Genomic DNA, 72089 nt, shown 5'->3' with positions numbered 1-72089 from the left:
TCAAAACTAAATATAAAAATATCGCCACCTTTTGCTTTGATTACTGCTTGGCACACTCAGACCAAAAGCTCCCAGGAGACATGTCCGATGAAAACGGTCTGACATGTCTCCTCGTGTGTACGGGGCCTCAGATTGAGAAGGTGTGTCCAAACTTTTGGTCTGTACTGTATATATATATATATATATATATATATATATATATATATATATATATATATATTCTCTTTTTATATAATTTTTTTTTGATATATATATATATATATATATATATATATATATATATATATATATATATATATATATATATGTGTGTAAGAAAAAAATGTATACAAAAAAGAAAAAATATATAAAAATGTATAAAAAAAACAATTATAAAACAAGAAAAATATATAAAAATATATATAAAAAAGAAAAACAATTATAAAACAAGAAAAAATATATATATATGAAAATAAATGTATAAGAAAGAAAAAATTTATATAAAAAAGAAAAAATGTATACAAAAAAGAAAAAAAAATATATATATATAAAAAAAACAACTGAAAAAAATGTGTTCATTTCACATCCATGACAGTGATTGTTCTTCTTTGTTCCCCACAACTCACTACAAGTCGTAGTCTGAAGGAAGACAATGTACTCTGTGAGTCTTGTCCTGTAACTGACTTTATCTCTGAGGCCTTGTACACACCAGCAGACATGTCCGATGAAAACGGTCCGCGGACCGTTTTCATTGGACATGTCTGCTGGGAGCTTTTGGTCTGATGTGTGTACACACCATCAGACCAAAATCCCCGCGGACAGAGAACGCGGTGACGTAGAAGACACCGACATTCTCTAACACGCGAGTTCAATGCTTCCACGCATGCGTCAAATCAATTCGACGCATGCACGGTATTTCGGGCCGTTGGTTATACGTCATAACCAGCGGACATGTCCGATGAGTCATACTAACCATCGGACATGTCCGACGGACATGGTTCCAGCGGACAAGTTTCTTAGCATGCTAAGAAACTTTTGTCCGCTGGAAACCTGTCCGCTAGGCCCTACACACGGTCGGACATGTCCGCGGAAACTGGTCCGCGGACCAGTTTCAGCGGACATGTTCAGTCTTGTGTACAAGGCCTTACAGTCTTTCAGCAAGTTCCCGGGTCTGTACACCCCGTGTGTCCCATTATGAGGGGTTCCCACCATCCCTGTGCTGAGTTCTAATGTTTGCTAATCTCACCCACATTAGATGTATTTGTATTTTATAGTTTGTATAATATAACAGGAGGAATGGGACCACACTATGGGGGGGGGGGCAGGAAGAAAGTGACCAATAAGCCACAAGTCTCCATAAAATGATATTACAAAAATTAAGGTCCCGGTCATTTCATACATCTAACCAATCCACTTCTAACTTCAGATTCTTCATGTAAGCTTTAACCACTTAAGCCCCGGACCATATTGCTGCCTAAAGACCCAAGGGGTTTTTACAGTTCGGGACTGCGTCGCTTTAACAGACAATTGCGCGGTCGTGCGACGTGGCTCTCAAACAAAATTGGCGTCCTTTTTTCCCCACAAATAGAGCTTCCTTTTGGTGGTATTTGATCACCTCTGCGGTTTTTATTTTTTGCGCTATAAACAAAAATAGAGCGACAATTTTGAAAAAAATGCAATATTTTTTACTTTTTGCTATAATAAATATCCCCCAAAAACATATATACATTTTTTTTTCCTCAGTTTAGGCCGATACGTATTCTTCTACCTATTTTTGGTAAAAAAAATCGCAATAATTGTTTATCGGTTGGTTTGCGCAAAATTTATAGCGTTTACAAAATAGGGGATAGTTTTTTTGCATTTTTTTTTTTTTTTTTTTTACTACTATTGGCGGCGATCAGCGATTTTTTTTGTGACTGCGACATTATGGCGGACACTTCGGACAATTTTGACACATTTTTGGGACCATTGTCATTTTCACAGCAAAAAATGCATTTAAATTGCATTCTTTATTGTGAAAATGACAGTTGCAGTTTGGGAGTTAAACACAGGGGGTGCTGTAACATTTAGTGTTCACTTTGTGTGTGTTTACTAGTGTAAGGGGGTGTGGCTGTAGGAATGACATCATCGATCGGGTCTTCCCTATAAAGGGAATCACCCGATCGATGCGCCGCCATAGTGAAGCACGGGGAAGCTGTGTTTACACACGGCTCTCCCCGTTCTTCAGCTCCGGGGAGCGATCGCGACGGAGCGGCTAAAAACAAATAGCCGTGCCGTCGTCCTGGATCGCTCCCCGAGGGAACCCGACTGCCGCATGTACCGGGGGGGTCCCGATCGGACCCCCCACCCACGTCTAGCAGAGGACGTACAGGTACGTACATGTGCCTGTCCGTGCCATTCTGCTGATGTACATGAGGAGGTCGGGAAGTGGTTAATTAACAAAAACCTGGAAGCTGATTGGTTCCCCTGAAGAGCTCCACCAGATTTACACTCTCCAACATTACCAAATCATTCCAACTGTTTATAAACATTGATCAGACAGGAGATAGAGAGATACAAAGTAACATTGTTTATAAACATTGATCAGACAGAAGATAGAGAGATACAAAGTAACATTGTTTATAAACATTGATCAGACAGGAGATAGAGAGATACAAAGTAACATTGTTTATAAACATTGATCAGACAGGAGATAGAGAGATACAAAGTAACATTGTTTATAAACATTGATCAGACGGGAGATTGAGAGATACAAAGTGACTGTGGGGGAGGGGACATTAGAGTGTAAGCTCCTCTGTATAGAAACTGATGTGACTGTGGGGGGGGGGGGGGGACATTAGAGTGTAAGCTCCTCTGTACAGAGACTGATGGGACTGGCTGTGTTCTGAGGTCAGAGCTAAGTGAAAATAATGTAAGAATAATAAGAAATACCCGCCAGTGATGTTTAGTCGGAGAAGGTTTGGCGTCTCTTCTGATTCCAGGTGGTATGAAGAGGTCAGAGACGTGGAGTGATAATTGGTATGAAGAGGTCAGAGACGTGGAGTGATATCGATATGAAGAGGTCAGAGAGGTGGAGTGATAATTGGTATGAAGAGGTCAGAGACGTGGAGTGATATCGATATGAAGAGGTCAGAGAGGTGGAGTGATAATTGGTATGAAGAGGTCAGAGACGTGGAGTGATATCGATATGAAGAGGTCAGAGACGTGGAGTGATATCGATATGAAGAGGTCAGAGACGTGGAGTGATATCGATATGAAGAGGTCAGAGACGTGGAGTGATATCGATATGAAGAGGTCAGAGACGTGGAGTGATATCGATATGAAGAGGTCAGAGACGTGGAGTGATAATTGGAATGTGTGGAGGACGGATCTCTGATATTTATACTTGTAATAGTGATGAGTCTGATGACGGATCTTCTCTTGGAGGCGGCTTGTCTCTCCTGAGATTTGGTCATTATCTGACCCCAAGTCCCTCCGGCAGATTTTGTTTTGCAGGTGAACACAGACATGAACGGGTGAAGAAATAATTGGCTCAGCACAGCAGAAATCTACATGAATGTAAAATAAGTTGGAATGGGATGGGGGGGGGGGGTGTAAGAAAATTGGGGGTAATTAAAAAAATTATAATTTGGACACTAATAAATAATATCAATATTATTTATTATTCAACTCCCACTTCTCAATGTTCGATAGTGTCTTCTCAAAGTGTCCCCAAGGTGTCTGTTCCTGTCAGGTCTCCCCCAAAGTGACTGACCTTCTAATATGTCCCAGGTGTCTGTTCCTGTCAAGTGCCCCCAATGTGTCTCACCTTCTAGTATCTTCTAGAGTGCCTGATGTTCTAGTATCCCCCAGGTGTCTGTTCCTGTCAAGACTCCCCCAAAGTGACTGACCTCCAAGTGTCCCCAAAGTGTCTGTTCCTGTCAGGTCTCCCCCAAAGTTCCTGACCTCAAAGTGTCCCCAAGGTGCCTGTTCCTGTCAAGACTCCCCCAAAGTGTCTGACCTTCTAGTATGTCCCAGGTGTCTGTTCTAGTCAAGTGTCCCCCAATGTATCTGACCTTCTAGTATCTCCTAGAGTGCCTGACGTTCTAGTATCCCCCAGGTGTCTGTTCCTGTCAGGTCTCCCCCAAAGTGCCTGACCTCAAAGTGTCCCCAAGGTGTCTGTTCATGTCAAGACTCCCCCTAAGTGCCTGACCTCAAAGTCTCCCCCAGGTGTTTGTTCCTGTCAGGTCTCCCCCAAAGTGCCTGACCTCAAAGTGTCCCCAAGGTGTCTGTTCCTGTCAAGACTCCCCCAAAGTGCCTGACCTCAAAGTGTCCTCAAGGTGTCTGTTCCTGTCAAGACTCCCCAAAGTGCCTGACCTCAAAGTGTCCCCAAGGTGTCTGTTTCTGTCAGGTCTCCCCCAAAGTGCCTGACCTCAAAGTGTCCCCAGGTGTCTGTTCCTTTCAGGTCTCCCCCAAAGTGCCTGACCTCAAAGTGTCCCCAAGGTGTCTGTTCCTGTCAGGTCTCCCCCAAAGTGCCTGACCTCAAAGTGTCCCCAAGGTTTCTGTTTCTGTCAGGTCTCCCCAAAAGTGCCTGACCTCAAAGTGTCCCCAAGGTGTCTGTTCCTGTCAAGACTCCCCCAAAGTGCCTGACCTCAAAGTGTCCCCAAGGTGTCTGTTCCTGTCAAGACTCCCCCAAAGTGCCTGACCTCAAAGTGTCTGTTCCTGTTAGGTCTCCCCCAAAGTGCCTGACCTCAAAGTGTCCCCAAGGTGTCTGTTCCTGTCAAGACTCCCCCAAAGTGCCTGACCTCAAAGTGTGCCACAGGTGTCTGTTACTGGTAGGTCTCTCTCAATGTGTCTGACCGTCTAGTATCTCCCAGGTGTCTGTTCTAGTCAAGTGTCCCCCAATGTGTCTGACCTTCAAGTATATCCCAGAGTGGCTTAAGTTCTAGTATCCCCCAGGTGTCTGTCCCTGTCAGGTCTCCTTAGAGTGCCCCACTTTCTAGTAAGCCCCAGGTGTCGGTTCCTGTAAGGTCTCCCCCAAGAGTATCTTAACTTCAAGTATCCCCCTCAGGTGTTTGTTCCTGTAAAGTCTCCCTCTGTGTGCCCATCCCTAGGTGTCTGCCCCTGTCAGCAATCTCCTAGTATGCCTGACCTTTAAGTGTCCCCCAATTGTATGTTGCTGTCAGGTCTTCCCCAGTGTGCCTGGCTTTTAAGTGCCCCCCCTCAGGTGTCTGTTCTTGCCAGATCTCCCCCAATGTGCTTTACCTTCACATGTTCCTCAGATGTCTGATCCTGTCAAGAACCCCCTATTTGTTTCTTCCTGTCAGGTCTCCCCAAGTGTGCCTGACCCTCAAGTGTTCCCCAAGTGTCACACTGTCAGGTCTCCCCTAGTGTGTCTGACCTCTAAGTCTCCCCCAGGTGCCTGTTCCTATCAGGTCTATCCTAGTGTACCCGACCTTCAAGTGTCAGTTACTATCAGGTCTCCCCCAGTGTTCCTTACCTTCCACATTCCCCCAGGTATTTGTTCCTGTCACGTCTTCCCCAGTGTATTTGATCTTAAAGTGTCCCTCAGGTGTCAGTTCCTGTCAGGACTCCCCCAAAGTGCCTGACCTCCAAGTGTCCACAAGGTGTCTGTTCCTGTCAGGACTCCCCCAATGTGCCTGACCTTCTAGTATCTTCCAGGTGTCTGTTCTAGTCAAGTGCCCCCCAATGTGCCTGACCTTCTACTATCTCCCAGGTGTCTATTCCTGTCAAGACTCCCCCAAAGTGCCTGACCTCAAAGTGTCCCACATATGTCTGTTCCTGTCAGGACTCCCTCAACGTGCCTGACCTCAAAATGTCCCCAAGGTTTCTGTTCCTGTCTGGTCTCCCCCAATGTGCCTCACCTTCTAGTATGTCCCTGGTGTCTGTTCTAGTCAAGGGCCCCCCAATGTTTCTAACCTTTAAGTGTTCCCAAGGTGTCTGTTCCTGTCAGGTCTCCACCGAAATGCTAGACCTTCTAGTATGTATCAGGTGTCTGTTCTAGTCAACTGCCCCCCAATGTTCCTGACCTTCAAGTGTCCCACATGTGTTTGTTCCTGTCAGGTCTCTCCCAAAGTGCCTGACCTTCTAGTATCTCCCAGGTGTCTGTTCTAGTCAAGTGCTCCCCAAAGTGCCCGACCTCAAAGTGTCCCCAAGGTTTCTGTTCCTGTCATGACTCCCCCAAAGTGCCTGCCCTCAAAGTGTTCCCCAGGTGTCTGTTCCTGTCAGGACTCCCCCAAAGTGCCCGACCTCAAAGTGTCCCCAAGGTTTCTGTTCCTGTCAGGAATCCCCCAAAGTGCCTGCCCTCAAAATGTCCCCCAGGTGTCTGTTCCTGTCAAGACTCCCCCAAAGTGCCTGACCTTCCAATATGTCCCATTTTAAGTAATCCAAGACATATCTTCTCAGTCACCCTGTGCCCAAAAGAGACTCCCGTTACACGGCCCCCCCCCAAAAAACTAGCCACTGAGTCATAGTCATTAACATCCTGACCTCGATGCATGTGATATGTGAAATTGGAGGCCTCAAGCCCTAATGTACTGTCAGCACCCAATCGGCTTTACCAGATCACATCTCAGACCTCTATGTACAGTTCCTAGCTTTACAAGGCCCCTACAGTAAATATATCATTTATATAACAAGGCTATGGGGGGAATAGTAAAAAACAAAGTGGATTTCTATCATCCTTATACTCTTGCACCTTGCTCTATCTCCTCACCACAGTGTCAAGCTTACCCCTAATGCAGGTGGCCAGACACCATAGCTGGTTTCAGTGTTCCTCACCTATAGTAGCCCCCTTTCCCACAAGGCAAGCAGGCCTATCGGTATTTGGTTGCACCCAGGACTTTTTACACAAATGCTATAGTGTCTGGCCACCACGCCGGGGCAGGCGCAAACTGGGAAAAGCAAACAAATACTTACAGTTGGCAGACAGACAGAGTGGTTCAATGACATTTTAAATACAAGGCAGGCAAGGTTCAAAACAGTCATGATCAAATCTATAGTCAAAAGGCAAGAAGAGTTCAGAGAGTAGTCGATATCCGATCTGAGGTCGTCAACGGAGGGGAATCCAATCTAGCAGAGCAGGGCAGACACACAGGGAGCTTGGAACACATGTAACAAATGCAATATTACAAGTATGAGACAACAGACATGGCTGGCTTAAATCAGGTTTGGTCTCCACCCAGAGACTGGCCACATCAATCACCTTGCAGGTGGACAGACAGACAAGGAGAAAGCCACAGCCAAAACAAGGATGCTGGAATGAGGAGCAGGAGCATCACACGCTCCTGACACATAGTCTGTGAATATGTAATAGCCCCGTCACTGTGTAGATATTATTATATATAGGTGACCACAGTGACCATTGGTGATTGCCTAACCATAGGTGAGGATCTTATTACTTGGATATGGCAGGCCTAGCCCACCGTTGGCACCTGCACTTCGACTTTAGTATAACGCAGTTTATATTTATAGTTGCTTTGATCACTACTACGCATGTGATGAGGGAATTGGAGGCCTTAATACAGTGATGCCCAGCATGTGGGCCGCTTTGGGTCTCCACCTTCATTGGGCAAAGGAGACCTTTAGCGTGCTGCAGGGAATGTGACCAGCAACTAAATACAGTGGAACCTTACGAGCATAATCCGTTCCAGGAGAATGCTTGTAATCCAAAGCACTCGTATATCAAAGCGAGTTTCCCCATAAAAGTCAATGGAAACGAAAATTATTTGTTCCGCATTGACTTCAATAGCATGCAATACTGTATACGGACAGAGGGGGGAGGGTGATGGGGAGCCTTGGAACTGATAGGGGACAGCTCGGATGACCTCGGCTGACCCCATTAGCTTGAATCATGCTCGTTTTGCGAGACAAAACACTTGCAAACCGAGTCAGAATTAAAAAAAAAGCTGTCGTCTTTCAAACGTTAACCGCCTTACTCGTAAACCGAGGTCCCACTGTACAGATAGATGTTGGTGGTGGGGTGAAGCGTTCCCCAGGAAGTGATTTAATGGAGATGGGTGGGAAGGAGCCTCACCTTTGTCATGTGTTAGAAAGGTAACAATCGTCTAATTGCATAAACTGTGAAGGTCAGGTGGTTAGATGGGCAGGAAGCATTGCAGAGGCGGGCACACCAAGGGAACTGGTACTGTAGAAGGTGCAGCTGAGGAGTGAATTTGAATAAATGTCTTATTTTTAAAAGGAAATACAGTGGAACCTCAGGTTGTGAGTAACGAGCGTTTTCGCAATACGACCACTGTATTTTAAAATATCCAAACTCGGTTTGCGTGTGTTGTCTCGCAAAACTAGCAGGATTCAGGCCAAAGCCATGTGCAGTACCACGTTTGACCTGAGGTGGGGGGGGGCGGAGCCCAATTTATTGGGACTAGTTTACTTCTTTCTAATCTTCATACTCACATAAAGTTTAAAGAAATAATTTCGGAATCGGGGGGGCGTGGCCGAACGTGCATGGAGGAAGAAGTGTTTTGGAGGAGCTCCGCCAGGCCTGACAGCATCCACCGCCATCCCGCATTGGCTATTGCCTGCTGACCCTCTAGACCACCTTACCTCGACTCCTGGGGTCTTCCTGAGTGGATCCCTGCTCGAGTTTCGATCCTGGGCCGCGGGATCGCTTCGCTGGACGGGATTCGGCCGGCTCTATCCATCGCAGGCCCTCCGCCATCTTGAGGCCTGTGGAGCCTGGGGACTTTCCTGGACAGGCGCTGGGATCGCGGTCGCGAGTGGAGCGGGATCGCCTCCGGACCTACCTGCAGCGGTGCCGCTAGTGGAGGAACGCCACCAGTCACTCACCCGACGTGGCGACCGTAGATCCTCCAGCCACCTGCTACTCCAGACCGCGGCTTGGGCCTACACGCCGCGGCCATCTTGGTTCTCCTGATTCACCAGGTCAGTGGGTGAACTCTGCTCCAGCCCTCATCCCCAGCCCCCTGGCCGGACACCCCTCCTCAATTTATTCGGGGATACCCACTGTACCCCCCGGAGCCCGCAACAACTTTATATTACCCCTTTGAAGCCATCTGCAGGCTCTGGCAAACTCCGGTGGCCATCTTGGTACACCCCTGAGGCCTTTCTCCGTTTCTGCATGGCATACTCCTCCTTGCCTCCTCGAGAACGCCCTGGACTGTTGATTTAATACCCCTGACGGGGGCAAGGACCGGAATGGTCGCATAAAAATGCAGCTCCGGTGAAACGGGGATACAGCACCAAAACGCAATCTGATCAGCGGTGATCACCTCCTAACGTACCGGCGCTCTCATCCTGCTGCCCATCCGTGGGATGACAAACAAACGCAAGGGCCCCCAGCGGCCTCAGAAGCTAACCGAATACTTTGCCTGGGAGCAAAGACAAGATGGCGCCGAATCTCCCAGACCATCTGCCAGCACTCCACAGACGACTCAATCCAAAAGCAAGACAGCGAAACGAACTTCCCCGACGGCTGGAAAACAATCTCCTGTCCCTTCCTCCGCCTCCGGGAGCCCAGAAAAGACAAGGCCTAAGCTGGATGACAAAGGTCACACTCCTGAGGTTAGTGCGAGCCTGGACTCTGGGGATAATACCAGGGAACTCCCTGACTCCATCGACCGCTTCCCTACCAATAACCAACCTGTGCTAGATACTACGCTTAAGGACATGTTGGTGTCCCTTAGAACCTCGCTGCACGGCGATATGATGTCCTGTATGCGCAAGTTTGGCAGGGAACTGCACGATGTATCTGCCAGGGTGGACCATGTGGAAACTAAAATGGGGGAGTACGCCGACACCATCAATAGCTTGGTGGATGCCCACGACGCCAGAGATGAGGAGATGGAAACGGTAAGGGCCAAAATTGCAGACATTGAGGACCGAGCTCGGAGGAACAACCTTAAAATACGGGGGGTCCCTGAAACGGTTCAACAATCGGACTTGCTAGACCATGTCACTGACATAATAACCTCAATTCTGCCCGGCGTGACAGCGCTAGATGTCACCATGGATAGGATCCACAGGCTGCCTAAACCTCCGCATCTACCTGACAACGTGCCCCGTGATGTTATTTTACGCCTCCACTTCTATCATATTAAGGAACGCTTAATGAGAGCAGTCCGCAACAAGGATCTTGTCCCTGAACAACATAGAGATCTACAGTTTTTTGCGGACCTGTCGCAGTACACATTGCAGAAGAGGCGCAACTTGAATACCATCTCAAAGGCACTACGTAACCACAACATTGCCTACAAGTGGGGATTCCCTACTAAACTAATCATTACTAACAAAGGAAAGGACTTCATTGTTGACTCCCTCTCCAAAGGATTGGATCTACTCAAAACCTGGCTCATCATCCCCGAGGAGGACCCAAGAGGCCCTTCCAAGGGAGACCCGTCACGGGTCGATAAAGACTGGTAACTCGTTAACCCGAAAAACGCCCGATCTCACCGCCACAATGCCCGCTGAACTGTGATACCAAACTATCTAACTCTTAGCTGTACCCCTGTTTAGGAGCAAGTTACCGTGCTAGACTTTTTCCCCTACTCTGAGTTAGCGTTTGTACACGCTACACCCGGGTCGTCATGACCTACCTCATCCCCATGTTGTTTTTTTTGTTCGTTTTACTTCAACCCTTTTTTCTCCTTTCTTTTCTTGCCTGGAGCCGCCTTTTTGCAGCTGGAGTTACCACAAACCTTCCGGCAGTCGGAGCCCCATCACTCCTGTCGAGAACCCGCCACTTGATAAAAGACCTCCATCACCACGTACGGACACCAAAAACGGTAAGTGATGTACCTATTTCTTACTCTACACTGCTCTTTGTCTACGGATTTCCATGCCTGTCACATTCTTGACAATTAATACTAAGGGATTAAATCACCCAGTAAAGAGAAAATCCATGTGGAATGAGGCTATTCATCACCGGGGCGATGTACTTTGTGCACAAGAGACCCACTTTCACAAGCAGAAAATGCCCTCATGCACCCATCCTAAGTTCCCACATGTTTTTACAGCAAGTTCCTCGGCTAAAAAGGGAGGTGTGCAATCAGAGACACAGTGGCGTTTACTAAACATGATGAATTGGCCGACCCCTTGGGCCGATACCATATTTTAGTGTGCGATATTGCCTCCACTACGTATACTATCGTAAATGTATACGCGCCCAATGCCCACCAGATTCGATTTCTCCATCAAGTCCTCAGAAAGGCTAAAATAATTTCGGAATCTCGGGTGTATCGCTGTCTATAATTGGCTTATAAGACATATACAACTGAAATGACTATCTACACAGCTTTTTCCTACTCTCTTCTGCCGTAATTGCTGGACGATTTACCCATAATCTTCCGATTGTGGGGGGGGGGGGGCAGAGCTGAACAGCGCCGCTCGCAGCCAATTGGCGCTGTTCAGAAATGCACGGAAAGGCCTTGACCTTGGCAAACCTCAGAAAGGCCCAGGAACTGAGTCTTTTTGAGGTTTGCCGAGGTCAGCCGAACTGTCCTCGGGCCTTTCCGGCCGTTTCCGAGGCTCTCCGGTGCCCCCCCTCCGCCTCTGTGGTATTGCATGCTATTGAAGTCAATGTGAGTGAGTGAGTGAAAAACTTGTAAAGCGCAAACACATGCGAACTGAATCGCCTTTGGGCGCTGTGGAGCAAATTATTTTCGTTTCCATTGACTTCAATGGGGAAACTCATTTTGATATGCCAGTACTTTGGATTACGAGTGTTCTCCTGGAACGGATTATTTTCATAATCCGAGGTTCCATTGTATATCATTTGTTGGGTGAACTGGGAACCAGCAGGACAAGCATACAACATCTTTACAGATTCAGTCACTTCAGTGAGGGTTTTTATATGTAGACAAAGCTTTCCAGACTTGCTCCCGGATCAGTTTGGTCTTCACTCCATAAATAATCGGATTTAGCATGGGTGGGACTAGAAGGTACGTATCGGCTAGAATTATGTGAACATAAGGTGGAATCCTTTTACCTCCATACCGGTGGGACAGGAAAGTGAAGAGGGCCAGACCATGAAAGCTTAGAAAGACGCACATATGAGGTATGCAGGTGTTAAAGGTCTTCAGCCGGGCGGCTTTGGATGGAAGGCTGAAGACAGCGTGGAAGATGGCGCAGTAGGATACCAGGATGAACAGCAGGTCTACACCCAAGATGGTGAATGCCACGGCCAACCCCAGGGCGCTGTTTATTCTGATGTCGGCAGCAGCAAGTTTCACGATCGCCATGTGCTCACAGTATGAATGCGGCACAACGTTGGTTTTGAAAGCTGGAAATCTCTTGACTAAAACCACGCAGGGGCCAACCAAAGCAACCGCTCTGAGCAGTAAGACGATGACCAGTCTGACGATGATGGAGTTGGTCATTATGGACCCATACCGGAGCGGTTGGCAGACTGCGATATAACGGTCAAAGGACATACCAAGCAAAAGTCCTGACTCCAGGCTGGTGAAGGAATGGAGGAAGAACATCTGGAGGAGACACGACTCAAAACTAATGTGTCTCTTCTGGAACCAAAAGACGGACAGCATTTGTGGGGAAATGCTTGTGGATAGAAGGGCGTCATTGGAGGCCAACATAGAAAGGAAAATGAACATAGGCTTGTGGAGGCCAGAAGAGGCTGAGATGACGGTCAGGAGCATGGTGTTTCCAAGCAATGCCAGGACATAACATAGGCAAACACCAGCGCCTAACCAGTTATAAACCCCTTCTAGTCCGGGAATCCCAACCAGGATGAAGGCGGTGGGATAGAATGTGCCATTGGCTTTGATGTCCGGCATTCCTCTGCTGATCCTCTTCTACACCGAAGTCCACAGATCTCTATGGAGGATGAATCTACTGGAAGGGACTTGTCACCTGATGGGACTGAAGCCTTCGAATTACTCAATGGGCATCTTGGTCGTCCCTTCTCTGAGCTCTTCTGCTGCAGGAACCACAAAAAGTATGAAGAACGTCAACATATGACGGGAAACCCGTGACCTTCCCTTGTCCGTCACAACAAATCTCCCGAAATTCTGGAAGGACAAAAAAGGGACACGATTCAGTTCAATTCAACGGACACACCCCCTGCCACGCCCACAGTTACAGGCTTTGTGGTTGTTTAATATGCAAATTATTATTGGTTACGCCCACATGTGCTTTCGCAACCACTACCAGTAATAATCGGGGGTGGATGGAAGATTTAGGAAAGTTAAATGCTGCGTACACACGGTGAGAATTTCTGACAAGAAAAGTTTGATGTGAGCTTTTGGTCGGAAATTCTGACTGTGCTTAGGCCCCAATCTTAAAATTTGAGAGCTGGTTCTCAAACTTCCCGACCAAAAAAATGCCGGTCGTCCGTAGCAATTCCAATGTGCAAAATTCCGACGCATGCTCGGAAACAATTCGATGCATGCTCGGGAGCATTGAACTTCATTTTCCCGGCTCGTCGTAGTGTTGTGCGTCACCGTGGGTTCTTGACGGTTCAGAGAACTTTTGTGTGACCGCGTGTATGCAAGCCAAGCTTGAGCGGAATTCCGTTGGAAAAACCTTGGATGGTTTTTCTGACGGAGTTCCAATCAAGCTTGGCTTCTGATCGTGTGTGTGTATGCAGCATAGCAATTTTGAAATAGTAGAAAGAGGGACAGTTTGATCCACCTGATAATTGAGTTAAAGTCCTCTGGCAGCCAGGCCGGGGACTAATTAGAAAGAAAAACGGGGACATAATAAACATGGACACATTCGTAGACACCTTTTATCTTGGGAGGGGCTCCAAAAATCAGGCACTATCCTCAGAAATCAAGGGCCTTTAATACAGTGCAGTGCAATGGTGGAGGGATAATGGTGGAGGGATAATAGTAGAGGGATAATAGTGAAGGGATAATGGTGGAGGGATAATTGTGGAGTGGTAATGGTGGAGAGACAATGGTGGAGGGATAACAGTGGAGTGATAACAGTGGAGTGATAAAGGTGGAGGACAATGGTGGAGGGACAATGGTGGAGGGGTGACGGTGGAAGGATAATGGTAGAGGGATGGTGGTGGAGGGATGACGGTGGAGGGATAACGGTGGAGGGACAATGGTGGAGGGACAATGGTAGAGGGATAATGGTGGAGGGACAATGGTGGAGGGACAATGGTAGAGGGATAATGGTTGAGGGACAATGGTGGAGGGACAATGGTGGAGGGACAATGGTGGAGGGAAGATGATGGAGGGATAATTGGGGAATGATAAAGGTGGAGGACAATGGTGGAGGGATAACGGTGGAGGGATGACGGTGGAAGGATAACGGTAGAGGGATGATGGTAGAGGGATAATGGTGGAGGGACAATGGTGGAGGGAAGATGGTGGAGGGATGACGGTGGAGGGATGACAGTGGAAGGATGACGGTGGAAGGATAACGATAGAGGGATGATGGTGGAGGGATGACAGTAGAGGGATGACGGTGGAGGGATGACGGTGGAAGGATAACGGTAGCGGGATGATGGTAGAGGGATAATGGTGGAGGGACAATGGTGGAGGGAAGATGGTGGAGGGATGACGGTGGAGGGACAATGGTGGAGGGAAGATGGTGGAGGGATGACGGTGGAGGGATGACAGTGGAGGGATGATGGTAGAGGGATGACGGTAGAGGGATGACGGTAGAGGGATGACGGTGGTTTACATTTGTAATATTTAAATAAATAAATAAAATGAATGAACACAACGGAGGTTCTAACCACTTTATCATGGAATACAATCTAGATATAAATCACACACATTGCTGGGAATATCGAAGGACAATTTGTAGAGATGAATACAGAAATGAGATGAAAGGGACGATGGAGGACAACAGAAAATAAATTATAAAAAAAAGAGAAACAAACTACCGATATGAATATCTCCAATCTTTATAAAGCCCCTCCCCCAGCTACAATTAAGTGAAGATAGATTTTCAGGAGGAGTTCTCGGAGTTTGGAAATATTAATGATTTTGGTTCTCCTCGGACCGATGAGGAGGTATGTGTAGAAATGATGGTGTGAAGGAAGTTTAGGGGTCGGATCTTCTGGCCTCCATCTCTCAGCATTAGATGACATCACACGGCCAAGTCATTTGATTTTACCCCCCCCCCCCAACAGATCTCTTTCCCCTCCTGGTGAGAGGCTCTATAAATGATAATGATCTTCTCACAGGTGAGGATCTCATGTCTGTGGTCACTTCCTCCAATCAGAGCATTCATATCAAGTCTTTTCTTATCGTATTACCGGATTTTATATCCCGAGGTCCTTCACTATGTACAATGAAGACACCTCATGGAATTCTTTCTTTTATCCTTCCAATATAACGAACGATCGAATCTCATCTCACCCATCCGGCGTTCTCTCTTCATGCAGAGCTGCAGTTGTCTTCTATTTATACCGACTGAGAATTATCACCGGTCTTGTGTCCCGAGGATGGCCGGCATCTACAAGACCCAACAGACCGTCTTCGTCTACAAGACCCAACAGACCGTCTTCATCTACAAGACCCAACAGACCGTCTTCATCTACAAGACCCAACAGACCGTCTTTGTCTACAAGACCCAACAGACCGCCTTCATCTACAAGACCCAACAGACCGTCTTCGTCTACAAGACCCAACAGACCATCTTCATCTACAAGACCCAACAGACCGTCTTCATCTACAAGACCCAACAGACCGTCTTCATCTACAGGACCCAACAGACCGTCCTCTTCTACAAGACCCAACAGACCGTCTTCATCTACAAGACCCAACAGACCGTCTTCATCTACAAGACCCAACAGACCGTCTTCGTCTACAAGACCCAATAGACCGTCTTCGTCTACAAGACCCAACAGACCGTCTTCGTCTACAGGACCCAACAGACCGCCACACCTCCCCTGACATCATTATAATTGGATCGTCTGAGATTTGTGTGTTGGAAATAAAACATCAGATATAAAAATACCAACAAAGCAGAAATAATTAAAAAAAAATGATATTCACATAATTTTCATCAAAAAACCATGGCCGTTATTATGGAGGTCCCTTCCTCCCTCTTCCATGGCCTTAATTATGGAGGTCATTCCCTCTTCCATGGCCATTATTATGTAGGTCCCTCCCTCTTTCAAGGCCATTATTATGGAGGTCACTCCCTCTTCCATGGCCTTAATTATGGAGGTCATTCCCTCTTCCATGGCCATTATTATGGAGGTCCCTCCCTCTTCCATGGCTATTATTATGGAGGTCCCTCCACCTCCCTTCCATGGCCATTATTACAAAAGGTTCCTCCCTCTTATGGAGGTCCCTCCACCTCCCTTCCATGGCCATTATGATGGAGGTCCCTCCCTCTTCCATGGCCATTATTATAAACTGAAAAACTCAAAGGAAGTGGGTTTTTCAAGGCAACAAATATTGCACGCAAAAAAATAATAAAAAAATATAATTTTATTACAAAACATCTATAATAGAAAAACACTGTCAATAGTAAACAAGAGATCATTGTAAAAAATAATCAGAATGATACTGTCAGTCAAAACATGCCCGTCATCAGTAGGCTATTGGCATGCAAGACAGATAATCGGGATCATCTGTCTTGCATGCCAATAGCCTTCTTATTCAGTTTATTATTCAGCCGACTTATTCAGTTTATAATTGACTAAGGGATGATGGCAACCACATGCCATTTTACATTAGTTAATTTCTTCTACCATGGTCATTATTATGGAGGTCCCTTCCTCTTCCATGGCTATTATTGTGGAGGTCCCTCCCTCTTCCATGGCCATCATAATGGAGGTCTCTCCTTCTTCCATGGCCATTATTATGGAGGTCCCCCCACCTCCCTTCCATGGCCATTATTATGGAGGTCCCCACACCTCCCTTCTATGGCCATTATTATGGAGGTCCCTCCCTCTTCCATGGCCATCATTATGGAGGTCCCCCACTTCCCTTCCATGGCCATTATTATGGAGGTCCCCACACCTCCCTTCTATGGCCATTAATATGGAGGTCCCTCCCTCTTCCATGACCATTATTGTGGAGGTCCTTCCCTCTTCCATGACCATTATTGTGGAGGTCCTTCCCTCTACCATGGCCATTATTATAGAGGGCCTTCCCTCTTTCATGGCCATTATTATGGAGGTAACCCCTCAATCTTTCCAGGGCCATTATTATGGAGGTCCCCCACCTCCCTTCCATGACCATTATTATGGAGGTCCCCCCACCTCCCTTCCATGGCCATTATTATGGAGGTCCCCACACCTCCCTTCTATGGCCATTATTATGGAGGTCCCACCCTCTTCCATGACCATTATTGTGTAAGTACTTCCCTCTACCATGGTCATTATTATAGAGGGCCTTCCCTCTTCCATGACCATTATTATGGAGGTAACCCCTCCATCTTTCCAGGGCCATCATTATGGAGGTCCCCCCTCCTCCTTTCCAGGGCCATCCTTATGGAGGTCCCCCCACCTCCCTTTAATGGCCATTATTATGGAGGTCCCCCACCTCCCTTCCATGGTCATTATTATGGAGGTCCCCCACCTCCCTTCCATGACCATTATTATGGAGGTTCCCCCACCTCCCTTCCATGGCCATTATTATGAAGGTTCCTCCCTCTTCCATGACTATTATCATGGTGGTCCTTCCCTCTTCCATGGCCATTATTATGGAGGTCCCTCCCTCTTCCATGGCCATTATTATGGAGGTCCCTCCCTCTTCCATGGTCATTATTATGGAGGTCCCTCCCTCTTCCATGGTCATTATTATGGCGATCAACCCACTTCCCTTCCATGGCCATTTTTATGGAGGTCCCCCACCTCTTTTCCATGGCCATCATTATGGAGGTCCCTCCCTCTTCCATGGCTATTATTGTGGAGGTCCCTCCCTCTTCCATGGCCATCATAATGGAGTTTTATTTTTTTACATTTTGGTTTGGGGTTTTCCTTAATATTCATATCAGACCCAAAGGGCCTGGAAATGGACTTAGGGGGGAACCCATGCCGTTTTTTTCCAATGAGTTTTATCTGTATTGCCGGGACCTGACAATTCATTATAGCCGCGAGTAGTTTTAAGTGACTTTACTGTGGTATTGTTCTAAACATCGGAAAGATGCGCTACTTTACAGGCAGACTAAGGAACCCCCCACATGCACGAAATGTAAAGGAATATTTCCCTTTTTTTGTTTCACTTTAAGCATTATTAAATTCACCGCTCCCGAAAAAATCGCCGAACCATCCCCCCACCTCTAATGGTGGCTACTTCATATTTTTTTTGCCAAAATATACAGTAATAATTCCCTCCTTTAAAATCTTGAAAGCACTGATGACTTGGAATACACTATTCATTTCCATATAGTAAGAGTGTTCAAATAATAGTGGGTGCACTAAAGGACTCGGAGGGATGGCCAATGAGCAGATTTGGTGGGATGGCCAGTGAGCAGATTTGGTAGGATGACCAGTGAGCAGATTTGGTAGGATGACCAGTGAGCAGATTTGGTAGGGTGGCCAGTCAGCAGATTTGGTAGGGTGGCCAGTGAGAAGATTTGGTAGGGTGGCCAGTGAGCAGATTTGGTAGGGTGGCCAGTGAGAAGATTTGGTAGGGTGGCCAGTGAGCAGATTTGGTAGGATGGCCAGTGGGCAGATTTGGTAGGATGGCCAGTGGGCAGATTTGGTAGGATGGCGAGTGGGCAAATTTGGTAGGATGGCGAGTGGGCAGATTTGGTAGGATGGTCAGTGGGCATATTTGGAAGGAGGGCCAGTGAGCAGATTTAATAGGATGGCTAATGAGCAGATTTGGTAGGGATGGCCAATGAGCAGATTTGGTAGGGATGGCCAGTGAGCAGATTTGGTAGGGATGGCCATTGAGCAGATTTGGTAGGAAGGCCAGTGAGCAGATTTGGTAGGGATGGCCAGCGAGCAGATTTGATGGGATGGCCAGTGAGCAGATTTTGTAGTACGGCCAGTGAGCAGATTTAGTAGGATGGCCAGTGAGCAGATTTGGTAGGATGGCCAGAGAGCCGATTTGGTAGGATGGGCAGAGAGCCGATTTGGTGGGGTGTCCAGTGAGCAGATTTGGTAGGGTGGCCAGGGAGCAGATTTGGTGGGGTGTCCAGTGAGCAGATTTGGTAGGGATGGTCAGTGAGCAGATTTGATGGGACGGCCAGTGACCAGATTTAGTAGGATGGCCAGCGAGCAGATTTGGTAGGAAGGCCAGTGAGCAGATTTGGTAGGATGGCCAGTGACTAGGGATGAGCTTCGAGTTCGAGTCAAACATTGCCTGTTCGCCTGTTCGGCAAACAACGAACAATTAGGGGTGTTCGCAGCAAATTCGAAAAGCCGCGGAACACCCTGTTAAAGTCTATGGGAGAAATCTAGGATGGTAGGTAGGATGGCCAGTGGGCAGATTTGGTAGGATGGCCAGTGGGCAGATTTGGTAGGATGGCCAGTGGGCAGATTTGGTAGGATGGCGAGTGGGCAAATTTGGTAGGATGGCGAGTGGGCAGATTTGGTAGGATGGTCAGTGGGCATATTTGGAAGGAGGGCCAGTGAGCAGATTTAGTAGGGTGGCCAGTGAGCAGATTTGGTAGGATGGCCAGTGGGCAGATTTGGTAGGATGGCCAGTGGGCAGATTTGGTAGGATGGCGAGTGGGCAAATTTGGTAGGATGGCGAGTGGGCAGATTTGGTAGGATGGTCAGTGGGCATATTTGGAAGGAGGGCCAGTGAGCAGATTTAATAGGATGGCTAATGAGCAGATTTGGTAGGGATGGCCAATGAGCAGATTTGGTAGGGATGGCCAGTGAGCAGATTTGGTAGGGATGGCCAGTGAGCAGATTTGGTAGGAAGGCCAGTGAGCAGATTTGGTAGGGATGGCCAGCGAGCAGATTTGATGGGATGGCCAGTGAGCAGATTTTGTAGTACGGCCAGTGAGCAGATTTAGTAGGATGGCCAGTGAGCAGATTTGGTAGGATGGCCAGAGAGCCGATTTGGTAGGATGGGCAGAGAGCCGATTTGGTGGGGTGTCCAGTGAGCAGATTTGGTAGGGTGGCCAGGGAGCAGATTTGGTGGGGTGTCCAGTGAGCAGATTTGGTAGGGATGGCCAGTGAGCAGATTTGGTAGGGACGGCCAGTGAGCAGATTTGGTAGGGTGGCCAGGGAGCAGATTTGGTGGGGTGTCCAGTGAGCAGATTTGGTAGGGATGGCCAGTGAGCAGATTTGATGGGACGGCCAGTGACCAGATTTAGTAGGATGGCCAGCGAGCAGATTTGGTAGGAAGGCCAGTGAGCAGATTTGGTAGGATGGCCAGTGACTAGGGATGAGCTTCGAGTTCGAGTCAAACATTGCGTGTCCGCCTGTTCGGCAAACAACGAACAATTAGGGGTGTTCGCAGCAAATTCGAAAAGCCGCGGAACACCCTGTTAAAGTCTATGGGAGAAATCTAGGATGGTAGGTAGGATGGCCAGTGGGCAGATTTGGTAGGATGGCCAGTGGGCAGATTTGGTAGGATGGCCAGTGGGCAGATTTGGTAGGATGGCGAGTGGGCAAATTTGGTAGGATGGCGAGTGGGCAGATTTGGTAGGATGGTCAGTGGGCATATTTGGAAGGAGGGCCAGTGAGCAGATTTAGTAGGGTGGCCAGTGAGCAGATTTGGTAGGATGGCCAGTGGGCAGATTTGGTAGGATGGCCAGTGGGCAGATTTGGTAGGATGGCGAGTGGGCAAATTTGGTAGGATGGCGAGTGGGCAGATTTGGTAGGATGGTCAGTGGGCATATTTGGAAGGAGGGCCAGTGAGCAGATTTAATAGGATGGCTAATGAGCAGATTTGGTAGGGATGGCCAATGAGCAGATTTGGTAGGGATGGCCAGTGAGCAGATTTGGTAGGGATGGCCAGTGAGCAGATTTGGTAGGAAGGCCAGTGAGCAGATTTGGTAGGGATGGCCAGCGAGCAGATTTGATGGGATGGCCAGTGAGCAGATTTTGTAGTACGGCCAGTGAGCAGATTTAGTAGGATGGCCAGTGAGCAGATTTGGTAGGATGGCCAGAGAGCCGATTTGGTAGGATGGGCAGAGAGCCGATTTGGTGGGGTGTCCAGTGAGCAGATTTGGTAGGGTGGCCAGGGAGCAGATTTGGTGGGGTGTCCAGTGAGCAGATTTGGTAGGGATGGCCAGTGAGCAGATTTGGTAGGGACGGCCAGTGAGCAGATTTGGTAGGGTGGCCAGGGAGCAGATTTGGTGGGGTGTCCAGTGAGCAGATTTGGTAGGGATGGCCAGTGAGCAGATTTGATGGGACGGCCAGTGACCAGATTTAGTAGGATGGCCAGCGAGCAGATTTGGTAGGAAGGCCAGTGAGCAGATTTGGTAGGATGGCCAGTGACTAGGGATGAGCTTCGAGTTCGAGTCAAACATTGCGTGTCCGCCTGTTCGGCAAACAACGAACAATTAGGGGTGTTCGCAGCAAATTCGAAAAGCCGCGGAACACCCTGTTAAAGTCTATGGGAGAAATCTAGGATGGTAGGTAGGATGGCCAGTGGGCAGATTTGGTAGGATGGCCAGTGGGCAGATTTGGTAGGATGGCGAGTGGGCAAATTTGGTAGGATGGCAAGTGGGCAGATTTGGTAGGATGGTCAGTGGGCATATTTGGAAGGAGGGCCAGTGAGCAGATTTAATAGGATGGCTAATGAGCAGATTTGGTAGGGATGGCCAATGAGCAGATTTGGTAGGGATGGCCAGTGAGCAGATTTGGTAGGGATGGCCAGTGAGCAGATTTGGTAGGAAGGCCAGTGAGCAGATTTGGTAGGGATGGCCAGCGAGCAGATTTGATGGGATGGCCAGTGAGCAGATTTGGTAGGGTGGCCAGGGAGCAGATTTGGTAGGAAGGCCAGTGAGCAGATTTGGTAGGATGGCCAGTGACTAGGGATGAGCTTCGAGTTTGAGTCAAACATTGCCTGTTCGCCTGTTCGGCAAACAACGAACAATTAGGGGTGTTCGCTGCAAATTCGAAAAGCCGCGGAACACCCTGTTAAAGTCTGTGGGAGAAATCTAAAGTGTTAATTTTAAAGGCTAATATGCAATTTATTGTTCTAAAAAGTGTTTGGGGACCCGGGTCCTGTCCCAGGAAACATGTATCAATGCAAAAAAAATTCACACCAGACCCCTTATCCGAGCACGTTAACCTGGCCGGCCGCAGAAAAGAGGGGGGACAGAGTGCGGCCCCCCCTCTCCTGAACCGCACCAGGCCACATGCCCTCAACATGGGGAGGATGTCCCCATGTTGATGGGGACAAGGGCCTCATCCCCACAACCCTTGCCTGGTGGTTGTGGGGGTCTGCGGGTGGGGGGCTTATCAGAATCTGGAAGATCAGCGAATGACGCGCTGGAGCTGTGACATTACTTATATAGAGGAGGCAGGGCCACCCGTCACGTGACCCCACACCCTCTGACGTACCCTCTGCTACGTCACTGGGGAAGCCCAGGAAGAGGGAAGACCCTGGGCTTCCCCAGTGACGTAGCAGAGGGTCTAGCGATGAGAGAAGGTCGGGGATGCTGCGCTCCGGATGGATGGATCTTCTCATCGCTGGAGCGGAGATCACCCATCGCTGGATCTTCTCATCGCTGGAGATCACCCGCACTCGTCGCTGGATCAGGACAACGTTGGAGCAGGAAGGCGGGAACTAGTGGATTATCACCGCTGGAGTTTTTTTTTATTATTATTATTAAAGGACTTTATTCTACGGTGTGTGTGTGTTTTTTTTTTTACAAGAATTTACACTTCCTTCGTGAAATGTTAGGGGTACAGTGTACCCCATTACCATTTCACACAGGGGGGGTCAGGATCTGGGGGTCCCCTTTGTTAAAGGGGTCTTCCAGATTCTGATAAGCCTCCCACCCGCATACCCCCACAACCACCAGGCAAGGGTTGTGGGGATGAGACCCCTGTCCCCATCAACATGGGGACATCCTCCCCATGTTGAGGGCATGTGGCCTGGTGCGGTTCAGGAGAGGGGGGGCCGCACTCTGTCCCCGCTCTTTTCTGCGGCCGGCCATGTCAACGTGCTCGGATAACGGGTCTGGTTATGGATATTTAGGGGGAACCGCACGTCAATTTTTTTTTAATTGACGACGGGGTTCCCCTTAATATCCATACCAGACCTGAAGGGTCTGGTTATTGAATTTGCGGGGACCTCCGCGCATTTTTTTTCTAAAAGTCCGAGTCCCATTGACTACAATGGGGTTCGGAGTTCGGGTTCGGGTTCCTGAACCCGAACATCCAGGTGTCCGCTCAACTCTACCAGTGAGCCGATTTGGTGGGGTGGCCAGTGAGCAGATTTGGTAGGATGGCCAATGGGTAGGCCCTGGGGAATGTTGGTGGTCAGGCCCAGGGAGGGCCCAGTCCTCAAGCTGTCTAAGGTGCCACCAACTCTTTTCTGGCTGTCCTGGACTCACATAAACCTAAAGGTCTAATGTCCCCACTACAGTCACACATACTTGGAATTAATATCAGGTGAACCTTTTGGTAGGCTTCTGGATTTTGGGGTGAACTAGGAATATACAGAATGAGGGACAAATATACATCAGGCCTACAGATTCAGTCACTTTTCATGGGGACGTTGATAGACAAAGCTTTCCAGACTTGCTCCCAGATCAGTTTAGTCTTCACTCCATAAATAATTGGATTAAGCATGGGTGGGAGGAGAAGGTACGTATTGGCTAGAACTATGTGAACATAAGGTGGGATCCTTTTGCCGCCATACCGGTGGGACAGGAAGTTGAAGATGGCCAGACCATAAAAACTTAGAAAGATGCACATATGAGGTATGCAGGTGTTAGGCCCCATACTCACGACCAAACATGTCTGCTGAAACTGGCCCGCAGGCCAGTTTCAGCAGACATGTTTGGTCGTGTGTGGGCGCGAGCGGGCCGAATTCCAGCAAACATTTGCCCGCCGGGCCTTTTCCCAGCAGACAAATATTCCTGGACTTGTTTTAAAACAGCCCGCTGGAATTCAGCCCGCTCGGACATGTACGGTCGTCAGTACAGACCTACCGTACATGTCCAGGCGCCCGCCGTCCCTCGCATGCGTCGAATGACTTCGACGCATGCGTGGAAGCATTTTAAAGGCGGGCCGCCCACGTCGCCGCGTCATTGTCGCGGCGACACCGCGTCATCGACGCGGCGACACCGCGGACACGCCCCGCGTATTGTTTACGCGCGGACTTCTGTACGATGGTGTGTACAACCATCGTACAGAAGCCCTCTGGCAGACATGTATGGTGAAAACGGTCCGACGGACCGCTTTCACCATACATGTTTGTCCGTGTGTACCCGGCCTTAAAGGTCTTCAGCCGGGCCTCTTTGGATGGAAGGCTGAAGACGGCCTTAAAGATGGCGCAGTAGGACACCAGGATAAACAGCAGGTCTGTTCCTGAGATCGTGAACGCCACGGCCAACCCCAGAGCGCTGTTTATTCTGTTGTCGGCAGCAGCAAGTTTCACGATCGATATGTGCTCACAGTATGAATGGGGCACAACGTTGTTTTTAAACGCAGGAAATTTCTTGATCAAAATGATGGAGGGCCCAATTAAGCCGACTGCTCTGAGCAGTAAGAAGATGACCAGCTTGATGATGATGGCGTTGGTCATTATGGACCCATAGCTGAGCGGTTGGCAGTGTTAGGATTAAGTTCACCTGCTGGTGGCACTATCCTGCTCTGGGCTGTTTGGTGCAGTTCCAGTGTCCACCAGCAGGTGTCTCCCAGAAGCCAGCAGGTTCTGATCAGCCATACCTGGCTCCAACTGCCAGGTGGATATTTAAGGCTGCTCCTCCCTTTCCCCAGGGCGTTACGATTCTGGTCCTTTCCTGTCTGCCTGCTACCAGCTTGTGCCTGATAACCTGCCCTTATCCTGATCCATCCTGCACCCTTCTTGCCTTGTTCTTTGCTCTTGTCCCCAGCCGTGTCCCTTTCCTTGCATCCCTGTTGCCTTTTCCCTTATGTTGTAGATTTTGTATATAGATAGCTGTTAGGTTTATTAGTTATTCTTGTTTGCTGGAGTGGTTTATGTTTTCACTGGTTGCTGTGTATGTTTATTGGTGTATGTTCACTGTAAATAAATAACACTTAATACATATATCCTTTGTTTGGTCTCAGTTCCTCTGTGTAGCTACGTGTCTGGTCACCATAGCTGCTGATCCTGACAGGCAGATGGCGATATAACGGTCAAATGCCATACCAAACAAAAGGCCTGACTCAAAGCTGCTTAAAGAATGTAGGAAGAACATCTGGAAGAGGCAAAAGTCAAAACCAATGAGTCTTTCCTGGAACCAGAAGACGGACAGCATTTTGGGGACTATGCTTGTAGACAGAAGGGCATCATTGAAGGCCAACAGAGAAAGTAAAATGAACATAGGCTTGTTGAGGACAGAAGAGGCTGAGATGACAGCCAGGAGCATAATGTTTCCAAGCAATCCCAGAAGATAACATAGGCAAACAACGGCGCCTACCAAATGATAAGATCCTTCTAGTCCGGGAATTCTAACCAGGATGAGGGCAGTGGGATAGAATGTGCCATTGACTTTGATGCCACTCATTCCTCTGCTGATCCTCTTCTACAACAAAGACCTCAGATCTCTATATAGGATGAATCTACTGGAGTGGTTGGTCAGCTAATGGGATAGAAGACAAATAATTACAAAAATATGTATTTATATGAATCATTTTAGCTTTTCTCTGACCGTAGCGGGTTCACTTTACATCAGGTACAAGATTCATCCCGTACTTCCCTTCTCTGAAGATCTCCTGCCGCAGGATCCATAGAAGACACTGAAGATGTCCACAGATGGAGAACACGTGAGCCTCCTGTAACGGCTACCCACTGGTAGTGAGGGGTATCGGCCGTTGGAGACGTCCTTTTCCCTGGCAAGCTGCGATATGCAGGTACCGCCGGTATATCCCATCGAACGCCCTTCCAAGAAACGAGACAGGCTACGTTTGCAGAGTCAAGCAGACTGACTTTATTTGGCATATTTCACCTGCTAATATCTGCTTACAACTGTTACAAGAACAATGACAGTTTCCGCCCTCCCCTTTTCCCGGTAGGGGGCTTCAACACAGACCCCCTGAAACAATGACATCTCCTTGAATTAATCACTTGGCCAGTTTCTAGCCGCTTCGGCACCTCACCCCACTTAACATTTCCTGGCCAGGCACATAGAATTCAATTAACTTTTAAAACAATTATCACTCACACATAATCCCCATCAGCATACACCTCACAGGGGGGCTGTTTACCTGCACACAAAGAGGGTTCATTATCTATGTGAAGGGAACATTAGCATTCCAGCAATGAAAAGATACTTGTCCAATTAACCCTTTGTGCTCAGAATACAATGTGGTAAATCCAACTGTAACAAGTCCTGCAGTTATTATCAATGTCCAGGCAGAATAGTCCATAATCCGTTACACTGCCCCCCTTTTGTGGAACACTTCGGCAGACCCGGATTGATCCTTTTCGGATCAACTTGGGGATATCCGGTCTGCTGTTAGGGTAAAAGTTCCGTTTGCCTGGACAGTCCGTCGGCCTTCCCATTGGCTTACCAGGTCGGTAGCTGATGGTGACGGTGAAGAATAGAATTCAATTCTGGAACAGTCACTTGCTTTGCTCTCTCAATGGCTCCCAAAACCTGTTGCTGATGCTCTTGGGACAGATACGGCACCACCTGGATGCAAATCCCATTTAATCTTTTGCCAATTTCCGCCTGTTTGTGCATTTCAATGTTCAAGCCACGGGACATCTCATAATACATGACATAGTGTCGTTGCATCTCTGATTTCTCACTGGCCAACTTGTCACATTCCCATTTTAGACTGTGATATTGTGCCGGATCTACAGTACATGTCGGGGAAGGTAGTCTTACCCGGTTCTCAGCAGCAAGCGGGTTGATTCCAGCAACGCGGGTGGTCCCGGGACAAGCAGCAGCAGGTGTAGGTAAATAAGCCGAAGTCAGAGGGCCAATGTCGTTGCCCAGCACCACCTCGGCAGGTAGGTTGTCCATGATACCAACTGTGGTCTTTCCTGACCCGGCTCCCCAGTCTAAGTGCACACGGGTGGTGGGTACGCGAAATACAGCACCCCCTGCGACCCGGACGGCAACTGTGCGAGTGGACACGTTCTCTGGCTTTACCAGATGTTTTTGAATCAGAGTGATAGTAGTCCCAGAATCTCTTAAGCCTTGTGCTACTTGTCCATTCACTCGTACCTCCTGACGGTGATGCTGACGGTTATCCGGAGAGGCCGCTTGTATTGGGTCTGCCTCATACCAAATTCCCAGACATTCCTCAGGGCCCCCCTCGGTCTCCAGGCAGTGGGCCGCAGAGGGACGTGATGGAGTGCCCTCTGTGTTGGGTGTTGTGCGTCTCCAATTGTTATTTGTAGCTCTCAAAGGGCAATAACGAGCAATATGTCCCGTGTCGCTGCAGTGATGGCACGTCACCCTAGGCGAATCCCGGGGGTAGTTGCTAGGCCCCTGAGGACGTGGTGGGACTGGAGCTCGAAACTCTGGGCGTGGGGTGACGGTTGGAGTACGCGGTTCTACCTTCTGAGCCAGCCGCGTCGTACCCTGGCTTACTTTCCTTGTCTCCGCGTACTCATCTGCTAGCCGAGCCGCCTCGTTTAAGTTAGCGGGACGGCGATCTCGTACCCAGTCTTGTATGTCTGCGGCCAGGTCTTGGAAGAAATGTTCCATTAGGAACAGCTGCAATACTTCCTCCCCGGTGTTGGCCTTGCACCCTTGGACCCAAAGGGATGCCACCCTTTGTAACTGGTTGGCCCATTCCATGTGGGAGTCCACAGCCATCTTCTTGGACTCCCGGAAGCGCCGGCGGTAGGCTTCTGGCGTTACGGCATATCGGGTTAGCAGCGCCTTTTTAACTTGCTGATATTGTAAAATATCCTCTGGAGCGAGAGCCCGAAAGGCTTCGTTGGCTTTGCCTGACAATTTCCCCGACAAAATAGTTACCCATTGGTCTGGTGGTACCTGGTGTAGTGAGCACTGCCTCTCAAAGTCCGCCAAATATCCATCGATTTCCTCCTCACTTTCTACAAAAGCTTTAAATGCAGTGAACGGTATTTTCTTTCCTGTAGCAGCGGGTGGGGGGGTAGGAACTGCAGGTGTAATGGGCTGTCTCGCTCTTACCAGTTCCAGTTCTTGTCCCCTCTTCGTTTGTATTTCTTCCCTTGCTTCCCGGAACAGCTGGTTGATTAGTTCCACGGACGTTTCTGGATACAAGGATAATCTCCGCTGTACAATCCCAGTAATTACATCTTCTTCGCTGACCGGTGCAAGGGGCTCCGTTCCTTCCATGGATCCATCCATTTCGTCCAGCTCCAGCAGTTCAGCTATCAGCTCCCTCCGTGGTCTGTTGCTGGCGCTCCTACCACGAATCTCCAATAGATCTTTCAGTGTGGATCTTTTCAGCCTGGCGTACTGCGACTCCATTCAGAACTTGCTCTTTGGATAAAAGGACCATCCCACTACTGCCAACCAATGTAACGGCTACCCACTGGTAGTGAGGGGTATCGGCCGTTGGAGACGTCCTTTTCCCTGGCAAGCTGCGATATGCAGGTACCGCCGGTATATCCCATCAAACGCCCTTCCAAGAAACGAGACGTGCTACGTTTGGAGGGTCAAGCAGACTGACTTTATTTGGCATATTTCACCTGCTTATATCTGCTTACAACTGTTACAAGAACAATGACAGTTTCCGCCCTCCCCTTTTCCCGGTAGGGGGCTTCAACACAGACCCCCTGAAACAATGACATCTCCTTGAATTAATCACTTGGCCAGTTTCTAGACGCTTCGGCACCTCACCCCACTTAACATTTCCTGGCCAGGCACATAGAATTCAATTAACCTTTAAAACAATTATCACTCACACATAATCCCCATCAGCATACACCTCACAGGGGGGCTGTTTACCTGCACACAAAGAGGGTTCATTATCTATGTGAAGGGAACATTAGCATTCAACAATGAAAAGAGACTTGTCCAATTAACCCTTTGTGCTCAGAATACAATGTGGTAAATCCAACTGTAACAAGTCCTGCAGTTATTATCAATGTCCAGGCAGAATAGTCCATAATCCGTTACACCTCCCTTGTCCTTCACAACATACCTTAATATTTTAGAGATGGTGAGGAGGGCAAGGGCACCTCCAATTGGGCTCCAGTTACAGGAACGGGGAAGAATCAATCGGAAAAGTGATTGGTTAAAGTGGTTCTAGAGCAGGGGTAGGCAACCTGTGGCAGTGCGGCTGTTGCAGAACTACAATTGTAACTGCCAACCCCATCATGCCTCTGGGAGTAATTGTAACTGCCAACCTTGCAATGCCTCATGGGAAATGTAGTTCCACAACATCTGAAGTGCCAAAGGTTGCCTACCCTTGTTCTAGAGCCTCAAGGTTCTTTGTCCCTAATGCATTCTATGCATAACGGTAAAAAAGCTTCCGTTCTGCCGGATAACATTGGGGACAGACAAGTGTAGCACCTTCACCCTTACTGTAACACCCTCCTAGTCAGGATGTTGCGCACATTTAGTTCTTTTGGGCCCCTCTGTAATCTGTGGAGCAGTTGTTGATTGATTTGGGCTGTTCTGTGTTCCACAGACTGCAGGTTTGAGTGGGGCACTTCTCCTCCCACTGCCACCAACAATTGGGACATATTTCTTTGCTACTGACATCAACAATGGGGTACTCTTTGTCCCACTGACACCAACTATGGGGCACTATTCGGTATTTCCCCCTCACTGATACTAATGGTGGGTCCCTAATCCTCCCACTGATGTCAACGATGGGGTACATTCGAAAATTTGAATTATATGTAAATGACCAATTCTTCCAACCAACATTAAGTATTGAAAAGGGAGAGTGGGGGTAAGGGAATAGTAGCTGAAGCTAAACCCGGAATTACCCACTCAGTTGGTTTGGGGGGACTATCTCGGTACTGATGAAATAAAATGAACATAATAGTATAAAAAGTTTATTTATGTATAAAAATTGCAAAACAGACAATTGTACAGATCAATGATTGGTCAAAGTCGAATAGTTTCGCAGGAGATACTGCTTCATCAGGACAGCCAATCTATAGAATAAATAATGCAATAAAAACATATAAAGTAAGTCAGCAATAAAATATACAATTCAAGAGAATTAATAAAGTTGATGATAATAGCTTACCCGGTGAGTCAATTGATAGTGCGCGGAGGCCGGGCGGCCCAGGGGGTTCCCCCCGCGACGGACAAGGGGATGATTTATTGTGGAAATCTGGGTATAAACAAAAATTGTGTACACATATGTATATATACATATACACATATAAATATGTAAACCCCCCCCCCCCCAAGGATCCATGAGCTGGCAGGGCAGGGGGAGGGGGAAGGGGGAAGGGGGAAAGGCAGGGGGAAAAGAGGGGAGTAAAGCGGAGAGAGGAGATAGGAAATGGAGTGGGAGAGGAGACAGGAAAGTGGAGGGAGGTTTTGGAAGGGAAGAGGATGGGGGGGAAGAGGGAAGGGGGGAAGGAACAGGGAGGGAAGGAAAAACGGGGGGAGAGAAAAGGAAGGGGGGAGGGAGAAGAAAGGAAGGGGGGGAAAGAGAAACGGGGAGGGGGGAAAAAACGGGGGGGGAAACATTAAGTATTAAAAAAATTGAATTACTTGGAAATTAACATTTCTTCCAACCAACCTATTAGAAAATTTGAATTGCAGTGGAACCTTGGTTTAAGGCCGAGTACTCACGAGCAAACATGTCCGTTCGAAATGTCCGACGGGCTGTTTCCGGCGTACAAGGCTGTTTTTTCATTTGGCCCGCTGGCTTGTACACACCAGCGGACGATATTTCCCTGCGGACCTGAACGCGTGCACGTAATCCACGTTTGACGTCACTATAAAGGGAAAGGCCAAAGTCAATGGCGACGCCCTCTGTTCCGCTTTTGCTAGTTACGGCTTTGCTCGTGTTAGTGAAGGTTTGGTTAGAGCTGATTCGCGCTTCTCGGTCTCCAGGCTTTAGCAGGTAGTATTTTCTCGTTCAGTGCGTGTGCTTGTGGGTACGTAGTTGGCATTCGGGTACAGGCGTGCAGTTCGTTCTGCTTAGCAGATTCGTACTGTGCGTTCGTATCTGTGTGTCGTGCGTTCTTTGCAGGTACCGCTGGATTTGATTGTGCTTTCTGTTGGAGTGTGTTCTTGACTGACCAGCCGGCCGGTTTGAAGCCATGATGGAGCAGCAGCGTCAATTTTCGCGAGTTGGTGCTGTTTATGGGATGGCTGCTGGATTTGTTCATTATTCCAGTACTTTGGCCAGAAACAGGGGGCGGAGGCGTTTCTGGACCAAGAATTGGTTGCGCCAGCGTGACCAGTTCTCACATATGCCTCTGCTTAGGGAACTCCAGGAGAATAATCCTAATGACTATAGGAATTTTCTCCGCATGACGGACCCCGTATTCAACAGTCTGCTGGAACTTCTGTCCCCCTATATCACGAGGCAGGACACTGTGATGCGCCAAGCCATCACGGCCGAGCAGAGGCTTATTGCCACGTTGCGGTACCTGGCGACTGGGAGGAGCCTGCAGGACCTCAAGTTCTCAACAGGCATCTCTCCGCAGGCGCTTGGGGTCATCATACCGGACACGTGTGCTGCCATCATTAAAGTTATGCACGAGGAGTATATGAAGGTAAGTTTCCTCATTTTAACCTCACAATGTGTCTATAATAATGTTGCAAACTAACTTTTAATTTTATTTCCCAGATATGCTGTGTGTTTAACTAACGTTCCATTTTCTCACTATGCATGTTGATATCAGCTTTTACATGTTATTTTTATTTTGGCCTACCTGCATATTTTGATCTTACCCAATATTAACCTGTCCAGCATGCTATCTTCGGGCCAACCCCCACCATGCCACTTTTTTTTTTGTTTTTTTGTTTTCTAAAAACAGTTTAAACACCCCCCACCCCCCCTTCAAAGTGTTTTTGTCCCCATCAGAGGGCTGTGGAGTCTCTTATTAATTAAGTGGGCCTATATATTTGGGCCCCGAAATTCTCCCTTCATAATTTGCAAATGCTATTTAAAAAATGTAAAGTTGCACAAGGATGCTTGTAGGATTATGTTTGCAATGTTTATGTGCCAAAGTACTAAATCTCTTTTTTTGTTTGTCCCCACAGCTACCCTCCACACCACAGGAATGGCAGTCTGTGGCTTCCCAATTTGCCGAGCGGTGGGATTTTCCTAACTGCGGTGGAGCAATAGATGGGAAACACGTCCGCATTGTGCCCCCACCCCACTCGGGGTCCTTCTATTATAACTACAAGGGTTATCATAGTATTGTGTTGATGGCGGTGGTGTCGGCACAGTATGAGTTTCTATATGTGGACGTGGGGAAGAACGGCCGGATGTCAGATGGGGGAGTGTTCGCACGGACTGATTTCTATGATCGTCTCCAAACTGGTGGTCTGGCATTGCCACCAGATGAAGATAATGTGGAAGGACTTCCGTTTGTGTTCCTAGCGGACGAGGCTTTCGGCCTTGGACCTCACCTAATGCGGCCTTTTCCCCAGAGGACCCTCACCTTAGAGAGGAGTGTGTTCAATTTTCGGTTGTCCAGGGCTCGGAGGGTAGTCGAGAATGCCTTTGGGATCCTCAGCAACCGGTTCCGCCTGTTCCTGACATCGATACATTTGGCGGAATATAAATTGAACACCGTTATATTTGCCTGCTGCATTTTGCACAATTTTCTACGCAGGCACTCCCAGACGTACCTAGCCTCCATGGGCTCTGAGGCAGGACTACCCTCAGAGAACATTCCTGGCCTGGACACTGGTCGCGCTGGCTTGGCCCCCCAATATGCTCGTGAGGTACGCGACAAATATGTTGAGTACTTCATGGGTCGGGGGGCCATTGCTATGCCAGATCATATTTCTTTCTAATTCGGCCCCCCAAAGAAAGGAATATTCTCACAACTAATAAATAATTAGACCATTGGACTTTATACAGTTGTTTGTCATTACTGCTTTTTCTCTATTTTTCTGTCTTCCAGGTTCTCTCCAAAAATAGTGCACTTCTAGTGCCAAATTTACTTACTCAGATGTATTAACTAACCACATTTGCACATTATTCACTCATCTACTAACTGGGTATTCAGTCTAGAAATAAGAAGCCACTCATTTTTCTGATTTTGATGTTTCATTTTTTTTTTTTTATTTTAGTCATTTTTTAACAAGAAATGTGTATTTTTAGGCAGAAAACATTTCCTGCAAAATCTTCAGACAAAATATTGGCTTTTAATTATTTATTTTTTTGTCTTTATTGACAGTGATTAGCAATAATAATGATCGAAACACAATGTAAGAATAATTTCACTGAAACTATACGCAAGAATTTTTGGGCTTGTCTCCTATATATCTATCTCTAGATATATATATATATATATATATATTATATATATATATATATACACACTTCTAAACAGAATTTTTTTAGACTTTGGTTAAAAATTTAAGTTCTTATTTAGTTTGGTTTCCAATAACCCAGACTAATTTATGTAGACATTTTTTGGCTTATTTTGTATTTTTTAATTTTTTTTTGGGTATTTGTTTCTAAGACATTTATTTACATTTATAAATTGTTGTGTATTTTTTTTATACCAAAAAGTTTTTGGCTTTGTATTTGTTTGTGTCTAATTTTTTCAACAAGATTTTAACACAACACAAAAATTTTTTGTTTATTTACAAAAATTAGTTAACTTCTTTCTTTAGGTGAGATTTCTTGTTCGTTTTGTGATCTGAAACTGGAAACATTTACAAACCAAAAAAGATCAACACCAAACAAAAATTTAAAAAAAGAACAGCAGTCAGTCATATGGATGGTGTGCTTTCACACTGGAACACGCCAAAATTTCTAAATGCACACATTCAGTGAAAACTCGCCAAATGTCATTGGTTAAACAGACAAATGGCCACATGTGCTATCTGACATCATGGGTGATCAATGTCTGTGTTTTGTGGGAGCAAACCCTTCCTCTCAACTACTTGAGGATCGAGGAGGGGTTTGTACCCACAAAGCACAGACAATAGATAGTCTGTGATGGCAGATAGCACATATTGGCACACTGTGTGTGCATTTAGAAATGTTGGCGTATTATAAAGTACTAAAATTAAAAAGGGTTTTGTGGGCGGGGGATGGGCGGGGGATGGGCTTCTGTGGTTCAGTCTTTGACACGGCCCATCATGTCAATGATATTTTTGTAATTTTGTTCGATGACTAGCATCCTTTGTCGCATGTTCTCCATTTCCGTGCTACACTCTGAAATGACATTTCGCACATTCTGCTCCATGACTAGCATCCTTTCCCGCATATTGTCCATTTCCGTGCTGCACTCCATTAGTTGCTGTACAATTATAGAAGCACTTGCACGTGAAAAATGTGCTACTCCATCTTCATCCCCTAAAAATAAACAAATTGGCATTCAAAATATGTAAATAATTTCCAGCCTATCTGCATATGTTTGGCCCTATTAATATAGGGGTGACACTGACCTGATGGCCTGATAATTTCCACATCCCCAATTTCTTCATCTTCTATCACTCCTCCTTCTTCCACCACCTCCCCATCATCTTCTATCACTCCTCCTTCTTCCACCACCTCCCCATCATCTTCTATCACTCCTCCTTCTTCCACCACCTCCCCATCATCTTCGACTCCTCCTTCATCCATCAATCCACCTTCTTGCAATTCACCAAATTGTTCTTCCGCCACTTGCCCTTCATCTGCTATAAATTCTAAGTCCAAAATAACTTCTTCCTCCTCTCTTCCTTCCTCCTTTCTTCCTTCCTCTTCTCCTTCCACATCCTCTTCTCCTTCCACATCCTCTTCTCCTTCCACATCCTCTTCTCCTTCCACATCCTCTTCTCCTTCCACATCCTCCTCTCTTCCTTCCCCAGCCTCCTCCTGCTCAACATGTGGAGGTGTTTGATTTTCAGGGTGTCTGGCCCTCTCTGCCTCCTCCAATTGCTGGCGTCTTCTTTCCCCTATAAGAAATAATAAAAAACAAAAGGGATACTCATCAGCACACAGATATTGGATATCATAAATCGCACACATTGCATAGACGATACATTTATGATGATTTTTGGTTGTTTATTCTTTCAGCAATCCTCCATTTTTGGCGTAGTTCTAGGCCAAGCTCTGATCCTGCCCCTTTTTTGCAAAGAAGTGACACAAATGGATGTCCCCCCAAAACATTAATTCTCGTCGACCCTCCAAATAAATATACTTTGATTTTTGAGACACAGGTGCTTAGCATTTCAAGATGTTAAAACATCAACTTTATTTGCATTTTGGAGAATGAATCTTGTTTGCCTGTCACATTCACTCAATTGAATTTCTGTGATTTTGCTATTCAACAATGTTGGAAAACCAAGTTTGGGGCCAGTCAGCCATGTCCAGGTGTGTTGTTCCTGGAGTAACGTCACATTTTTGCTAAACAATGTCATATTACGCGTGTTTACTATTTCACAAAATTTGTTTAAGGTTGTTATTTGACATAAACACAATACAGTATCTACACGTGTTCAAAAGTACAAGCAGGCCAAGGAGGCAGATGTGAAAAAATACATGTCAACACATTATTGCAGACATTCCCCCCCCCCTTAAATAATATGGACTTACTTTTACGCAGAATTTTGAGTATCTTCTTCATGTGATGTGGCTCCCTCAATTTTAAATCGGACCAACGCTTCCGTAGTTGCTCCTTTGACCTGGTGACACCAAACATTCTCCTCATTCTCCTTGCCACCTTGTCCATTATGTGTGACTTCCTACGGTTCGGTGTTTTGTAGGGCCCACATTCACCATCATAATCCTTCCTCCTCATGATGTAAACCAACTCCACCATTTCTTCGAACGACATATTAGTGGCTTTATATCTTTGAGGCCTGGATCGGGACGGTCCTGCCTCTGTCCCTTCACTTGCGCCATGAGAGCTCCGTGCCCGCTCGTGTGACATCGCCATCTTTCCTTCCCACAGAGATTAGGGGCGTGGAAACGAGGAAATGTCCCGTCAGGGGCGGAGATGAGGGCGGGGATTATTGCATATGCGGAGTGTCGCGAATGCCAACAACGTATTGACGTAGGTTACGCGGAGAATATTCGCGCGATTCCAGAACCTACACAGTTAACGCCATATTTACTTTTTCAATTGATTAGGGGCATGGCAAAGGTGACGAGGGCGGCGTTTCATACATACGCGGAGTGGATAAAAGGCGCTTGACGTGATTACGTAGGTTACGTGTTAATTCAGCGAGCGGAAGAAACGAGGATTGTGAGAGAGGCAGGTAAGAAATTTAAACATGGGATCAGCAGCGGGCTCTAAAATGTAGAGCAATGGGATGGGGGTTTGGTCTGTTGGTTGCACAGTTTTATTAAGCTATTATGTCTCTTGGATACCAGAATGTGATTTTCGTACCCAAATGCTTTTGTAGACATCACAAAATAGAGAGGTCAAAAATGCTGTGACTCATTATCAATTATGTAGGGTGTATTCAGATCAGGCCAAGTATTGTTCTGTGTTGGTTGGACAGAGGTCATTAGGAAGTTTCTTTCATGTAATCAATGCTGAGGGGCAGGATATCTACACATGCAATAGTGCCTTGATGAATGCTGTCATTTCTAATAATTGTGTATGGTTGTAGATTTATATTATTTCCTGCAATGTAACCAAAGGGGCGGCATGTATAAAAAAAATGTTAGCTAAAACCAACCAATGGGGCAGAGCTGGCCAGCATTTTCTAAACAAGAGACACTGTGTTTGTATTTCTATATAGGTACTACTTTTTAAACAACATATTCTATCAATGTAAATGCTGAGGCTTTTTTTAATAGTGTTTTTGGTTTCTTTTTATTTTTTCAATCTAGAAAAAAAAAGAATAAATCCTAATTTCCCAATGGATCTCCTGCAGAGCCAAGAGATTATCCAGCACTTGCTGGATAAATTTAGGGAAATGCCCATCCTGTGGGATTCAAAGCAGGACCATTACCACAATAAGGACGTACGAGCGGCAGCACTTGAACAGCTAGCAGCATACATGAGGACATGGGTGCCAGAATGCAGTGCCAACATGGTCAAGGATAAACTTGCCAACCTCAGGGGCACATATAGGAGAGCGTACAAAGCTCACCAAAAGCAGCTAAGATCTGGAGCAGCAGCAAGACCACCAAAGGAACCCAAGCTGTGGTATTACAACCAGATGTCATTTTTGCGGGATCAACTGGAAGGCAGGCCATCAATGTCAAGTCTGAATCCCAACCTTTCCTCCACGCTACCTCCCAGCGGGACTTCCCCAGATCACCACAGCCCTGCAGAGTCGGATGAAGAGGGCCTGGCTGACAGAGAGGCAGATCTGCGCCTCTACGATGATGAGGTATAGTAGTTTCATAACTATTTATGTAATAATCTTAATTATTGTTTGATTCTTGACTTGATATTGGTTAATAAAATACAAGCTGGGAAGTAAAAATCTAAAATCGTGGGCAAACAAATAGGTGTCAGGGATGACAACTGCAGGGGTCAGAGGGTGAGTCTGTTTTCAAGTTTAAATTCAAGGCAAAAAATAAGATTCAAGCATGAAAATGTGAGTGAGTATATTCCTAAATATATTACAACATGTCCCTTTTTTTTACACAGGAAGAAGAGACCAGCCAGGAGGTGGCAGATCCTCTCCTCACTGTCAGCCAGGACGAAGGGGTCAGTGGCAGCCAGGAGGAGGCCGGGCCCAGTGGCGTTCAGCAGCTCCCCAGGACAAGCACCACCAGCCAGGCTCCTCCCCTTTATATTAGGCCACCAGGCCGTAAGAAGAAATTGGGGGCAGTGGAGGAAGCCAGCCTGAAAATGATTCAGGAGGCGAGTGCCATCATGAGGGCCCCCCTCAACCCCACTGAGGCCTACAGTGCCTCCGTGGCACATGACCTCAATAAAGGCACGGAGGAGCAGAGGCAATTGGCCAAGGGCATCATCAACCAGGCCCTTTGGTGGATGCAGAGGGAGCTGCTGACCCCAGACACTGGGCTATGTGACCCGGCCCGGCTTGCTGAACACCATTCTCCTGCTGCCACATCATCCCCACCTGCAAGGGCCCAGGGATGACCCGCTGGAAGGCAGCCTGGAAGGAAGGTTGCAAGGAAGAGGAGACGTTGATGCCCTGCCTTCCATTTGATCCCCCACAAATGGCATCTTGTTTGGACTACCACAGCTTGGGTTCCTTTGGTTATGTGCTGCTGCTTCAGATTTTATTTTGTGTGCTTCCTGAGGTTGGCTAGTTTATCCTTCACCATGTTTCAAATGCAAGTTTGCATGTATGTTGCTAGCTGTTCAAGTGCTGCCATTCTGTTTTTGATCCTTTTTATAATTTGCTCAAATAAAAGCCTTTTTGTTGATTTGAAAAACGTGCCTATTGTTTGTAATACTGTGGGTATTATTTTAGGCATCAAACATTACAAACAAATAAAATGATTAATCTAAAATATTCACTAACTCATGTGGGGGGGGGGGGTCATTTGGTGTGCCAACATGGTAGACAATTTAAACAACCTTCAAAAAAATCCTGTTAAATATACAAACAAAAGCTAAATCAAAAATATTTCCTATTAAAATATTCTAAATGGTGACATAACTATAAACACCTAAAGAAAGTGGGAAAGATAACCATTAAACATTAAAAGCAAAAAATTTGAAATGTGGAGGACCACTAAAAATATGATACGTCGGGCCAATAAAAGTTTGCAAAAATCTTACTACATCACAGCTAACAAATGTCACTTTTCAGTATGGAACAACTCAGTTGAAATAACATGAGCTAAATAACTGATTAGTTATAGCAAGAGAAGAATGAAGAAAACGACGGCATCAAGCGTTGGTTATTGTGTGTTTTGCTTCAGTGTTCTATTGCTAGAATTAATCTTTCTATTGACGAATGTGCCATATCCCAAACAAACGTGAGTTTTACCTGAACGAGCGCTCCCGTGGCCTCATTTAGTCTGAGCATGCGCGGGGTTTTTGTACGTTGGTTTTGTGTACTCACCACCAAACATGTACGTTCGGACAGGATTTGAGCGGACGGTTTTAAAACAAGTTTGGAAATAAATGTCTGCTGAAAAACGGCCCGGCGGGCAAATGTACGGTGAAATTCTGTACGCTCGTAACTACACACGACCAAACATGTCTGCTGAAACTGGTCCGCGGGCCACTTTCAGCAAACATGTTTGGTCGTGAGTATGGGGCCTAAGAGTAACTTGGTTTGAAAGCGTTTTGATTTGCGAGCAACTTTTTTTTTAATTCTGATTCGGTTTATGAGTGTTGACTCGCAAGACGGGCAGAATTCAAGCTAAATAGGCCTGCAGTACCTCATTTGGCCTGAGGTACGGGGGCGCAGAAGCCAAGCAGAGCCGAAAATAGGCCTTGCAGTACCTCATTTAGCCTGAGGTAACGGGACGCAGGAGCCAAGAAAAGCCGAATATTGGTCTGCAGTACCTCATTTGGCCTGAGGTACGGGGGCGCAGAAGCCAAGCAGAGCCGAAAATAGGCCTTGCAGTACCTCATTTAGCCTGAGGTAACGGGACGCAGGAGCCAAGAAAAGCCGAATATTGGTCTGCAGTACCTCATTTGGCCTGAGGTACGGGGGCGCAGGAAACAAGGCAAATAGATAGATTCAGAGAGACTTAGGCTGGCGTATCAGTAGTCGGCATCAAATAGCTGGAATAGTAATGTTAAGTATGGCCGCCGTTCCCGCGTCGAAATGTGAAAATTTTATGTTGTTTGCATAAGTCATCCGTGAATAGGGTTTTACGTCATTTACGTCCACGTCGAAATCAATAGGACCATGCGGCGTACTTAGCCGCAATGCACACTGGGATATGTACACGGACGGCGCATGCGCCGTTTCAAAAAAACGTCAATCACGTCAGGTCAACCCAAATTAGCATAAAACACGCATCCTCAGCCTTTTGAGGCGTTTTCGGCGCTCTCTGGCGCCCCTCACCTCTGGCCGCATTCGGTATTGCATCCCATTGAAGTCAATGCGGAACAAATTATTTTCGTTTCCATTGACTTCAATGGGGAAACTTTCTTTGATATGCGAGTACTTTGGATTACGAGCATTCTCCTGGAATGGATTATACTCGTAATCCGAGGTTCAACTGTACTCAGAAATTACCATTTCTTCTAACCAACATATTCGAAAATTAGAATTATATGGAAATGATCTTTTCTTTTAACCAACATACATTATTAGAGAATTAAAATTACTTGGAAATTATCATTTCTTCCAACATATTAGAAAATTAGAATTTCTCGGAAATGACCATTTCTTCTCAATAACGTATTAGAAAAATAAAATTACTTGGAAATTATAATTTCTTCTAAACAACGTATTAGAAAATTAGAATTATGCCCCGTACACACGAGCGGAAATTCTGACAAGAAAGCCGTGGATTTTTTTCCGATGGAATGTTGGCTCCAACTTGTGCATACACACGGTCACACAAATCTTGTTGGAAATTCCGAGTATCAAGATCGCGGTGACGTAAACACGTACGACGAGCCGAGAAAAAGTTCAATAGCCAGTGCGGCTCTTCTGCTCGATTCTGAGCATGCTTTTTTTTTTTTTGCACGTCGGAATTGCACACAGACGATCGGAATTTCCGATAGGAACTTTTTCCGTTGGAAAAATGGAGATCCTGCTCTCAATCTTTAGTTGGCTGAAAATTCCGACAACAAAGGTCTGCATATACACGGTCGGAATTTCTGACCAAAAGCTCTCATCAAAATTTTCTTGTCGGAATTTCCACTCGTGTGTACGGAGCACTACTTGGAAATCATAATTTCTTCAAAATAACGTATTAGGAAATTAGAATTACTTGGAAATTAGAATTTCTTCCAAATATTGTATTATAAATGTATAATTACCGCATTTATCGTGCTATAACGCGCCCCGGCGTATAGCGCACACCCCCGAACTTGAAGGAAGATTCCTGCAAAAAAAAAAAATACTTAGGCCCCGTACACACGACCGGATCTATCCGCTGATATTTGTCCGACGGACCAGTTTCAGGGGACAGATCCGGTCGTGTGTAGGCCCGAGCGGACAATTGTCCGGCGGATCGGACAGTTTCCAGCGGATACAAATTTCTTAGCATGCTAAGAAATCTGTCCACTGGAAACCTGTTCGTCAGACGTATTCGGTCGTCTGTACAGACTCACCGGACACGTCCGACCGACCGACAGGTCCGACCGACCGCCATCCCTCGCATGCGTCGTACTGATTCGACGCATGTGTGGAAGCTTTGACCTTCCAGGGCCGCCCACGTCGCCGCGTCATCGTCGCGGCGTCGGTGCGGCCACGCCCCGCGTATTGTTTACGTGCGGATTTCTGTCTGATGGTGTGTACAACCATCAGACAGAAATCCGGCAGCTGACGCAGCGGATCTGTCCGCTGAAAACGGTCCGGCGGACCGTTTTCAGCGGATAGATCCGATGGTGTGTACGGGGCCTGATAGTTTGGATGCCCCTCATCGGTGTCTTGCCCGTCGTCCATCGCGTCCTGCCTGTCGTCCATCGCGTCCATCGGCGGCCTCGTCCGGTCCGGCGTCCTTCTGCGGCCATCCCCGCTCGATCCCCGCTTCCCGCGATGTGTTCGAACCACTGCGCCGACATATACCGAGCGGAGTACACTCGGGTATAGTCGGGCGGGCTCGGCTCCTCTCGCGTAAAGGACGTACAGGACGCACAGGATGTGACCGCTCGGTATATGTCGGCGCAGTGATTCGAACAAAGCGCGGGTATCGGCGTATATTGCGCACCCACGATTTTGCCATGATTTTCAGGGCAAAAAAGTACGCGGTATACGCCGATAAATACGGTACTTGGAAATTATCATTTGTTCTAAATGACCTATTAGAAAATTAGAATTACTTGGACATGATTTCTTCTAAATAACGTATTAGAAAAATAAAATTACATGGAAATTATCATTTTTTCTAAATAACGTATTAGAGATTTAGAATTACTTGGAAATTATCATTTCTTCTAAATATCGTATTAGAAAATTAGAATTACTTAGAAAGTATAATTTCCTCTAAAAAACATATTAGAAATTTATAATCACTTGGAAATTATAATTTCTTCTAAATCTCATATTAGAAAATTTTAATTACTTGGAAATTATAATTTCTTCCAAATATCGTATTCGAAAAATAAAATTTCTTGGAAATTATAATTTTTTTTCAAAATTACGTATTAGAGATTTAGAATTACTTGGAAATTATAATTTCTTCTAAATATCGTATCAGAAAATTAGAATTACTTGAAAATGATAATTTCTTCTAAATAACATATTAGAAAATTTGAATCAATTGGAAATTATAATTTCTTTCAACCAACATTTTAGGATTGGAATTACTTCCAACCAAATTTAGAATCATATGGAAATTATCATTTATTTTAACCAACATATTCGAAAATTAGAATTTCTCGAAAATGACAATTTCTTCTAACGAATGTATTAGAAAAGTAAAATTACTTGGAAATTACCATTACTTCCAACCAACATATTATAAAATTTGATTATAATAAGGGATTGTAACGTGTTGTATAAAAGGAAAAAAATAAATCTTTGTAGTGTCATGGTAAATGGTAAATAGGACACCCTATTGAATAAAATGGATACTTTTTATCAACAGTAACAATTTTTTGTTAAACTAACACTGGTCAAAGTCAAAACCAATGAGTTTTTCTTAGTTTTGTAATTTTTTTTATTTATTTTTTTACATTTTTTAATCTATAGATTGCTTTAAAAAAAATATTTTTTATTTTTTTGTGCCAGACAATAATAAGGAGGGTTTGTAACATGTAAAATGTGTAAAACAGACATTACGAAAGTTTATATCCCGAGGTCCTTCAATACATTCAATAAAGAAACTTCATGAAATCCTTTCTTTTGTCCTTCCAATAAAATGAATTATCAGATCTCATCTTACCTATCTGACGTTCTCTCTTCAAGCAGAGCTACTTATATTAATACGTATAATAATTATCACTGGTCTTGCATCCTGAGGACGGCCGACGTCTACAAGACCCAACAGACCGTCTACAAGACCCAACAGACCGTCGCCGTCTACAAGACCCAACAGACCGTCTACAAGACCCAACAGACCGTCTACAAGACCCAACAGATCGTCGCCGTCTACAAGACCCAACAGACCGTCTACAAGACCCAACAGACCGTCTACAAGACCCAACAGATCGTCGCCGTCTACAAGACCCAACAGACCGTCTACAAGACCCAACAGACCGTCTACAAGACCCAACAGACCGTCTACAAGACCCAACAGACCGTCGCCACCTCCCCCGATATCATTATAATTGTATCATCCTGAGTTTTGTGTTTTGGAAATAAATCATCAACCGGAAATAGAAAAACAAAGCAGAAATAAATAAATAAATGATATTCAAATCATTTTCATGATTGGAATTGGAATCTTTTATTATTTGTGTCTAACAAACAGATCGATGGATGAGGATGTTGGATGGTAGAAGCAAGTGTACCAAGTCTCACAGCAACCGTGTGTGAAGTGGTCACTAGTCCGTGTCCCCCTGACCATCACACCTATATGAGCTTGCTGAATATCCCAATACAAAACCATTAATGTAGAGTTGCCACCCCCCGCCCCCGACCCTGACCTCGTTTTATAGCTATAATAACCTGCAAAGTGCCACCCTAGGCCTGGTCCTTGTCCTTGCCTAGGACAAAATATAGCACTGCCTGGCTCACAATCAGTGTTTTAATTCACCCCAAATGTGTATCATTTTGGATACTGGCAAGACCTTCATTACAGTCATGGCCATTATTATGAAGTTAGTTGCACCCCCATGACCATTGATATATGGTTTCCCTCTCTTTGGCTATAACATCCTCCTCTCTTCCATTCCACAAGGTTTTGGAGGGTGTCTGTTAGAATTTGTGCTCATTTGTGAGGTCAGATATTGAGGTGGATGACAAATCCTGGTCAGGTTGAGGTTGGGGCTCTGTGCAGGGCCCTCAAGTTCCTCCACACCAAACTGGTCAAACCATGTCTTGATTGCGATGGTCTGAAACTTGGCAAACCATGTATTTATGGACCTGGTCCAAACTGATCAGCCCATGTATTTATGGACCTGGTCCAAACTGATCAGCCCATGTCTTTATGGAGATGGTCCAAACTGGTCACACCATGTGTTTATGGAGCTGGTCCAAACTGATCACACCACCTCTTTATGGAGATGTTCCAAACTAGTCACACCATGTCTTTATGGAGCTGGTCTAAGCTGGTCACACCATATCTTTATGGAGATGTTCCAAACGGATCAACCCATGTCTTTATGGAGATGGTCCAAACTGATCACACCATGTCTTTATGGAGATGGTCCAAACTGGTCACACCATGTCTTTATGGTTCAAATTTATAACCGACCCAAAGGATCTGACATGGGAGGGGGACCCCACACTTTTTTTTTGATCAGTGTCTATTTTTAGGTGGAACTCTAGACCTTATTTTTTATTTTGTTTTGCATGGGGTCCCTACAATAACAGATAGGGGAGGAGGAATCCCCGGTTGTTCTGTTTACAAATAGAAGTAACTCGGCCAAAGTTCCCGCTAAAAACATAAAAGCAGATCAGAACTGCTACAATATTATCAAAGCAGTTTGCATCAAAGTCCGTGTATCGGTCGGTAGACGCTCTGGCTCCGGCCTACACGTTTCGTCATAAATCATCAAGGGAGGTGAATATATCTGGCTTTGGTTCGGGTCGAGTTTTCAGGACATGACTAGAAGGTCGAAGGCTGAAATCTGATACCCACTGAAAGTGAATGGGAGGAAAACGTAAGAAAACATGGCCGAAGTTGCTGATTGTTGGTGGTAAGGCTCGCCTCACACCGCCGTGTGATTAGTTGTGGCCGATCACAACAAAACAAACTGAATGAGTCGATTTCATTCAGTGAAATGTTTGCTTATAACAATTGAAATTCACTGCTATAAGCAATCATAATGTGTAAAAAAATCTTGATCACTTCAACAGAGTAGTACATTGTTACTATGGTAACATTAGCTTGCCCTGGTGTTAAAAAAAAAAAAAATCTAATAAAATAAATTTAAAATAATTATTATTATTTTTTTTTTCCTGAACGTAACTAAAAAAAGAAAAAACAATTGTCAATATATTTTTTTACATTTCTTCATGTTCCAAAAAAAATATGAGAAAGAATGACAACCTCAAATAACTTGCCGTGCCTCTTACTAAACACCTTGGACTGTCTACTTTCCAAAAAGGGGTGATTGGGGGGGTATTTGTACTTTCCTGGCACCAAGAAATGAGATCGGATGTCAGTACATCGGGATTGATGTTTGATTGTCGGATATATATACACCATATAGACATGTGCACTGCTGAGATTTTTTATTTTTTTAGATCATTTGTTATGATCAAAATTCGTTATTTTGAATAAATTGGAAAAAATTTGAATTTGGTACGTTCAACCCTTATAGATGCGGTATTCATTATTTCGGTAATTCGTAAATTCTGAAAATAAATTATTCGGTATGTTCCAGCCGTATAGATATGTGGTACCGTATTTATCGGCGTATACCGCGCACTTTGTTCCCCTTTAAAATAAGGGGAAAATCGTGGGTGCGCGATATACGCCGATAACCGCTTCCCTCGCTGTGTTTGAACCTTGTCGCCGACATATACCGAGCGCAGTACACTCGGGTATACTTGGCCAGGCTCGGCTCCCCTCGCGGTCACGCGGTCACGCCCTGTGCAACCTCCTATGCGAGAGGAGCCGAGCGTGGCCGAGCATACTGCGCTCGGTATATGTCGGCGGCAGCGTTCACACACAGCGCGGGAAGCGGGGATCGGCTCAGAAACAGCGCAGGAGAAGCAGGGAGGACACCACCGAGGCCGCAGACGGACAACTAGGCCGCCGATGGATACCGATGGACGCCGGGCAAGACACCGACGAGGGGTATTTAAACTGTAAGTATTTTCTTTTTTCCTCAAATTTCCCTTCTAGGTTGGGGGTGCGCGCTATACGGCGGTGCGCGCTTTACCCCGATAAATACAGTATGTGTTATTTCGGTAATTCGGAAAAAAGTCGAATTTGTTCCAACCGTATAGATGCGGTATTCGTTATTTAGAACATTCATAAATTCGGATACATTTGTATTTGTTACGTTCAATAACAGGAAGCCACATTTGAAAGGAAATTCCAATACCTATCATTTTAATAGTTTATAACTGTTATTATTATTATTATTATTATTATTATTATTATTATTATTATTATTATTATTATTAATAAATAATAATAATAATTAAAGAAAATATAATAATGGTTAATAATTTGATAAATTCACTAACAGCCAAATATGAAAGGACATTTCAATACCTATAATTTAATAAAAAAAAAAAAAAAACGAATAATGGTTAATATTTTGTTATATTCACTAACAACCAAATTTGAAAGGAAATTCCAATACCTATAATTTAATAGTTTATAACTGTTATTAGAGTCATTATTATTATTATTATTATTATTATTATTATTATTATTATTATTATTATTATTAATAATAATATTAATAATAATAAAAAAAAACTATAATAATGGTTAATAATTTGTTACATTCACTAACAGCCAAATTTGAAAGGAAATTCTAATACCTATAATTGTAAAAGTTATTAATAAAACTATAATAACAGTTCTAAACTATTATAATTATAGGTATTGGAACTTCCGTTCAAATTTGGCAGTTAGTGAATGTAACAAATTATTATAGTTTTTTTGTATTATTATTATTATTATTATTATTATTATTATTATTATTATTATTATTATTAATAAATAATAATAAAAACTATAATAATGGTTAATGATTTGTTACATTCACCAACAGCCAAATTTGAAAGGAAATTCCAATACCTATAATTTTATAGTTTAGAACTGTTATTATAGTTATTATTATTATTATTATTATTATTATTATTAATAATAATAATAATAATAATAATAATAATGATAATAATAATAATAAATAATAACACTAAAAACTATAATAATGATTAATAATTTGTTACGTTCACTAACAGCCACATTTTAAAGGAAATTCCAATACCTATAATTTAATAGTTTATAACTGTTATTAGAGTTATTATTATTATTATTATTATTATTATTATTATTATTATTATTAATAATAATAATAATAATAATAATAATAATAATAATAATAATAATATTAATAATAATAATAAAAAAAACTATAATAATGGTTAATAATTTATTACATTCACTAACAGCCAAATTTGAAAGGAAATTCCAATACTTATAATTGTAAAAGTTAATAATAAAACTATAATAACAGTTCTAAACTATTACAATTATAGGTATTGGAACTTCCGTTCAAATTTGGCTGTTAGTGAATGTAACAAATTATTATAGTTTTTTTAATTATTATTATTATTATTAATACTAATAATAATAAAACTATAATAACAGTTATAATTATTATTATTATTATTATTATTATTATTATTATTATTATTATTATTATTATTATTATTAATAATAATAATAATAATAATAATAATAATAATAATAATAATAATAATAATAATAAATAATAATACTAAAAACTAAAATAATGATTAATAATTGGTTACGTTCACTAACAGCCAAATTTTAAAGGAAATTCCAATACCTATAATTTGATAGTTTAGAACTGTTATTATAGTTTTATTATTATTATTATTATTATTATTATTATTATTATTATTATTATTATTATTTATTAATAATAATAATAAAAAAATATAATAATGGTTAATAAACGTAATAGGTAAAGTATACTATAAATTATCCAAATGTTTTTTCGTATTTAAAAATCTACGGATTTTTGTTCTTATTTTCAAACTTTCGAGTTTTCGTTCTTATTTTAGGTTTCGAATTTTCATTCTTTTCGGAAAATAATGACCACATAATAATAATTAGACCTCTATGTCCCACCAGTCCCTGAAATAGAACTGCACAGATCTCCAGGACAGGGAAAACAGGTCCTCCTCGGGGACCGGCCGTGGCCCCGGCTCTCTCCTATGACCACAACGTACCGATATATAAATACATCACCTCCTGCAGCACGTGGAAGGCTCAGTCTCACCCGGGACACATGGCAGGCTCCGATGATCGGGGCGGATGGACTCGGTGAGATATCGGTAAGTCATTTCTCATCTATACAGTAGATGGTATTGTGAATATAGCGCCCCCTTCTGTCCTCCTCAGTTCTTAGTGCAGACCCATCTATCTGTACAGATACAGTATCTGACAAAAGTAAGTACACCCCTCAGTTACACATTTGTGTAAATCTTTTTATGTGACAACACTGAAGAAATTACACTTTGTATCTACAATGCTGTGTAGTGAATGTACAGCTTGTACAACAAATAACTCAACACACAGCCATTAATGTCTAAACCGCTGGCAACAAAAGTCAGGACACCCCTAAGTGAAAAACTCCAAATTGGGCCCAAAGTGTCAATATTTTGTGTGGCCGCCATTATTTTTAACCCTCTTAGACATGGAGGTCACCAGAGCTATACAGGTTTCCACTGGAGTCCTCTTCCCCTCCCCATGATGACATCACAGAGCTGGTGGATGTTGGAGACCTTGTGCTCCTCCACCTTCCGTTTGAGGATCCCCCACAGATGACCAATAGGGTTTAGGTCTGGAGACATGATTGGCCAGTCCATCACCTTTACCCTCAGCTTCTTTAGCAAGGCAGTGGTGGTCTTGGAGGTGTGTTTGGGGTGGTTATCATGTTGGAATACTACCCTGTGGTCCAGTCTCTGAAGGGAGGGGATCATGCTCTGCTTCAGTAGGTCACAGTACATGTTGGCATTCATGGTTCCCTCAATGATCTGTAGCCCCCCCAGTGCCGGCAGCACTCATGCAGCCCCAGACCATGACCCTCCCCCCACCATGCCTGACTGTAGACAAGACACACTTGTCTTTGTCCTCCTCACCTGGTTGCCGCCACACACACCTGACACCATCTGACACCAAATACCTTTATCTTGTCTCATCAGACCACAGGACACGGTTCCAGTAATCCATGTCCTCAGTCTGCTTGTCTTCAGCAAACTGTTTGCGGCTCTTTCTTGTGCATCATCTTTAGAAGAGGCTTTCTTCTGGGATGACGCCATGCAGACCAATTTGATGTAGTGTGCGGCGTATGGTCTGAGCACTGACAAGCTGACCCCTCCCCCACCCCTCCCCCTCTGCAGCAATGCTGGCAGCACTCATACGTTTATTTCCCAAAGAGAACCTCTGGATATGACGCTGAGCACGTGACCTCAACTTCTTTGGTGTATAATGATTTTCTTTCCCGACAGAATCTTAGCTCAAACTTGACTTGCATACACAAGGTCACACCAAATTCCGACCATCAAGAACGCGGTGAAGTGGAACACTACAACGAGCCGAGAAAAATGAAGTTCAATGATTCCGAGCATGCGTCAAATTGATTCAGAGCATGTGTATTTTTTTTGCGTGTCGGAATTGCACACAGATGATCGGAATTTTTCTTGTCGGAAAATTTGAGAACAAGCAATTCCAATGGTGAATATACACGGTCGGAAATTTCTGACCAAAAGCTCACATCGGACTTTTCTTGTCGGAATTTCCGATCGTGTATAGCCCCTCTATATGGCTAGACTGTGAAAAAGCTTAATGCATGTGGTTTTCCCCATACTCAGGAGGAGTAGCAGAAATAGAAATAGTGAAATTCTAAGTATGCCTATGCTGTGTGTGAGAAATATCATTAATATGACTTTGTGTCATAATTTTCCAAAAACGTGGCAACAATGGTCTTGAAAAGACTTACCATACCCATAATTAAATATGTTGGTGGGGCAACTTTGTAAAATGTGATCATTGTATGGGTGCTTCCAAAAAGGTGTTCCTTGTATTTTGGGCCTCTCTATGTCTAGACTATGAAAAAATAAAATAAAGCATGTGGTATCCTCATACTCGGAAGGAATAGCAGAATGTGTTTAGGGGTGTTCTTCTAAGTAGACCAATGACAGGTGTGAGAAATACCTTATTAAAATGACAACTTTGTGGGAAAAAATATAATAATTACACATTTTACCAAGACTTGTACCAAAAAAAATGAAGTCTTCAAAAGACTTTCCATGCCTCTTAGAATATACCTTGGGGTGTTTGGTTTCCAAGGTGGTCATTTTGTGGGTGTCTCCACTGTCCTTTGTTTCAGGGCCTCCAACAATGCAGTGGTCAGTCAGGAAATTAGATACATAATTTATGCCACTAGAAGGTGCTCCTTGGATTTTGGTCCCCTCTATATGGCTAGACTGTGAAAAAGCCTAAAGCATGTGGTTTTCCCATACTCAGGAGGAGTAGCAGACAGTGTTTTGGAGTGAAATTCTAAGTATGCCTATGCCGTGTGTGAGAAATATCATTAATTTTCCAAAAACGTGGCAAAAATGCTCTTGAAAAGACTCACCATGCCCATAATTAAATATGTTGGTGAGGCTACTTTGTAAAATGTGATCATTGTTTTGGTGTTTCCACTATCCTGGTGCTCCAGGTCCTCAATGAATGTGATTGGTAGCCAGGAAATAAGATGTAGAAGTTATGTCTCTAGAAATCCCAAAAGTGCTCCTTGGATTTTGGGCTCCTCTGTGCATCCAGGCTGTGAAAGAGTCCCACACATGTGGCATCCCCACACTCAAGAGGAGTAGCTGGATGTTTTTTTGGGGTACAATTACAATTATGCCTCTGCTGTGTGTGAGAAATATCATTAATATGACAACTTTCTGCAACAGAAAATCAATTTATAATTTATTTTATTAATTTAAAAAAAAACATGTGGCAAAAAATATGGTCTTTAAAAGACTCGCCATGCCCATAATAAAATATGTTGGAAAGGCAACTTTGTAAAATGTGGTCATTTTGTGGATTTTTCCACTGTACTAGTGCTCCAGGACCTCAATAATTATGATTGGTAGTCAGGAAATTCGATTTATGCGCCTAGAATCCCTAAAGGTGCTCCTTGGATTTTGGGCTCCTCTATGGATCAATGCTGTCACGTACCGTATGGTAGAGCCTGACGAGCAGAGGAAGCCTCTCATACCTCTCCGGTTCAAGGGCCACTGAGTTTGCAACAGCGGCCACAAGAGCACAGTGGGGTAGGAGTGCCTGAGATGTTCTCCATAGCAGGAGGACACTTGTAGCAGCCGGCAGCCGTATTGGAGCTGTGGTTGGTTGCTGTGGGGGCAGGCACTTGTGGATGCAGGGATGCTGTGGATGCAGGAAGGTTGCCGGTGCCGGGTACCGTGGAAGCAGGTACTTTGAGGCTGAAGCAAGGTGCAGAGTGAGACAAGCCGGGTCAGATACAGAGGAATCAAGGTACATCAGAGATAACACTTAAGAGTGGTCAAGTTCAGGCAGAATTTTGGCAACAGGGAAATCCAGAGGTAAGACAGAAGAAAGGTCAAGCAAGCCAAGGTCAGGAATGGAGAGAATCAGAGTAGTCGGGAAGCCAGGTAATGATCAGATCGAGGATAGGCACTGGGAACAGGATACAGGGGGGAACTGCAGATCAGACAGCAAAGGGGTATCATCATACCCAGGAGGAGTAGCAGAATGTATTTGGGGTGTAATAATAAGTATGCCTATGCTGTGTGTGAGCAATTTCTGAAAATGAAAACTTTGTGAAATAAAATTAAATGTTACTATCTACATTTTCCCAAAATTGTAGAAAAATATTACAAATTCAAAACACGCGCCATGCCTCTTACTGAATACCTTGGAGTCTCTTTTTTCCAAAAAGGGGTTATTTGGGAAATATTTGTACTGGGGATGACTGGGGGGTATTTTTATCCTCCTGGCATTTCCGGGCCTCATGAAATGAGATCGGCCTCCTCGATCCTTTGCCATAGCCCCCCTAAGTACCTCCTGACATGTGTCCTCGATCTTTGGACCTAGGTACACCCCTGACATTTGTCCTTGATCCTTTGACATAGCCCCCTAAGTATGCCCTGACATGTGTCCTCGATCCATGGACATAGCCCCTATGTACCCCCCTGCCACCAGTTTCCTTGATCCTTGGCCCCCTAGGTACCACATATGATGCAGGGGGAGGGGGACAGAGAGCCGGAGCATTGTGTGTATAAGGCAGCAGTGTGATCAAGGGGGAGGGGCAGAGAGCTGGAGCATTGTGTGCATAAGGCCAGCAGTGTGATCCAGGGAGGGGGGAGAGAGCCGTAGCATTGTGTGTATAAGGCCAGCAGTGTGATCCAGGGGGAGGGGGCAAAGAGCCCAAGCATTGTGTGTTTAAGGCAGCAGTGTGATTCAGGGGGAGGGAGCAAAGAGCCGGAGCATTGTGTGTATAAGGCAGCAGTGTGATCCGGGGAGGGGGGAGAGAGCCATAGCATTATGTGTATAAGGCAGCAGTGTGATCCAGGGGGAGGGGGAAAAGAGCTGGAGCATTGTGTGTACAAGACACAAGTGTGATCCAGGGGGAGGGAGGTAGAGAGCTGGAGCATTGTGTGTATAAGGTAGAAGTGTGATCCAGGGGAGGGGGAAAAGAGCTGGAGCATTGTGTGTACAAGGCACAAGTGTGATCCAGGGGGAGGGGGTAGAGAGCTGGAGCATTGTGTGTATAAGGCAGCAGTGTAATCCAATGGGGAGGGGGCAAAAAGCTGGAGCATTGTGTGTAAAAGGGAGCAGTGTATTGTAGGGGAATGGGGCAGAGAGCTGAAGCATTGTGTGTATAAGGCAGCAGTGTGATGCAGGGTGAGGGGGGCAAAGAGCCGTAGCATTGTGATTTATAAGGCAGCAGTGTGATCTAGGGGGAGGGGGCAGAGAGCCAGTGCATTGTGTGTTTAACCACTTAAGGACCGCCTAACGCCAATATACATCGGCAGAATGACACGGCTGGGCACAATCACGTACCTGTATGTGATTGTATAATGCCCAGCCATGGGTCGCGGGCGCGCGCCCGTGACCCGGTCCAAAGCTCTGTGACCGCAGCCCCGATCGCCGCTGGAGTCCCGCGATCGGTCCCCGGAGCTGAAGAACGGGGAGAGCTGTGTGTAAACAAACCTTCCCCGTTCTTCACTGTGGCGCTGTCATCGATCGTGTGTTCCCTTATATAGGGAATCACAATCGATGACGTCACACCTACAGCCACACCCCCCTACAGTTGTAAACACAGATGAGGTCACACATAACCCCATCAGCGCCCCCTTGTGGTTAACTCCCAAACTGCAATTGTCATTTTCACAGTAATCGGTGCATTTTGCTGTGAAAATGACAATGGTCCCAAAAATGTGTCAAAATTGTCCGAAGTGTCCACCATAATGTCGCAGTCATGAAAAAAAATCGCTGATCGCCGCCATTAGTAGTAAAAAAAATAATTAATAAAAATGCAATAAAACTATCCCCTATTTTGTAAACGCTATAAATTTTGCGCAAATCAACCGATAAACACTTATTGCGATTTTTTTTACCAAAAATAGGTAGAAGAATACGTATCGGCCTAAACTGAGGAAAAAAATTGTTTTTTTATATATTTTTGGGGATATTTATTATAGCAAATAGTAAAAAATATAGCATTTTTTTCAAAATTGACGCTCTATTTTTGTTTATAGCGCAAAAAATAAAAACCGCAGAGGTGATCAAATACAACCAAAAGAAAGCTCTATTTGTGGGAAAAAAAGGACGTCAATTTTGTTTGGGAGCCACGTCGCACGACCGCGCAATTGTCAGTTAAAGCAACGCAGTACCGAATCGCAAAAAGGGGCCTGGTCCTTTAGCTACATTTTGGTCCGGGTCTTAAGTGGTTAAGGCAGCAGTGTGATCCAGGGGGTATCAGAAAGCCAGAACATTGTGTGTATAATGCCCCGTACACACCATCACTTTATGTGATGAAAAAAAACGACACTTTCTGTGAAGTAAAAAATGACGTTTTTGAAACTTCAATTTTCAAAGACGAAGTTGCCTACACACCATCGTTTTTCTCACAATGTTCTTGCAAAGTGAGGTTACGTTCCACCACGTTTTACCATTGAAGTAGCTTCTGGGCATGCGTGGATGAAAAAACGTCTTAGAAAACGACGTTTTTTGCTACACACGGTCAATTTCTGTGAAGTAAAAAGTGCACTTTTGAAAAACGACACATAAAATTGAAGCATGCTTCAATTTTTTTTGGTCGTTTTTTACAAGACATAAAACGACGTTTTCCCCCACACACAGTCAATTAAAGTGACGTTTTTAAAAACGTCATTTTTTTTCATCACATAAAGTGATGGTGTGTACGCGGCATAAGGCATGTAAAACTCATATTAGTGGTCCACGGGATTCAAAATTGTGAGTATTTTTCCTACTACTGATACCAACATTGGGGCATAATTTTCATCCCACAGATGTCAGGGTGGTCTTTCTTCCACTGATACAGGCACATTCTTCTATCCACTCACCACTAATGATGGAGCATTATCTCCCCCTACTTCCCCCTAGTCTTACCTTTCCACTTACTCATCACTGACTCTGGGGCATTCTCTGAAAACATGCCTAATACTGCGCCCGCGACCCACGGCTGGGTACTAGTACAGGACGTACCTGTACGTGCATGTGCCCAGCCGTGCCATTCTGCTGACGTAAATGTGCAGGAGGCGGTCCTTAAGTGGTTAATGAATTCTTAAGGAATAAGCTACAAGAAGCTTAAGCCAACTAAAACAAAAAAACAAATCTGTGCCCCCAGCCCCCCCTCCCAACACTTACCTGAGTCCTCTGTATTGATGCAGTGCATTGCCAGGCTTCAGTTCCATTGGCTCCTGCTGCTGTCAATCAAATTATGTGAAGAGGGTTCGGGGCAGGGCTAAGCCATGCTTTGTGTGTTTATAGACACACACATCAAAGTTCCAGATTGAGTCCTCATGTGTGCCCACCATATCAAGCCTTTTGCTATGGGGGGGCACACCAAGAAGAGGAAGAGCCAAGAATGCCGGTGGGGGACCCCAAAAGAGGAGGTTCAGGGGCTGCTTCCCCACGCAATACTATAAGGTACCTGTGGTAGGTAGTGTCTGAAGCAGAGCTTGTGTGCTGAGGATTCAGAGAAAACGTAGTCAGACAGGTCAGGTCGGCAACAGATCAGGCAAAGCGGTACACGACCAAGATCCAGAGAGTGGTCAGGCAGGCAGAGGTCATACACAAGCTGGTGGCGAAGTACAAAATCAGCAGGCTAGAGAGTAGTCAGGAATTTAGAGTCATAAAGCTATCACAACACCAAGGGATCTAGTCCACACAAACGGGCACTGAGCGACAGGAAGGGCTGCTTTGATTGTAGATTGTTCACAGCTGGCAGCAGGTGGGGCTAGTGAGTCCAAGGCAATGCATCAAACTGAGAGAACATTGCCATAACTCCAGAGCTTCTCCGTGGCACAACAAGTAGGGCAGCTGTGGGACCAGGAACATCCCGTTTCGAAGATACCCAGGTACATGACATGCACAGAGTACGTAAGTAAGTATATAGTATACAGAGTAGGTATGTATGTTTGTTATTTTTTTAAAAGAGCCTTTACAATCAGTTTAAGATAACATCTGAGTCAATATTTCATATTTTTCCAATTTCATTTTCAGCAAAGATTGGTGCGATGTCGGGGGAAAATGAGACCTTCTACCAGCCAAAGAACTTCATTTTAATAGGAATCCCAGGCTTGGAAGTAGCCCACTTCTGGATCTCCATTCTTATGGTCGTCATGTACGTCCTGACCATCCTAGGAAACTGTGCCATACTTGCCATCATTATGCCAAAAGAGACCTTCCACAAGCCCATGTACCTCTTCCTCTCTATGATGGCCATCATTGACCTTGTGGCATCCGCCACCACCACCCCCAAGATCCTTTGCATCTTCTGGTTCAACGATAAAGAGATCGACTTTGGCGCCTGCTTGCTCCAGCTCTTCTTAATCCACGCCCTCTCCATGATGGAGTCCACCATTCTTTTGGCGATGGCTTTTGACCGTTATGTTGCCATCTGCCATCCTCTGAGGTACACCTCGATCTTGACTAACGCCATCATCGCCAAGATTGGGGTCTTAGCAATAATTCGAGGATCGTTCTTGATGGCTCCGGCTCCTTTCCTGATACGGAGATTGTCTTACTGTCAGAACAATGTCATCTATCACACCTACTGTGAACATATGGCTGTAGTAAAGATTGCCTGCACCGATACCACCATCAACCAGGTGTACGGCCTCACAGTGGCCCTTCTGGTAATTGCTGTGGATATTGTTTGTATAGCTGTGTCGTACGGTGCCATATTCAGGACGGTCTTCAGGCTGTCTTCCAGCGAAGCTCGTCGCAAGGCCTTGGGCACATGTGGACCTCATATCTGTGTCATCCTGATCTCCTACATCCCGGCTCTCTTCTCCTTCTTTACTCACAGGTTTGGACACAACATCCCTCTCTATGTTCATATTACTCTTGCCAACCTCTACATTCTCATCCCACCCATGTGCAATCCCATGATCTACGGGGCCAGGACTAAGGAGATCCGGAGAAGGGTAGTTGTGATATTTCGGCAGCAAGGTTAAACTGAGGTTTACTCCTTTTTTATTCATCAATGGCCAGATTCACCCGTGTAGGAACATTAAGCAGACACCAGAAAATGCAAATGTATCCAGTGCTACCTATGGTTTTACAATATTACCCAGCAGTGGCGGCTGCCGGCTGGTGCTCCAAATTTTTTGGGGGGCGCAAACAAACTGAAAAAAAAACATAAATTGCAGCCACTGTGCCCATTGCCGCCACGGTGCCCATTAAACACAGCCACTGTGCCCAATAAACGCAGCCACTATGCCCATGAAACACAGCCACTGTGCCCATCAATTGCCGCCAGTTTGCCCCATCAACTGTCACCAGTTTGCCCCATCAAACACCGCCGGGTTTGCCCCCTCAAATGATGCCAGTTTCCCCTCAAATGCAGCTAGCTTCCCCATCAAACGCAGCCAGTTTGCCCCCTCAAATGATGCCAGTTGCCCCATCAAATGCAGCCAGTTTCCCCCCAAATGCAGCCAGTTTCCCCTCAAATGCAGCCAGTTTCTCCCCAAATGCAGCCAGTTTCCCCCATCAAATGCAGCCAGTTTCCCCCCAAATGCAGGTAGTTTACCCATCAAATGCAACCAGTGTCCCCTCAAATGCAGCCAGTTTCCCCCTCAAATGCAGCCAGTTTCCCCTCAAATGCAGCCAGTTCCCCCATCAAATGCAGCCAGTTTCTCCCCAAATGCAGCCAGTTCCCCCATCAAATGCAGCCAGTTCCCCCATCAAATGCAGCCAGTTTCTCCCCAAATGCAGCCAGTTCCCCCATCAAATGCAGCCAGTTCCCCCATCAAATGCAACCAGTTTCTCCCCAAATGCAGCCAGTTTCCCCCTCAAATGCAGCCAGTTTCCCATCAAATGCAGCCAGTTCCCCCATCAAATGTCGCCAGTTTCTTCCCAAATGCAGCCAGTTTCCCCTCAAATGCAGCCAGTTTCCCCATCAAATACAGCCAGTTTCCCCTCAAATGCAGCCAGTTTCTCCATCAAATGCAGCCAGTTTCTCCATCAAATGCAGCCAGTTTCCCCCTCAAATGCAGCCAGTTTACCCATCAAATGCAGCCAGTTTCCCCATCAAATGCAGCCAGTTTCCTCTCAAATGCAGCCAGATTCCCCATCAAATGCAGCCAGTTTCTCCATAAAATGCAGCCAGTTTCCCCATCAAATGCAGCCAGTTTCTCCATAAAATGCAGCCAGTTTCCCCATCAAATGCAGCCAGTTTCTCCATCAAATGCAGCCAGTTTCCCCATAAAATGCAGCCAGTTTCCCCATCAAATGCAGCCAGTTTCCCATCAAATGCAGCCAGTTTCCCCCCAAATGCAGCCAGTTTCCCATCAAATTCAGCCAGTTTCCCCCCAAATGCAGCCAGTTTACCCATCAAATGCAACCAGTTTACCCATCAAATGCAGCCAGTTTCCCCATCAAATGCAGCCAGTTTCCCCATCAAATGCAGCCAGTGTCTCCTCAAATGCAGCCAGTTTACCCATCAAATGCAGCCAATTTACCCATCAAATGCAGCCAGTTTCCCCATCAAATGCAGCCAGTGTCCCCTCAAATGCAGCCAGTTTACCCATCAAATGCAGCCAATTTACCCATCAAATGCAGCCAGTTTCCCCCCAAATAAAGCCAGTTTCCCCCCAAATGCAGCCAGTTTGCCCATCAAATGCAGCCAGTTTCCCCTCAAATGCAGCCAGTTTCCCCCCAAATGCAGCCAGTTTCCCCATCAAATGCAGCCAGTTTCCCCTATCAAATGCAGCCAGTTTCCCCCCTCAAATGCAGCCAGTTTCCCCCCAAATGCAGCCAGTTTCCCCCCTCAAATGCAGCCAGTCTCCCCCCTCAAATGCAGCCAGTTTCCCCCTCAAATGCAGCCAGTTTCCCCCCTCAAATGCAGCCAGTTTCCCCCATCAAATGCAGCCAATTTCCCCTATCAAATGCAGCCAGTTTCCCCATCAAATGCAGCCAGTTTCCCCATCAAATGCAGCTAGTTTCCCATCAAATGTAGCCAGTTTCCCCATCAAATGCAGCCAGTTCCCCCATCAAATGCAGCCAGTTTCCCCCCAAATGCAGCCAGTTTGCCCATCAAATGCAGCCAGTTTCCCCTCAAATGCAGCCAGTTTCCCCATCAAATGCAGCCAGTTCCCCCATCAAATGCAGCCAGTTTCCCCCCAAATGCAGCCAGTTTGCCCATCAAATGCAACCAGTTTCCCATCAAATGTAGCCAGTTTCCCCATCAAGTGCAGCCAGTTTCCCCCCAAATGCAGCCAGTTTCCCCCTCAAATGCAGCCAGTTTCCCCATCAAATGCAGCCAGTTTCCCCCCAAATGCAGCCAGTTTCCCCCATCAAATGCAGCCAGTCCCCCCCCCCCCCCGCCCAATGCAGCCAGTTTGCCCATCAAATGCAGCCAGTTTCCCCCCAAATGCAGCCAGTTTCCCATCAAATGCAGCCAGTTTCTCCATCAAATGCAGCCAGTTTCCCCCCAAATGCAGCCAGTTTGCCCATCAAATGCAGCCAGTTTCCCCCCCGCCCGGCACTTATCTTTCTCGGGTCAGCGCCATCCTCCTCCACACTCCCTCCAAGTCCTTGATGTCTTCTCCTGTCCTCAAAGTCATCTCTGCTATGATTGGATGCCTGATAGGCGTCCAATCACAGCACCCGTCGCTTCAGCCAATCAGGTGACCGGCAACCAGACCCGGTGCACCTAATTGTCAGTGTTAGCGAAGCGATTCCTTAACAAAGCAATGTTTAAACAGGGAATGCACAGCAGTGCACCCTCTTTTTAACCATTTGAAAGCCGATTAGAGGCCACAGGCTCCAATCAGGAAGCCTATTAGAGCCAATGGCTTTAATCAGGCACTTCCAAAACACACCCACCGCTGTAATTCAGATGACCAGCGCTCAACAGGGGGCCGGACACCTTAATAGAGGGCGGCAGCGGTGACAATAGATAGATTCATGCAATGCATGAACCTATCAATTGGTGAGTGACGGTTGCAGGAGATAGGGGGCGGCACTCCTGCACCCACTATGGACGCACCACCACTGTTACCCAGAATCCTCCCAGCAAACAATAGACTTACCAAGCGTAGCAAGGTCCCTCAAGCTAGGGTGACCACATTTCCAAACTGCCATTCAGGGACACCCCCCTCCTTCACAAAAAAATGAAAATTTTAAAGGCTTATATGCAAGTAATTGGCCATAATAGGGGTATGGGGGGTCCGGGTAATGCCTTGGGGGGCCTGTAAGTTTTTACATTTTTTTCAGGAGCAGTGATTCTAATTATGCTTAAAGTGCAACAATACAAATGAACAATTGCTCTAAATTTAGTGCCTGGGGGTTCCCTTAGTCTGCCTGTAAAGTGGTGCATGTGTACCATGTATAGAACCTGCTGCAGCAAAAATGACATTTCTAAAGACAAAAAAAAACACAAGTCAAATCACATTTATATTGACTCGCGGTTGCAATTGCATGCATCCAGCTATTGTAAAAAAAGGACAAAAAACATAGTGCCCCCTCCCTCTAGTGACCCAGGGATATGCAATTAGCGGACCTCCAGATGTTGCAAAACTACAAATCCCATCATGCCTCTGCCTCTGGGTGTCATGCTCATGGCTGTCAGAGTCTTGCTATGCCTCATGGGATTTGTAGTTCTGCAACAGCTGGAGGTCCGCTAATTGCATATCCCCGCTCTAGTCCATACCAGTGCATAGTGCCCCCCCCCCACCTCAAAGCACCTTTTCCCCAATCTTACCCTGGCTGGTGGTTGTGGTGGCATGCAGGCAGGGGGATTATCAGAATCTGGAAGCCCCCAAATGACCCAAAGGGTCTGGAATGGACTAGGGAAGGGGAACCCCATGCCGTTTTTTTTTTTTAATTGGCAGCTTATTTTTTTTTATTCAGCTGTCAGCGGGGAAGCCCATTGACAGCTGATGACTCATCAGAGAGGAAGGAAAGTCTACCGGCTGTCTAGCTCCCCCTGCATCCTGGAGGAAGCAGAATCTTCTCTCCAGCAAGTGATGGCAGCTGCTCCTCCTAACAGGAGTAAAATTGCGATCACTCACTGTCAGAGAGGAGCGGCTCCATGACTGCACTTGACCAGCCCACTGAGCCATTGGCCCACCGGGAAACTCCTGGTCGTCCCTATGGCCAGTACATGCTTAGTTGGACTCCAATCCTGCCGTCCCAACCCTACGCTGCTTCTCCTGTTTCTGGATAGGCCCTCAGGCAGCCTAGCAGCCAGCTGTCCCAGGGATAGGCCTCAGGCTTCTGGCGCAGCAACCCGGGGGTGACATAGCACATGTCCCTTCCCCTCTACCACAAATGGTTCCCCAGTCCGGCTGAACCTTCACAACTCGGTTGGACTCCAATCCTGTAGTCCCCCCGGGATAGGCCTCAGGCTTCCAGCTTAGCAACCCTATGCTGCGTCTCCTGCTCCTGGGTAGGCCTTCAGGCAGCCTAGCAGCCAGGTGTCCCCGGGATAGGCCTCAGGCTTCCGGCTTAGCAACCCTATGCTGAATCTCCTGCTCCTGGGTAGGCCTTCCAGCAGCCTAGCAGCCAGGTGTCCCCAGGATAGGCCTCAGGCTTCCGGCTTAGCAACCCTATGCTGCGTCTCCTGCTCCTGGATAGGCCCTCAGGCAGCCTAGCAGCCAGGTGTCCCCGGGATAGGCCTCAGGCTTCAGGCGTAGCAACCCGGGGTGACATAACACATGTCCAGCCATCCAGGTGGCACAGAACCCTGATCACCTAAATTCACCCAAATAAAATAGTCTCTCCCAGCAGGCCAAGGGACTAAAAGAAACCCTCTGCCAATTGGCTGAGAAACCCCATCCATTCATGATCTGACCTTGCTAAGCCCCTGTCAATCTAATGTCACCAGCCACAGTGCCACCTAGTGACAGAAGAGAAAAGTGCAGCAATTCCAGAAATTAATAAGTGAATCTTCTATCAATCAACCAGGACAATTACTACCTGACAAATTAAATTTTCTAGCAACCCTGTCTAAACACCAAGAAAAGGCAAAAGAAATGTGTAATTAGTATTCTGCTGTGTAATATCTTTATTTTTTTGGACAGAGATATGAAATGGTCCCGAGAAGGCGGGGCTTTGTGTTATTTTCCCATAATCCAGTGTATTGAGATCGATCGTTTATATATTTTCCAAGGTATTGTCACAAAAAGTAAGAAATTAAGACAATTTTTATTTTTCTTGAAAGAGTATTGTAAAGGAAACTTTGTGAAAATAAAACCAAAAAAGGAGATGTAATTGAGAGGTAAGAAAAAAACGAAAAACTATTTTGTAAGAAGATATTCTTTTGAAATCGAATAAAAGACACAAAAACTAAACTAAGTTGTGTGTTTTTTTTGTAGCACCCCCCCCCCCCCTAGGTAGGTGCCAGTATTAGTTAGGTTTAGTACTGGAGCCGGTAGGTACATTTAGCTGGCCTCACTGCAACTAGTATGGCTGCAATTGATTAGTTCGGTCTGGTCAGTGTTCTCATCTGCTGCCAGTCTGCTAGCTCCCTCTGCTTACCAGAGAGCTGGTAGAATTCTCTAGAACATAGGTGTGGAGCTATGCAGTTGGCAGTAAAGCCTGGCTGTCACGTACCTGAAGGGAGACTGAAATGACGAGGTCGGCCTCTCTTGTATCTCCAGTCCAGGTCCCGCTGGGAGTGGAACAGAGGGAACCGAGGGGCAGGAGGAACACGAGTGCCTGCAGCTTGAGACCCGTGTAACAGTGCGTCCATTAAAGGCGCACAGGCGCTGCCCCTCTCTCCTTTCCACCCCTATATGAATAATGGATAGATTCATGCATTGCAGAAAAAACATAGGCCCAGATTCTCAAAGGACTTACGACGGCGTATCGCCATGTACGTCGTCGTAAGTCCGAATGAGAGCCGTCATATCTATGCGGCTGATTCTTAGAATCAGTTACGCATAAATTTGGCTAAGATACGAGCGGTGTAAGTCTCTTACACCGTCGTATCTTAGTTGCATATTTACGCTGGCCGCTAGGTGGCGCTTCCGTAGATTTCCGCATTGAATATGCTAATGAGCTAGATACGCCAATTCACGAACGTACGTGCGCCCGGAGTATCAAGATACGTTGTTTACGTAAGACATACGCCAGCGTAAAGTTACCCCTTTACAGGGGTAAGTCATGTTAGGTATGGACGTCGGAAATGTCGTCTGTGAATCGGGATGGACGTAAGTCACGTCTAAGTTTAAAAAATGACGTCCTTGCGACGTCATTTCGCGCAATGCATGGCGGAAAATTTAGGGACGGCGCATGCGCATTTCATTCGGCGCGGGGACGCGCTTCATTTAAATGAAACACGCCCCCTACTCGCCGATTTGAATTAGGCGCCCTTACGCCGCAAGAGATAGACTATGCCGCCGTAACTTGCGGTCGGAATTCTTTGAGGATTCAAAGTTTAAAAATGTAAGTTACAGCGGCGTAGCGTATCTCCCATACGCTGCGCCCGTGCAGATCTCTGTGGATCTGCCCCAATGTATATATATATATATATATATAGACTCACATACATAGTATTAAATATTAACTATATTTTTTTTAATAACCAGCCCACGTAGACGCACAACTTATGAACCTGTAGTAGACGTTGTATTGATTATTCTCATGAAGCTGACAACATCCACACACATATTTTATTGAGCCAGAAGAAATTAATCAAATACTAATAAATCTCTGATTATAATTATAATGACAGACAGTTTATTTTCTGAATTCTCGGGAGAGACGTTTCTTGGCTGCGGAGGGACCAATTATTCCTGAACTCTCCGAGACGGAGACTCGTTCTCCTGTGAGTGACCTCCGTGGTATAATCACCTGTGTTATATATATGTGGACTGACCGGGGCTCTCCTGTCCGACAGTCGGAGAACGTACAGATCGCTGAGTGTAAGTTGTGTCTGTGTTGCGTCTCTGGATTCCTCACCCGCCTTTTATTTCCCCCACATTTACCAAAACACCAAAATAACTGACCCTACTGATCGAGTGTAATTGGAAGGGACACTGTCACCTTCTTCATGCTGGGAAGAGTAACAGGGTCTCTACAAAGGGACCCCCTCCACCATCTTATACTCACCCTGCTTGTGCTCCTCTATTGCTCTTTCCTTTGGGGACACTAACTGGGGCCTTCAGGCATGGGGGAGCGTGTTACTTCCGCCGCTTTAGGCCTTGCATCCAATCGCTAGACCCGCTCACAGTCACATGACCAAGGAAGGGACATCACTACTCCCCCTGATCACCGTCATCACTAATTCTTGTACTATGGCTGAGAAAAGAGCGGTGAGGGAGCACAAAAAAGGGAAGTATAAAAAGTTTGGGGGGCTTTGCATGGCTTATGTCACTTAGGGCCACCATGAGAAACTATGGGACCCTCTACAGGTAGGGTGACCACATTTTCAAACTGCCATTCAGGGACAACCCCCCTTCCCAAAAATCAGCTTGGGCTGTAACGAATTAACGCACAGCCGTCGGGTACGCGCTCTACCCAGAAGCACTAATCATGTCCCCAAAAAAGGCCGCCACATTTCCACTGACAGTACTTGTCCTGGCCGGCCAAGACCTGTTTTACCTTGTTCCAATGCTGGCTCTACACTGCCCAGCAGTGATTAGACACAAGAGGCGGGATTTATGATTTTTCCAATCACAAGCAGGGGGTTGAAATTGTGTCTCTCCAGACATTCCCAGCCAGGGCAAGTACAGTGAGTAAAGCGGCAATGTTTTTTGGGGGCATCAGACAAAGGGTGGGTGGGGGGTGGTGTCAATTTCATTCCGGGACACTGTATTGTCCTGGAATGAAGGTGCCGGACTATCCCAGGCAATTCGGGACATGTGGTCAACCTATCTACAGGTCATGTGGTGGCCATGGTGGGTGAAAGGGGCGAGTTTACAGGGTAGGATGTGAAGCAGATACCCTCCAGTCTGCCCATGCTGTTGATTGAAACTGCTGGGGGGAAGTCAAGGCCGGGTGGTGCTGCGGAGTAAAGAGAGGTCCACTTCGTAGTGGTGGGTGGTCCTCTCTGTTGCTGTATAGGTTGGCAGGATCTCTATTGACAGCTCAGTCTGCATCCAATTACCCTCATGGTCAGGCTGGCAATGGCGGTATCTGACTACTCACAGCCCCCCCCCCCCTCCCTCCATGGTTTACCGACAGCTTTCAAGCACCGGCCAGGCAAGCAGGCAGGACCCTGTTAGACCTTCCCATCTGGGGGTCCAGTTTTCCCACCCTGGTAACCAGATTTATGGACAGGCTTTTGTTCTCCTTCACAAACAAAGGGAACATTTCCCAGAACACTTACAGGCTAGCCTGCCAAAAAAACTATTGACCACGTCCAACAAGATGGTTTAGTTGCAAATATATTTGGAAGCCACAGCGCCTCACCATGGCTCCTCTGTATATTGCGGTCCTTTATCTGAGAGTCTCCAAGTTGGTGCATATATAGCCCCTCCATGTGGTTGGATAGATGGGCTGTACAGGCTAGTTAGTTATAAATTGGGGTGGTTGCCATCTTTTTTGTATAATTTATGCTCTCCTTCCCTACAGGCAGCTCCCGGCATGTTGCCCCCCCATGTTACCCCACCCCCTCATGTTGACCTGTTTGTTCCTTCTATACACAATGCCTTCCTCTGTGTTGTACAAACATGCAACACCACATGTGCAGATCCACTGAGCACTTTGGGTTCAGAATAGATGGAGTGGAGGTAAGTGTATACACCTACCTTATTGTAGAGACAAGCCCCTCCCCCCACCCCTCATGGGCTGTCCTTGTGTTTTCTTCTGGTGTATTATTCTACCTGTACGTATAGAAATGTATTATTTATCACATGACATTTTCCATCTAACCAGCTGTGTAACAATGGCCAGGGCAGCCCATGTGAGTATTATGGGGGCCGGGGGGGGGTAGGAGGGGCCCCATTAGGGAGGCTTTTAAGGAAAACTAAACCATGAAACCTCCAGTATAGGAGAGATGAGGTCAGACCTCAGGATGGTCACAGATCCCCCTCTGTGCAGGAAGAAGCATTTCCTTACTTACCTGTCTTAGCCGTGCAGATTTACCGCCCTCTGAACTTCCTCTACAGACTGAAATGACCCCTCTGTGTATAATTACCCACAATTCCCCAGCGTCTCCTCCGATAAACCCTCATAGGACGGCCAATATCAATATGGTGGTATTATTATTATTATTATTATTATTATTATTATTATTATTTTATTGTTATTATTATTATTATTATTATTATTATTATTATTATTATTATTATTATTATTATTAACATTATTATTATTATTATTATTATTATTATTATTATTACTATTATTATTATTATTATTATTATTATTATTATTATTATTATTATTAACATTATTATTATTATCACTATTATTATTATTATTATTATTATTATTATTATTATTATTATTATTATTAATATTATTATTATTATTATTATTATTATTATTATTATTATTATTATTATTATTATTATTATTATTATTATTATTATTATTATTATTACTATTATTATTATTATTATTATTATTATTATTATTATTATTATTATTATTATTATTAACATTATTATTATTATTATTATTATTATTATTATTATTATTATTATTATTACTTTTATTATTATTATTATTATTATTATTATTATTATTATTATTATTATTATTATTATTATATTGTTATTATTATTATTATTATTATTATTATTATTATTTTATTGTTATTATTATTATTATTATTATTATTATTATTATTATTATTATTATTATTATTATTATTATTTTATTGTTATTATTATTATTATTATTAACATTATTATTATTATTATTATTATTATTATTATTATTATTATTATTATTATTACTTTTATTATTATTATTATTATTATTATTATTATTATTATTATTATTATTATTATTATTATTTTATTGTTATTATTATTACTATTATTATTATTATTATTATTAATAATAGTAGTAGAAGTATTTTGTTATTTTTATGTTATTATTTTTTTGTATTATTATTGTTGTTGTTGTTGTTATTATTATTATCATTGGGGTAGATTCAAGTAGGGGAGCGCACTACTGCGGCGGCGCAGCGTACCGTTTTTACTCTACGCCTCCGTAAATTACTTGAACTACGCTTCATTCACGAAGCATTTGCTCCGTAATGTGCGGCGGCGTTTCGTAAAAGTGGCCGGCGTAAGCGCGCGTAATTTAAATGATCCCGTAGGGGGCGTGGATCATTTAAATTAGGCGCGTTCCCGCATCGGGAAAATTTCCCGACGTGCATTGCGGTAAATGATGTCGCAAGGACGTCATTTGCTTCGACGTGAACGTAAATGGCGTCCAGCCCCATTCACGATTCACTTACGCAAACAATGTAAATTTCGAAAATCGCGACGCTGGAACGACGTGTATACTTACCATTGGCTGCGCCTCCTAATAGCAGGAGCAGCCTTACGACGGAAGCGCCGTACTCAAACGACGTAAAACTCGAATGCTGGGCACGCGTACGTTTGTGAATCGGCGTGAGTATGCAATTTGCATACTCTACGCTGACCACTACGGGAACGCCACCTAGCGGCCAGCGTAAGAATGCAGCCTACGATACGACGGCGTAAGAGACTTATGCCAGTCATATCTTAGGCTGCAGTCGGCGTATTGAGCTTTCTGAATACAGAAAGTCGATACGCCGGCGCTACTTAGCAATTACGCTGCGTATCTATGGATACGCAGACGCAATTGCTTACTGAATCCACCCCACTATTATTAATAGTAGTCGTGGTAGTATTTTGTTATTATTATTACTATTAATAAAGTAAAAATATTTAGTTTTTATTATTGTCATTATTCTTTTATTATTATTATTATTAGTAGTAGTAGTAATAGTAATAGTAGCAGTAGTATTTTGTTATTATCATTAATAGTAGTGGTAGTATTTTGTTATTTTTATTTCTGTCGTTGTTGTTATTCTATTTTTTGTATTATTGTTGTTATTATTATTAATAGTAGTAGTATTTTGTTATTATTATTGTTGTTATTATTATTATTTTTATTACTATTATTATTTTAAGTGGCAGTAGAAGTATTTTGCTATTAGCACTATTATTTTATTATTATTATTATTATTATTATTATTATTATTATTATTATTATTTTTAGTATTAATACAGACTGGAAGGAAGTGGTATATGATGAAAGCACTCAAGCAGAGTGTGGGACGTTTTGTTACAGATATCCTAAAAGATAATTGGTACCTGTGACGGGAGTCACTTTGGGTGGGGGGTTTGTGCAACTCAACTTACCTTGGAGAGTTCTGGAGGTTTCTTGTCCAGCTTCCCCGGACCCTCTTATGTGTAGATCCCCCTGTGTCTCTAATCGGGACACAGGGGGACTGAGAACCCCACTATGATCTGTGCTAGTCACACTCAATGTTGTATATATATATATATTGCTGTGATGGTTTGGGGTGTGACTGTATTCTATTGTCTATTGTGGGGTCAGCCTCAACTATTATGGGATGTGTAAGTGTCTTGCTGTGAGGAAAGAGGAAGGGGGGATTCCTCCAGCAGCCCCCCTGTGGATAAGACTGTTTACTGATGAGAAGTTTGAACACACCTGACCTGTGTGTCTATTGTCCTTGGACAGTTTAACCCGCCCTGAATCCAAGGGTGGGGGGAAGTATTTTGAAGTGATATATCTGTTGTAACATGTGCGAAAATAAAGTAGTCTGCTGGTTTTTACCCTACACTGTGTTGTGTCTGGTGACTGAGTGGGCTAAAGAGTCTTGGATGGTGCTGGTTCTGGACAGAGGAAGGTAATGACGGCGGACATAGTCCTGGGTTCACCCCCCCACCCCCCACTGGGGAGATTTACCCTCTCTGTATGTCCCCGTGTCACTGTTTTCTATGAGATAGAAAGTAACAGAAAATCCCAAAATGTTTTAGCTGTCACCAGAACAGGAAGAGAGGGGGGAATCCTCCAATGGGGACACGGTGGTATTGATTATTCTTTTGGGTGATCAGGTCAAATGGGCACAGCTGATGACAGATCGGATCGCAGTGCGACTTGTTTCAGGAGGACGTCATATGAGGTCCACCAAAAATGACAAATTTCCCGCCCAGTTGTCATTTGACAACAGGCTGGGCGGAAAGATTTCTTAAAAGATAATTGGTATCAATGGTGACTTATCTGAGGGAAAGAAAGTGCTCATCACTCAAAGAACCCTTAACAACCTCTGGAGGAACCCCTAACAACCTCTGGAGGAACTCCTAACAACCTCTGGAGGAACCCCTAACAACCTCTGGAGGAACTCCTAATAACCTCTGGAGGAACCCCTAACAACCTCTGGAGGAACTCCTAACAACCTCTGGAGGAACCCCTAACAACCTCTGGAGGAACTCCTAACAACTTCTGGAGGAACCCCTAACAACCTCTGGAGGAACCCCTAACAACCTCTGGAGGAAATCCTAACAACCTCTGGAGGAAATCCTAACAACCTCTGGAGGAACCCCTAACAACCTCTGGAGGAACCCCTAACAACCTCTGGAGGAACCCCTACCAACCTCTGGAGGAACTCCTAACAACCTCTGGAGGAACCCCTAACAACCTCTGAAGGAACCCCTAATAACCTCTGGAGGAACTCCTAACAACCTCTGGAGGAACCCCTACCAACCTCTGCAGGCACTCCTAACAACCTCTGGAGGAACTCCTAACAGCCTCTGGAGGAACCCCTAACAACCTCTGGAGGAACTCCTAACAACCTCTGGAGGAACCCCTAACAACCTCTGCAGGCACTTCAATCAACCTCTGGAGGAACCCCTAACAACCTCTGGAGGAACTCCTAACAACCTCTGGAGGAACCCATAACAACCGCTGGAGGAACTCCTAACAACCTCTGGAGGAACCAGTACAACCTCTGAAGGAACCCCTAACAACGTCTGCAGGAACTCCTAACAACCTCTGGAGGAACTCCTAACAACCTCTTGAGGAACCCCTAACAACCTCTGGAGGAACCCCTAACAACCTCTGGAGGAACTCCTACCAACCTCTGGAGGAATCCCTACCAACCTCTGGAGGAACTCCTAACAACCTCTGGAGGAACCCCTAACAAACCTCTGGAGGAACTCCTAACAACCTCTGGAGGAACCCCTAACAACCTCTGGAGGAACTCCTAACAACCTCTGGAGGAACCCCTAACAACCTCTGGAGGAAATCCTAACAGCCTCTGGAGGAACCCCTAACAACCTCTGGAGGATCTCCTAACAACCTCTGGAGGAACTCCTAACAACCTCTGGAGGTTTCTTTCATATATCTTAATAATGTATCTGTTGTATTATTCGAAAACCCATTTATGTATATATATAGATTGTTGTGATAAAGGTTGCAGACATATTCTATTTGTGAGGGTATTCATGAATAACTGTTAAGCCTCGTACACATGACTGGGAATCTCATCAGGAAAAAAAACACAGTTTTTCTTGATGGGATTCTTGTCTAGCTTTCTTTGCATACACACTGTCAAGCCCAAATCTCGCTGTTCTAAAACGCGGTGACGTACAACACGTACGACGGTAGTATAAAGGGGACGTTCGATTCCACTGGCGCCACCCTTGGGGCTGCTTTTGCTAATCTCGTGTTACCGCGTGTTAGATAAAAGTTTGGTGAGAGACGATTCGCGCTTTTCATGTCTTCATGCTTTCAGATTGTTTTCTGCGGTTCAGAATGCTGACAAATGTTCTATCTCCATTACGAACGCTAGTTTTACCAGAAGGAGCGCTCCCGTCTCATACTTGATTCTGAGCATGCACATTTTTTTAAAACTCGGAAAAGCATACACATGACCGTTTTTCTCATCGGAAAACAGTCCCATGAGAATCCAGACGAGAGAATTGAGACTATCGACGAGAAAATAGAGAGCAGGTTCTTTTTTTTTTCTCATCGAGATTCGCAACAGTTTTCTCGACGAGAAACCATACACACGAACGGTTTTCTCGGCAAAAAGCTCTGCCAGCAGTTTTCTTGCTGGTTGTGTGTACAAGGCTTTAGGCTTATGCCCCACAGAAAACCATTAATTGACTAAGGTTGACAATCATGTGTCAACTTCCCTAGCCATCCTGGCGTTGGCTTTAATATATGGGCTAAGAAAGTCATTGGAATTTAACTATAATGCCGCATACACACAATCGAAAATTCCGACAACAAATGTTTGATGGGAGCCTTTTTTTTCGGAAATTCCGACCGTGTGTAGGCTCCATTAGACATTTGCTGTCGGAATCTCCGACAACAAAAATTTGAAAGATGGTTCTCAAATTTTCCGACAACAAAAGTTATTATGCAATTCCGACGCACACAAATCCTACACATGCTCGTAATCATTAAACTTCATTTTTCTCGGCTCGTCGTCGTGTTGTACGTCCCCGCGTTCTTGACATTCGGAATTTCAGACAACATTTGAGTGATCGTGTGTATGCAACACAAGTTTGAGCCAACATTCCGTCAGAAAAAAATCCACGGTTTTGTTGTCGGAACTTCCGATCGTGTGTACGCGGCATTAGAGTTAAATTCCAATGACTTTAGGTTCAAGGACTTTAACTAATAGCCTCAGCTAAATTATGTGGGGGTAAACATTCTTAGCCCATATATTTAAGCTAACGCCAGGATGGCTAGGGAAGTTGACACATGATTGTCAACCTTAGTCAATTAATGATTTTCTGTGGAGCCTAGGTCAAAGGGTGTCATAAATTCTCTTAGACATAAACAAAAATAATATTAGAAGTCATTTCTTATACAACACTGCCCCTAGAATTTGAAATTGGTAATTATTCAAGATGGCCGCATACTTGGTTGTCATGGTAATATATAAAGCACATTGTCACATTACATCATCAATTACATAGTAATGAGACACACACCCACTTTTGGGGTGGGATAAAAGTAGCTAAAGATCACAGAAAAAGGATCTCTGGAGCTCGCTATGTCCCTCTATCTCTCTGGAGGCTGAAGGAAGAAGATCTCTCTCTCTCTCTCGGGCTGAAGGAGGAGATCCTGAAAGGAGGAAAGATGTAGGAAGGTTGAAAGGAGTCCTGTGGGACTCATAACTGAAGCTTCTCAAAATGACTTCTTAATGTCCTGGTAAAGTATTATTGGATTGGTTATAGTATGTGTTGAACCATTGATTCATTCTAAATCTAAATTGAACATACTGGGCCAGATTTAGAAACAAGATACGACGGTGTATCTCCTGATACGCCGTTGTATCTCTGAGTGCGGGAGGTCGTATCTATGTGCCTGATTCAGAGAATCAGTTACGCATAGATATCCCTAAGATCCGACAGGTGTAAGAGTCTTACACCGTCGTATCTTAGGCTGCATTTTCAGGCTGGCCGCTAGG

At 45.1% G+C, this 72089-nt stretch overlaps 3 protein-coding genes across 4 annotated transcripts; 1 reads left to right on the top strand and 2 right to left on the bottom strand.

The window, feature by feature from the left end:
• Positions 1 to 11792: 11792 nt before the first annotated feature.
• Positions 11793 to 12749, bottom strand: LOC120921573 (olfactory receptor 52A1-like). Its single transcript, XM_040334073.1, has one exon. It carries the CDS (start codon positions 12747 to 12749, stop codon positions 11793 to 11795), a length of 957 nt encoding a protein of 318 aa, XP_040190007.1.
• Positions 12750 to 23506: 10757 nt separating this feature from the next.
• LOC120921572 (olfactory receptor 52A1-like) lies at positions 23507 to 25506 on the bottom strand. The gene is made up of 3 exons (XM_040334072.1): positions 25096 to 25506; positions 24244 to 24584; positions 23507 to 23756 (listed from the first exon to the last, which is right to left on the bottom strand). Exons 1-3 carry the CDS (start codon positions 25504 to 25506, stop codon positions 23507 to 23509), a joined length of 1002 nt encoding a protein of 333 aa, XP_040190006.1.
• A 20355-nt stretch (positions 25507 to 45861) lies between these two features.
• On the top strand, positions 45862 to 56661 carry LOC120921585 (putative olfactory receptor 52P1). Of its 2 annotated transcripts, XM_040334088.1 has the most exons (2): positions 45862 to 45888; positions 55756 to 56661. In XM_040334088.1, the coding sequence occupies exons 1-2, from the start codon at positions 45862 to 45864 to the stop codon at positions 56659 to 56661; spliced, it is 933 nt and encodes a 310-aa protein (XP_040190022.1). The 2 variants fall into 2 exon arrangements, with proteins under 2 accessions (XP_040190022.1, XP_040190021.1); XM_040334087.1 differs by lacking the exon at positions 45862 to 45888 and having other exon boundaries at positions 55720 to 56661.
• Positions 56662 to 72089: the final 15428 nt, after the last annotated feature.

This window comes from Rana temporaria, assembly GCF_905171775.1.
Source record: "Rana temporaria chromosome 2 unlocalized genomic scaffold, aRanTem1.1 chr2f, whole genome shotgun sequence".
NCBI lineage: Eukaryota > Metazoa > Chordata > Amphibia > Anura > Ranidae > Rana > Rana temporaria.
Note: the sequence above shows the minus strand (reverse complement) of the source record. Positions and strands in the feature narration are given on the sequence as shown.

What these genes read in the sequence shown, in the direction of transcription:
- LOC120921573 (XM_040334073.1), bottom strand. Translation starts at nt 12,749, where the DNA reads ATGCCGGACATCAAAGCCAATGGCACATTCTATCCCACCGCCTTCATC.
- LOC120921572 (XM_040334072.1), bottom strand. Translation starts at nt 25,506, where the DNA reads ATGAGTGGCATCAAAGTCAATGGCACATTCTATCCCACTGCCCTCATC. An exon ending in TGTCAGGATCAGCAGCTATG is followed by an intron (nt 24,585 to 25,095) that starts GTGACCAGACAC and finishes TCCTAACACTGC; the next exon opens with CAACCGCTCAGCTATGGGTC. An exon ending in CTGAAGACCTTTAAGGCCGG is followed by an intron (nt 23,757 to 24,243) that starts GTACACACGGAC and finishes TTTGGTCGTGAG; the next exon opens with TATGGGGCCTAACACCTGCA.
- LOC120921585 (XM_040334087.1), top strand. Translation starts at nt 55,720, where the DNA reads ATGTCGGGGGAAAATGAGACCTTCTACCAGCCAAAGAACTTCATTTTA.